Source organism: Bidens hawaiensis, unplaced genomic scaffold (assembly GCF_021521415.1).
Source record: "Bidens hawaiensis isolate Kalapana, Puna unplaced genomic scaffold, B.hawaiensis_p1.1 tig00003540_1, whole genome shotgun sequence".
NCBI lineage: Eukaryota > Viridiplantae > Streptophyta > Magnoliopsida > Asterales > Asteraceae > Bidens > Bidens hawaiensis.
The window spans coordinates 632,434-704,522 of NW_027491200.1; the positions used below are offsets into that span (position 1 = coordinate 632,434).

General features: G+C 37.6%; 1 pseudogene across 1 annotated transcript; it reads right to left on the reverse strand.

Moving 5' to 3' along the window:
* Positions 1-4,123: 4,123 nt before the first annotated feature.
* Positions 4,124-11,208, reverse strand: LOC143623772 (golgin candidate 1-like; annotated as a pseudogene). Its single transcript, XR_013151957.1, has 19 exons — positions 11,171-11,208; positions 10,600-10,671; positions 10,314-10,363; positions 9,565-10,228; positions 8,609-8,671; positions 8,387-8,464; positions 8,107-8,310; positions 7,849-7,905; positions 7,676-7,750; positions 7,508-7,579; positions 6,802-6,864; positions 6,624-6,722; positions 6,427-6,504; positions 6,272-6,340; positions 6,121-6,168; positions 5,935-6,030; positions 5,067-5,143; positions 4,366-4,411; positions 4,124-4,292 (listed from the first exon to the last, which is right to left on the reverse strand). The product of XR_013151957.1 is annotated as a golgin candidate 1-like (transcript).
* Positions 11,209-72,089: the final 60,881 nt, after the last annotated feature.

Here is a 72,089-nt window from a genome sequence, read left to right on the forward strand (position 1 = left end):
ACTCCTTGATAAGCGGAGAAAACGGATATGAAAGGCCGATCGAAAAGGGGTAACGGAAAAAGCAAACCCAGGTTTTAGAGGAGAAGTCAGCTTTGACTTTAGGGTCATAGGGTCTAATAATGGCTTCAGCATGTAACAAGCCTGAGTCTTTCAGAAATCTAATGTCAAGATCTCTAAAAAGACACTGGTTTTCATCGGTGGCGGGGATGTGAGCTTGGTCAACGAAATCTTCCGAGGTTACGAAAGAGAAATGATTGGGCGCTCGAGGGGTTCTCTTCCTCATTATTGTTCAAATCGGAAAAAAAAATTTCAGAAAATTAAGAAGACAAGGGAGAAGAACTGACTTGATTATGAAACGGTGGAAAGATTATTATTTTGAGATTGGGAAATGGCTTGATTATAACCTAAAAGGACGGTTATAGGGTCTCCTCAATCCGCGTGCATGTCCTTTCAAATAACAGAAGATATTTTTACTTTTTGAAATTTGAAATTTTTACAGCTGTCACGCGCTATCTGTAAAAATTGGGAGCAATTGTTGGGTGTAGATTTTTTATCCTCAGGATAAAAAATTCCGAGGATGATATTTAACTAATTCAATTGTCCTATATTATTTTTATTTGTTTTGTAGATAAGATCACGTGTTAAATATGCTAATATGAACGTGGGTTTACAACGGCTAGTGCTTGAACTTCGTCAACTTGAACGTGGGCAAGCAACGGATTATGGAAGAATTAGTCTAGGGTTTCCGGATTATTCGGGATTTCAGTTGGGATTTCAGTTGTAACTTTTTCTTATTTAAACGAGCTGATAGATACGTTTAGAACACACACTCTCACTACTTAGCTACTAGCAATCACTGTAACACTTAGCTCTCGATATCATATCAGCTCCACCAGTTGTAACCACACTTTTACTATTAATAAAAGTGACGGTGATAATTTTTACCGTACGGGGTTTTTTTGTGCCGGAGATTATCACAATCAAGGGCTTTTTCCCTGGTAATCACATCGTTGTGTTCATTCGTTTTACCATCAAGCACTCTACCTCACGTACTAATTTGATCAAAAGTTACTTTGTTAATTTTTGACCGAAACAGTCACCAGTATCATCATGACAACTTTTTAGAGCAATAGAATCAAATTCATCAAAATACGAAAGCCATGGTGCTATATTTATACTAGGTATATTGGTATAATATAATAGAGGAGACATGAGCCAGTTAAAAATATATTAAAAAATATATTCATCAAACCACGTTGTTTTTCTTTCCTTCACTCACAACCACTTTTAAAATATATTAAAAAATTATAGGGGGTGAACAATAGCTTTTCAAATATACAGAAAAATCACTACGTTTTCTAAAATATAAAAACACTTCAATCACAACACCTTAAATCACTCTTTATATTATAAAAACATCCCCTCATATAAAATAAGGGGTTGGATGAGAATGCTTTAAGATGTTTAAATTTTAAGTGAACTATTAATTTCAGCACATGGCACATTAATCACAAGGAGTCCTCATCCTTTACCCAATGTATGGATTATGAAGAGTAGTTTTTATCCTCATATCTTAAATTATATGAGAAACTAAAGTAAAAATCCTGTGATCACTATCATCTCCAATATTATATTTTAATATAGTTGTAAGCGAAAATGTTTATTTTTTAATTGATTATGAACATATATGGATTACGAATGTGAAAGATTTTTAAAGTGAACAAATTTAATGAATGCTTTACGTTGTGTTACCAAGTTCAGTAAGCTAAAAAAATGAAGTGAAAGAAATCATTTCTTTTCTCTTTTTTTCATTTCATTTTCATTACTTCACTTAACTTTATTTCCATTTAGTTCCTTCCAAATTAAAAGGAAACACATTCCTTCCAATTTACTCTTTAATACCCATACTTTTCTTAAATGAAACTAGGAAACATAATAACACATCATTCTTATCTTTCTTTTCCTTTCTCCCATAAAAAAAACTAAGAAACACACTCTTACAAGCACTAACAATGAAGTCCCCGTTGTATTTCTCATACCCAAATTATAAGGAAAATATATAATTTTGTTAATTTTTACTAATAAATTGGAGTCCCCATCCGACCATCCCAATAACGCATACCCCAAATTATATAGGAAGCTAGAGTATAACCCCATGTTGACCCCATGTTGAGGCAACATGGGGTTATACTCTAGCTTCCTATATAATTTAGGGTATCTGTTATTGGAATGGAGAGACTCCAATTTGTTAATGAAATTCATCATAACCTTATTTTAATGTGGTTATTATATGTAAAAAGAATAGACATTATTATTTAATTGATTTTGGCCGTTTACTATATATTATTATTTTTAAATAAGGGAGATTTAGTAGTTTTCCGTTAACTTAACACTAATAATTAAAGAAGGTAGTGAATTGAAATGATGAAATAACAATAATAAATAAATAAAACCATGATGACCAAAATACTAAAATAAAGCTTTTAAACGGAAATGATAAAATGACCAAACCACACATGAACAATTATGACCGTTTACTCTTTTGATAATTCGCGACATACGAAGACAAATGTAATCTACTCTAAAAAAGACTAGTATCCGTGTTGGAAAATTTCAAAATTCTATAAAAATCCATTGTTATGAATCTAGTGTATAAATACGATTCAAGGGTAATTACATAAAAAGGTTTCAAATTTTAAACTTCATTCAATTTGCCTTCTAATAAGCGATAGAATAGTTAATTAATTAAACTTACTTTCATGGATTCAATTTGCCATGCTAATAACCTATAGAATAGTTATATTTTTTTTTTCTGTTTCTGTAATCTTTTTAGATGATAGCCGAACACAGTCGCATCAGATCAATGTCATATCATTTTAACTACTTAAAACAAATATTATTAATTTAATTTTTGAATTAAGTTAGCCGATACAAAACGGACTGAGTGACCACTGATTATCACTCGACAGCAGTTTACAAGTTATAATTAACAGCATCCTGGTCTTCCCAAGCACTTAACAGAGTCACTCCTAATGTGCAACTCACGTTTACCGGTTTACCCATGGTCTGCGACTCACATGTATCACTTACCCCCCCCCCCCCCCAAAAAAAAAAAAAAAAAAAAAACAACTCTCATTATGTGGAGTGACCGGTGATAAAAGCAAACAATGTCACCAGGCATCAAACTTGTAAAAATCTCGAATTTGGGACCACATCCGTAACTTGCCCCAAACCAGTGTGTGTAATTTACTCGTTATTATAATAATATGGATAAAGGATAAGAACACTAGCTTTCTCCCAATCCGGCCCAGCCCGAAACAAAAGAATGAACAATTCATTTTACATTAGCACAAATTACAGTTATTTATAGTTTAACTCACATCAACAACTAAAATCCGGCTTCATATGTGCATCAAAAGCTTTTGGTGAATGAAAAGAAAAAAAAAACATATTTTTTTTTCAAATCCTGCACTCAAATTCATTAACCCTATCAACCCTTGATTTTAAACCAAGGGGGGTAACGAAAATATAGGTAATCAGGTATTATATCATATTGGGTTGCACTTAAAAAAACTAATATTATGCAAAACTTATCAGGGTAAGGTATGATTCCCAAGTCCCATAGATTCAGCAAGTTCTCTTGAAGACATTGTGTCTGCTTGCTCCTGCACATTGCAGGAAAAAAAAATGTTATTATTTTGATTGACTTTCAAAAGTCAAACATATCACACATGTGGGCACAGTGCACATTCAATACATAGCCAATTACGAGCAAGAATATGTCATCACCCAAATATTTTCAGTTTTAATAACTAATAAACCGACTGACTAATACCTGAAGTCGATGCAGCAGATACATCATAAAAAGGTGCACAAATACCGGCACATCATCACAGATAGCTGAGATAAAGAAGAATAAAGAATAAAAAAGGGCAACTTCGTATATACCCCCAAAAACTCGCATTAAATATGTCAGAAAAAAATCACTTCAATATATCGACTCAAAGTACTTCAAATTTAATTGTTACCCATTTCATTGAATATAATTAGAAATAACCCATTCATTGAATATAATTAGAAATAGGACCATTATACCCTCCTTTTTTCCTTATACACCAAACTCTCATATCCTAATGCAAGTTTTAAAGAAGGTTATACATGTCATAAATTTGTAAATGGGTTAATGTTGTTACCATGTAAAAGACAAGGAAAATTCGAGCAAAAGGATATCGCCAGAGAAACCTCATAGCCCTGACAGCACCAAAATCTAGAATTTTTGCAGCCTTCTGAATCTGCAATTGATAAATATATATTATATAGATTAATTAAAAACGAGGAATGAAAATAGAAATGGAGCTAAGTTACCTGTATGCTTGCCCCAACCAAGTGGCGGTGATGAAAGGGAAGAGGCCTGCAATTTATTATGTCAGTAGCAGGGATGAGAATTTTTTTTTCCCGAATACCCGTACCACAAAGATTTTAGAAATTTGGTACTTACGGGTACGGATGCGGGTATTTTGGTACTTAGTACCTGTTTGGAATATGCAGACTTTTATTGGAATGTCTAATCCGTATCTTCAAGTGGGTATTTCAGTACTCGGTACCTATTTGATATTATGGTTTACTTTGGTATTATGGTTTATTGGTTTTATTTTTGGTTTCGGTATTATGTTTTGGTTGTGGACTTGTGGTATTGCGGTTTTGGTATTATGGTTTTTTGAATGCCGGTACCATAACTGTACTCGTACCAATTAAGCCAATTCAGTACCCGTCATGTATCTGTACCCAGACTGATTCAGCTCATTTGTTGCTCGCCAATACCAATTTCAGTGGAGAGATGAAAAAAAAACAAAGTGGTACAAAAACGGGTACCGTACTAAAATACCCATACCCGTACTATAGAATCAGGTACGGTATTCGGTACCCAGGTTTACTGATTTACGATACGGGTACTTATCTCATCTTTAGTTAGTAGGCATTTATATTTTATTAATAACAATATTATAAATCAAATATAGACCATGATTTGAATATGCTTTTAAAAAGAAAAGAAATAAGAAACATACTCGAGGGCTTTCATGTCGGTGTCTTCATCAAAAGTTGCTGATGCACGTCGAGGGACTCTGCTTCTTTCTACTTCTACCTGGTCAACTCAAAGTCAACAAGTGAGCACGTACACAAAACCAGAACCTAAACCCTAAAAATGGAGCTGGTCAAACGAGTGAACCTTGATTAACTCTATTTTAGCGCATATATAGGCCTGTAAACTAACTGAACGAACACAGACGGGGCTTGTTCGTGTTCATTCGTTTAACTTTAACCGAACAAGTACAAAAACTTAAACAAACAGAATTTCTTGTACATGTTTGTTCGTTAAGAAAATGAACGTGTTAGTGTTTGTTTATATCCGTTTTTTAATATCATAAACGAACTGTTCACGAACATAAATGAACACCTACCGAAAGTAAACGTATTCTGAGGTTAAAGTCTAAGATACCAAACTTCAAATTGATTTTAATTTAATATTAGTAATAAATGTATTTGAACCAATATTTAAACAAACCTTCACGAATGTAAATGAACAAACATGACGTGTTCATGTTCATTTGTTTGTTAAATGAACAAACATAAATGAACTTCCCGACGAACAATTCAATGAACGTCCGCTCATTTACAGGCCTACGCATACAACCTTCTAAATCCTTTCTATTCAAAAATTTTGATTGTGATGGTAATAATATTGCTTTGTTAGTCATGATTAAGCATTTATTACAGGACAACACGGGCCCGTTTGTTTCCAGATGCACTAAAAATAATTCGTTTCAGCTTGTTTCAAACCGAATCCAATTTGATCTGTTACCCAATCTGCCTGACCGACCCATATTGGCGCATTAACATTAAAATATAGGCAACAAAGAAAAAATAATAATAAACATGAGCTTCTTTAATACGCTTCATCTCCTTTTCTAATTGGAACTCTGCTGCAGCCTTTTCACTAGTCATTACCTCCAGTTGTGTTTGCTTGTAATACTGACAATGCATGTTATGTTTTTGTCAAAATAATTGAATATTAATTTAACAGAATATAAAATATTCATCACCAACAGACTACAATGTTACCAGCAAATCTGTAAGTTCCCGGTACCGTTTCTCTAGCTCCATATGTTCCTGCACAGTAACACTATCAGTTTAACATGTCGCCACCACGTGGAAAAAAGCCAAAAACTGATATCTGAATATGTGAAATGGATTAATCTTAAACTAATAATACCTGGCGTGAATAATGCTCAGCATCCCTTTTCATTGCAGCCATTTCCACTCTCATTTTTTGAACTTCAGCCTGCAATTTCCGATCATTTGTTCTTCATTTGGGAATATACAGGATGATATTAAAGGGTAGATAAGTAAAATTACAAAGAAACTTGCCTCCATAGACGAGAGTTTTCTCTCAGCATCTCTTTGACATTGACGAGCACGTTCCACTTCTTCTTGCCAAGCTTGCCTCTGCACATTTAAAGATAGATGTAACAATTACAGAGTTTATAAGATGCTATAGTTCCTGATAACTATAAGTATGCACTGATTCACGAGCTTAAGTAAATCTGTTTAAATGATCATGCTACCTGAATCACTTGATTGGGATCTTCTGGAGACTTCTTCTGGCCTCGGCGAGCACGGGCTTCCATATCTTGCAGTTCTTGAGTTAAACTAGAGCATTCAACCTAACAGTAGATGATATTTGAACTTGAAAAATGTACTAAAAATAAGTTAAGTGAATAAACTTAAAGCTTCTTTGGTTACCTCAAGTAGTGCCACCTTCTGCTCAAGTTCTACTGCTTTTGCAGTCCTCTCATCAGCAGTTCTCTAATACATAGAAATAATGGAACCAGTTATAAAGGTGGACATATAAGCATACATACATGGAGAGGTTCATTACAGAAGACTAAGTTATTTTGAGAACAAAATGAACAAACCTAAATCATTCAATTTTTTCAATCAATGGTTCACATTCCAAAAACTTTTACTTCTTACATACAAATATCTATGTTATGTACATAAGAAACCATTAAACTAACTTGTTCAGGTATTTTATTTTTTTTACATTTTTAAGCGTTTACTTACCTACACATGTGTAGGCTCTATAAATAAACAAATTTTGGTTGTGTATTTTCTAGAATGCTGAAGATGAGCAAACATTGCATTTCAACCGATATATTTCATTTTCAATTTTTGTAATAATTGAAAAAATGAATAACTTATGTATTTTTCTTTCTGTTATCAATACAATTAAAAAGCAGGTTGCTATAAACGGAACGGGTCAAATGGGTGTCGAATATATCGAAATCCCCAAATTATTATTTTTTTAATTATATTTGGCACAATAGATACAGAATTACGGATTAACAAAATAAAAACTTTGGCCGAAAAGTTTTATTGATCCCACCTGACAAGTTTACATACGTACTCAGGTATGGAAAAGAAAAACAAAAATACATCTTCAGGATACCTGTATCTTGGCTAAGGCAGTGGATGCATCAAGAGCTCGGTGTTCTAGTTCAACTTCCCTTTCCATTGCAGCCTATTATTGTGAGAAACTATGACTACGTAAACTAAATAAAAACATTAAAGAATAAATAGAAGATCATAAAAAAACAAAAGTGAAATTGATCCAAACCATCTTGGTAGCATTGTGTGCAGCACGTTCTTATTCTGCTCTTCGTTCTGCAGACGCAAGTTCCTCCTTTAGAGCCTGCGCAATCGCATAGTAAAAAATGTCAAAAATACACCACACAATAAATATTATAATACAAAACCAAATTAACACATTTAGTTTAACCAGATTCTTACTTGCATCATCCTTGTTTCCGTTAGCTCTCTGTTCCTCATTATTGACTCCATGTTTGCCTGATAAAATGTAATAATCTGTCATATAATGAGCTTGAAAATAGCAGTTATACAAATAAGATAGTTATCATCAGTTTAACTTTGTGGTACAAATCATCTACATCAATTCAAAACAGACTCGACACTTCAACAACAATCACGTAAAAGGTAGCTTGCAAGAGTAAGATGTAAAACTTGCATTCTTGATAGGAGTGCAAAAACCTGCAATGATGCCAAATTTCCTTCAGATAAAGCAGCTTGCTTTTTAAGTGAGTCCATTGAACTGACAAGTGTCTCAATTTCAGCGTTCTTTGCACCCAAGGCCTCCAACATACTTGACTCCACTCGGTTCACCTCCTCCTTTGATAAAGACAATTCTTTTTGCAATTGTTGTATGCGTGCCTCATATGATTTACTAAGCTCTCTCTGTTAAAAAGTAGAAAGTAGAACATATCACATTATTTGTAAATAATACAGGACTGTAAATGAACTCAAGCTGTACCTCTGCTACAAGAAGCTCCTCTAATTGTGCATTTTCTGATTTGTATTCTTGAAGGCGTGATTGAAGCCCAGCACAAACCTATAGAAAGCAAAAATTAAATACCAACCTCTTTACAAGTACATTAAAAAAGAACCAACTCTCTATCATTACATAGGTAAAGAACTAGCATCCAATAAATAATAAACCAATACACCATAAGATGACATAGGCTTATAGTCTTACCCGTGCCAACCTGGCCTCTTTTGACTGACCAGTAGTTTTTGAACTTTCAAGCAGCCCCTTCGCCTATTGAATAAAAAAATTTCATTAAAACCACTTATGTACACTGATCAGAACATGTTCAAGTCAGATTCAACAATCTTTGGTATGGGTAGGATTAACCCAAAACACATTTTTGTAGGCCTGTAAACAAAACGAACGCTCAGTGAACTATTCGTGAACCATTCAACGAAAGGTGCGTTTATTTAATAAACGGATGAACATGAGCAACATTGTTTGTTTATTTATTTAGATGAATGAACATGAACACATGCCTCATTCGTTCATTTATGTTCGTTGGTTTACATTTGTTTAAATTTGTTTGTTTATATATTTATTTAAACTTTTTAGGTTCATTACAACTAAGTCTAGTTTTAAATTTATATCACCCATTACAATTTAGTCTAGTTTTATTAATATTTTAGGCCTAACAGATTAACTTTCACGTTTACTTTTGATTGGTGCCTACTCAGTTATGTTTGTTCATCTATGTTCAGTTATGCTTGTCCGTTTACGCTTGTGAACGGTTCATTTATATTGTTAACGAATGAGCATAAACTAACTCGAAGACGTACATTTTCTTAATGAACGAACATGAACAAGAAAACCCCATTCATTTAATTGTTCAATCATTTTTTCTGTTAAAGTTAAATGAACAGACATGAACATGCCTCATTCATGTTTATTCAATACGTTTACAAGCCTACCTTTTTGTCCAAAACAATTTATTTTATAAAATATAACAACCGAGACAAATTGATTACAAAAGTTACATTACTTCAATAATAAATAACTGTTTGAAGAAAATGGTTATGGAGTTTTATGCGTTAACTACACTTTAGATGGTCTTCAACCTGTTGACCCATTTGATCACCTATATAAACACCTATACAAAATCCAAAAGTATGGTGCCGGTTTACCTCATCAAGCTGATCTTGTATTTTCTTGGCGGAACCAGACTGATCTTGTACTACCTTCTTTAGGGAACTGGGTTCATCTTGTGTTTTCTTTGGCGATTCAAGTTGATCTTGTACTTTCTTTGGAGAAATTACAAGTTTATGCTCTTGATACTTGTTTTCATCTAGCTCATGTTCAATTTTGAGATCACTAACTTTTGGTGATTTAACTTTTGAAGGCGTCTCCGAGTTTAAAGATTGAGATCCATCTTTTGTTGATCACCGTCTCACTTTCTTTATTTTTCAATGAGACATCTTGACCAGACTCAGTGGGATGACTTTTCTCAGCTTCAGTCTCTACAGAAGTTACCGGTGCTGAAACATTCTCCTCACCAAAAATTGAAGAATCTGCATTAACATGATTACCATTGAAGCTAGATGGAACAGCCTCTTGATTGATATTTCCAGTTGATGTATCTTCATGATACACAGGAACATCGGATTTGGAGAGATCCTTATTAACTTTGTGTTGCTCCTCATTGTTAGTTTTAATCCCATGATCATCAGTTGAAGCAGCAGGTAAACCTTTAACCGATGAAGCTTTTGACAATGATACACCAGAGCTAGTTTTATTTAATGAAGTGTCAGCCTTTGCAGGCGTTTCAATTAAAGGTTTCTCCTTTTTAGTCTGCAAATAGTGTAGTTTTAGACCACTAGCGAATCAGAATACTTGCATAAACTTATATAAACCCTACAAGAAACATTTAGGATACCTTTGCTTTTAACCTTTTGCTCTTTACTTGAGATTCTTGTCCATTAGAAGCTTAATTGTGCACATTTGGGAAATAAAAATTAATAAGTCAAACAGACAACCAGCATACAGAGATCAATAATTCATTTCAAAATCAATTCCACATTTTGTGGTACCATAAGAAATAAATACATTTGTAAACAAAACACTACACGCAACCTAGAGAAACTGTCATGCATACATCATACAAGCACATACAAACATTCCTATTTACATGTAAAATATTATACAGAGATACAGTTTCTAACCTGGTGACTGTGAAACTGGTTGTTCATCTCCAACTACAAGCTTTGCCCTCCGATCTACAACTTCAAACAGATCTGTGCAACACACACCAGAAGTTTTGTGAGTCTTCCGTAAAGATTCAAGTTCATAGAAATATAGAATGACATATAATGTGACAAGTAGCCATGTATGTGCTATATGTCTGCCGAAAGGCTAATATCAAAAAGCATGTAGTAACGATGAACAAAAGGGTAATATGAAAATCAGCAGCAGAAACCACGCATACAGGTTGTACCTAAAAGGTTTTGAAGGATAAAAACAGAAACAAGGAAAAATAAGCCCTAGTAATAAGAATTCATCAATATTGAAGGTAAACTTGGTCTGTTTGCAACCTAACATTTTAGGTTAGTAGGTATGTTAGAGCACATAGTAAGTTAAAGGATCCAGATCACATGCATATAAGATCGCACAATACACATCATATAACAGCAGCAAGCAATATCATGATGATTAACAAAAACTGTCAAATGAAGCTATCAATAAATATATAACTGAAGTAGAAGGAAGAGAGAGTGAATCATCAATCACAGATACCTTCAGCGGCTTTGAGCCAATGAGCCATTGCAATCGATCGATCAAAGGGGAAGAACTAGTGTCATCAAATTGAATGATAGTCACACGCAAGTGATGAATTGTTGCGATCTCAATTGGATTTTGAATCTCGAGTATTATTATTTCTTAGATTTGGGTTTGATGAGAACTGGTGACAACAACAGCGACGTCACAACGACCGAGGTTACTGGTCCGACCGGTTGTAATAACCGGATTACGTTGTTTGTATGCATAAGTATTAGTCTAATAGCTAGCTCATCTTAAAATAAAGTAAAAGAAAACTCTAAACATCATATCATTCATTTTGTTTAAAACACTACCGTCTTCTGCTGTTCTACGTTCAAGCTAAAGCCGGCAACCATAATGATGTCAACCATTTTCATATAAGAAAATGCAATTGTGAGTGCATCCATTGTAGGTTATCACCAACCACTCTCTTTCTTGTCCATAATCCAGTCAGATCTGACAAAACTTGCTTAGCACCATTGATTCTTGCATGTATCCGGTTCGATCGCCGAACCTGTTCTCCGGTTGAACCATCGGACCGCTCTTGGCCGGCCGATTTTTACAGAAGCGAGCCATCTATCCAGGATCAGACCGCCAGCCTAACCGAATCCCGGCCCGACCGGTCGTGAAAACACTAGCTTTTAGACTATAAATAAATATAAATATATAACTAGTATACCTCTCTATGTGTTAGTGTCGGTCCCGTATTGATCTCTCAGTCTATCTGTGTCGTAACCCACACTAATAGTGTTGACAAGAAGGCTAACAACACGGCTAGATTGGAGAAGAATAATAGTGTATTAAAGGCGGAATCGATAACACAATAATTGTTGCTAAAAGAACATAATAAAGACACACACGCACACCTATACTCAAAAAATTTCCATTAATAGTAAGTCGATTACAAAACATAAATCATTAGAGTTCTAAAAGAGGAATGATTTGATTATAGGCAGAATATTCGTACGAATATGTCAGCCGTCAAATCGTTGTCAATTGATATTCAGGTATTGTGTGTATTGCCTGTCTTTCGTTCGTCCGTAGGAGGCGTGCCCTAGATCATTCTATTTATAGGCATGCCTCCTGACATCTGCCATTCCTTCTAGAAACTCTAATCATTAATACATATTCAGAAAACATATTACAAGATATACTAAGTGTAAAACAGGTCTTCGGGTAGACTTTGTGTCTTTAATCATCTTCGAACAGACCTGGTAACCTTGAAGTGTGCTGGAGAACAGTTCTCCGGGTAGACTTTCCTTAGAGTATTTTTTTTAGAAAATACTCACCTAGCAGACTTCAATCTTCCTGACTATAGCAAACTTTGCTCAATATGGTCCTACGAGCAAACTGCTCTTCATGAATCCCTTCAACTCTTTGTTAATGAATAACTTATTAAGCAAACTAAAGTGTGTTGGTAACACTGTTTGACTTGTGCTGGAAGCACTGTAGCTTGCTACGAGTTGAACCTTGCTAGAGAAAGTCCTTAGAATGTTTCTTGAATAACTTTTCTCAAGCATGCTCGGACTACTGTTTATTAATCAAACCTTGCCAGATCTTCCAAATCCTTGGCTTCAAAAGTTTGGTTAGCCAAGAGCTTACTCGGAAACAAACATTGCTTGGCCTTGAAGAACCCCTTTGCTAGACGAAGTGAACCCTGCTCAGATTATCACTTAGGAAGACTTCAAGAAGATAACTTTGCCCGGAAGGCAAAATACCTTGCTAGGCTTAAGTAAAAGCTTGCTCGGATGTCCAAGTGTGCCCGATGTCCATACTTAGCCATTTTAGGGAGGTTGAGAAGATTCTAATCTTCCTTAAGTCCATTTTCTCATCCCAACAGTGAGGCCTCTGCCACGAGCGAACGTGTGATCCACCTAGATCGTGCACACCACAACACCATCGCTTCATCACTCGGCGCGATCGGAAGCCGCGAGCCTGCTCGCCTAGGCTAACTAGTTGGTGGCTAGATTTGCTTTGGGGGGGGGGGGGGGGTTGACCGTTTGAGCATTAAAAAACATTAACTTCTTATATTAATCAAAACTTACACACACTTTTACATACCAAAAAAATAAAAAACTAAAAAAAAATCTCCCATTCTACTCATTTTTCTTCAATACACCCAATTATTAACAAAAAATGCAATGGAATTCGTTTTCTTCATCCGACTATTTGAGTAAGATGACCTTATTGTTGAAGTGTGGATTATAACGATTAACCTGTTGCTTGAACGTCTACAAGGGCAACAAAGGCTAACAAGACAATCACCTCTTCTTCAGGAACAAGTGGGCGCTAATGAAACTTTGGTACGTCGCTATTTTAGCCCCGGTCCCCTTTATGACGAGCATCATCTTAGGCGTCGATTTTGAATGAGCAGATGCAAGAGGTAGACCCGATTTCACGACTCTGCAAAGAATAGATGCAAGAGGTGTTGGAACTTTGTTGACATAAGTTTTATCCCACATCGGATGTAACAAAGAAAAAATGTGTATTTATAACCATTAGTTCAAGTAATCCATCAAGTTGAGAACTATTGGGCTAAGATGGATGGACTTTGTATATATGAATATTTAATGGGTCAAAGATAGGGCCTTGGGGCTCTTCTTAACTAATTAAAATTCGTTTTTAATTTTTTAAAATTTATAATTACGAAATCAGTTATATTTTTGAAAATTGTATTAACTGTTTGACAGTTATAAAACGGTTTTTATGATTTAGGTTCCTATATAAGGTTCATTGATGTGAAGAACAAAATATACACACAACACGGTTTTACACAACCAAAATATCTCGTGAATTCGTTGAAGAAGGAACATAGAGATTTTCGTCAGAATCAAGGTCATCATCTTGGTTGATTATTGTATCCTCAAAACAGATCCGTACATAGAAAATTTCTGTTTTAGGACACTGCTGGCAGGCCTCAATCTGTTAAGTTTCATAAATATATTATGCAATTCAAGTATGTTTCTCCTTTGTAAACTATTTACTGAATGCAATTTTATATTTAGTTTGTGTTTGGGATTCAATTGTATTGATTAGTGACTTTTGGTAATAACAATCTAAAACAGAAATAAAGTGAGAAGAATGGATCAACAATCCATTATCAAATCACATGTGGAAAAACCTGAGAAATTCAAAGGTTCGGATTTCAGGAGATGGCAACAAAAGATGTTCTATTTAACAACTCTTCATGTTTCCAATGTTCTCACTGATGAAACTCCATCATATCCTCATGGAGAAGGACAGAATCCACCCACCGCTGTACAAATGACTGAACATGAAAGGGTAGTGTAATATTGGAAAATGGTGAATATAATTGCAGAAACTATATTCTAAATGCCTTAGATGATTCCCTGTATGACATATATTCAACTTTTGCAACTGCAAGAGAAATATGAGAATCACTTGAGAAGAAATACAAAACTGAAGTAGCATGTTCCAAGAAATTTGTTGTGGGAAAATTTCTAAATTTCAGAATGGTGGATACAAAATCTGTTCTCAAACAAGTGGAGGAACTTCAAATAGTTGCACATGATATTGAAATTGAAGGTATGGGCATAAACTCTAACTTTCTTGTTGGCACAATCATAGAAAAACTTTCAACTTCCTGGAAAAATTTCAAATTCTATCTTAAAAACCTAACCGATGATATGAGTTTTGAACAACTTATATTGAGAATATGAGTTGAAGAAGATAATTTATTAAATGAGAAAGCTGATGAAAATTCCTTGGAACCAAGTGCAAACTTATGAGCAAAGGTAATACATCAAAGCCAACGAAAAACAACTACAAGAAAGGGAAGTATGCAGGCTCCAAAAATTTTCTCAAAGAAGGCTAGTACCATGTTCACAACAAGAAGAACTTTACAAAATCTTCTGGTCCTTGCTATGTTTATGGAAATTCTGGACATAAAGCCAAATATTGTCGACACAAGAAGGGGCATGGAGGCAATAATGGAGGAAACAATGGAGGGAACAATGGGAAAAATGGTGGAAATTCTGGTGGAGGTACTTTTGGTCAAACCAATATGGTTGAATCACCAAATCAGTTTGTTGCAACAATTCAAACCAATATGGTATTCAACTATGTGGATTGGTGGATTGATACCGGAGCAACAAAACATATTTGCAACTCTCGCACCATGTTTTCCACATATCAAAAAGTTAATGATGATGAATCGATGTTTATGGGAAATGCAACTTCTGCAAAAATCGAAGGAAAAAGAAAAGTGAAGCTGAAGTTAACTTCTGATAAAGAACTTGTACTTAGTGATGTTTTTGCATGTACCCGAAATTACTAAGAATCTAATTTCTGGTCCGGTTCTTAGTAATAAGGGATTAAACTTGTATTTGAGTCTGACAAATTGTACTCACCAAGGGTGGGGTGTATGTAGGAAATGGCTACCTTAGTGAGGGCTCTTCAAAGTCAGTGTCTTACCTTTGTACTATGGTGTTGAAACACCAAACAATGATGTAACCAATGGGAATATTAATGCAATAACGGGCACCAATAGCCCTACTTTTGTGTACATGCTTAATGGTTCTTTTTTATGGCATTCCCGATTAGGACTTGTTAATTTTCGTTTCATTCAAAGAATGATAAAACTTGACATGTTACCAAAATTCTCATTTGACAAATCAAGAAAATGTGAGGTCTGTGTAGAATCAAAATATACTCAAAACCCTCACAAATCTGTGCAAAAGTCTAATGAAATCCTAGGTTTAATCCACTCTGATTTATGTGATATCAAAGCAACACCTACAATATGAGGAAAAAATTATTATATAACATTTATAGACGATTATAGTAAGTATTGCTATGTTTATTTGTTAAATACCAAGGATGAAGCTTGAATTATTTTAAGAATTATAAAGCTGAAGTTGAAAACCAACTGGAGAAAAAGATCAAAATTTTAAGGTCGGACCAAGGAGGAGAATATATATCCAAAGACTTTGCTGAATTTTGTTCTTTACATGGTATTATACATCAAACGACTGCTCCCTATACTCCACAACAAAACAGAGTGGCAGAAAGGAAAAATAGAACATTGAAGAACATGATTAATTCGATGTTGATCACTTCTGGAGCACCATATAATCTGTGGGGAGAAGTATGTCTCGTAGCTAGTGCAATACTTAACAAAATTACTCATAAAAAGAGTTACAAATCTCCTTCCCAGCTATGGAAAGGAAAATTACCCTCTTATAAAATGATGAACGTGTGGGGTTGCCTAGCTAAGGTACAAGTACCTCTTCCTAAGAGGACTAAACTTGGACCTAAAACCTTAGACTGCATTTATCTTGGACCTGCCAAGAATAGTGCAGCTTATAGGTTTTTAGTGTATAAATCACATATTGATGACATTCATAATAACACGATTATGGAATCAAATGAAGCAGAGTTATTTGAAAACATTTTTCCTTATAAAATTAAAGGAAAAGAAGTATCGAGCTCAAGGAAAAGACCTTTAGATGATGGACATCTTGAGTCTATTCTTGACAAAAGTTCACAATCATATAAGAATAATCCATTCAAGGTTCAAACAGAACACTTAGAACCTAGAAGAAGCAAACGAGGCAAAATTACTAAAGACTTTGGACCTGATTTTATGACCTTTGTAATAAGTGACAAAGCTCATACATATAAAGAAGCAATGTCTTCTGCAGAAGTTCCTTATTGGAAGGAAGCAATCAAAAGTGAGATGGATTCCATTGTGCAAAATAATACTTGGAAACTGGTGGATTTACCACCAGGACACAAACCGATTGGGCACAAATGGATATTTAAGAAGAAACCTAGACCTGATGGTACTATTGCAAAATATAAAGCTCGTTTAGTAGCTAAAGGTTACCGTCAAAAAGAAGGTCAAGATTTTTTTGATACCTATTCACCTGTCACAAGAATAACATCTATACGAACATTGATAGCAACAACAGCCATCCACAGTCTGGAAATACACCAAATGGATGTGAAAACTGCTTTTTTAAATGGTGAACTAGATGAGGAAATCTATATAGAAAAACCTGAAGGGTTTGTGATAAAAGGTCAAGAAAATAAAGTCTGTAAATTGATCAGATCACTCTACGGATTAAAACAGGCTACAAAATAATGGCATGAGAAGTTTGAAAATACACTACTATCAAACGGATTTAGAATAAACGAGTGTGATAAATGCGTTTATGTCAAACAATACAAGAATGCGTATGTCATCATATGCTTATATGTGGATGATATGCTTATATTGGGCACTAGTTTAGATATCATAAATCAAACAAAGAAAATGTTGCACTCCTCTTTTGACATGAAGGAGATGGGAGTAGCAGATATTATCCTTGGGGTAAAAGTTAAAAGAAATCCGGATGGATACACCCTAACACAGTCACATTACATTGAAAGTGTACTCAAGAAGTTTGGGCATTATAATGACAAGCCGGTTGTTACCCCATTTGACCCTTCTAATCTACTTAAGAAGAATCAAGGGGAGAGTGTAGCACATCTAGAATACACTCAAGTCCTAGGAAGTCTAATGTATATTATGTACTGTTCTAGACCGGACTTGGCATACAATGTAAGTAGACTTAGTAGTTACTCTCATAACATTGGGAAAGATCATTGGTATGCATTGGTTAGAGTGCTCAGATACCTAAAGCATATAATGAATTATGAGTTGCATTACACCAGGCATCTTTGAGAGCTAATATGGCTAAGTTCTCTAAAAGTCTCATGAAGAAAGGACTGTTCACGACTGAAATGAACACAACGGTAAGAAATGATCTATGCTTATATATGACATGTGTGATACTTCTTGTCACATTCTACTATACAATGTGGTTAGTTCAAGACTTATAGTTCACTACCCATAAAGTAGATCCAAGTAGTGTTAACTATGAAAGGTTCAAGTTTAACAACACCTATTCAGATGCGTGTCCTATCTTACTTTCCTAATTTGAATATCAAAGTTCTATTATTTTCTATTCAAATGTGGGGTATTATTGGTGTTTGAATAAGAAAATGTGGGATATTGTTGGAACTTTGTTGACATAAGTTTTATCTCACATTGGAAGTAATAAAGAAAAAGTTTGTGTTTATAACCATTAGTTCAAGTAATTAATCAAGTAGAGAACTATTGGGCTAAGATGGATGAGCTTTGTATATATGAATATTTAATGGGTCAAAGATAGGGCCTTGGGGCTCTTCTTGACTAATTAAAATTCGTTTTTAATTTTTTTTAATAACGAAATCAGTTATGTTTTTCATAACTGTATTAACTATTTGACAGTTATAAAACAGTTTTTATGATTCGGGTTCCTATATAAGGTTCATTGATGTTAAGAACAAAATATACACGCGACACGGTTTTACACAACCAAAAAATCTCATGAATTCGTTGAAGAAGGAACATAGAGACTTTCGTCAGAATCAAGTTCGTCATCTTGGTTGATTGTTGTATCCTCAAAACAGATCCATACATAGGAAATTTCTGTTTTAGGACACTGCTCACAGGTCTCAATCTGTTAAGTTTCATAAATATATTCTGCAATTCAAGTACGTTTCTCCTTTGTAAACTATTTACTGAATGCAATTTTATATTTAGTTTGTGTTTGGGATTCAATTGTATTGATTAGTGACTTTTGGTAATAACAAGAGAGACCCGATTTCCCGACTCTACAAAAATGTACAGCTGTTATTCGTCAATTAGCATATGGACTTTCCTCATACACAACGGATGAATACCTAGAAATGTCTGAAAATTTTGCACGAGACTCACTTCAATTTTTTTCAAGGTATGTATATATATATATATATATATATATATATATTGAGGTTATCCTAAAAAGTAACGTGTGTCTAGAAAGTATAGGAAGAGACCATTGGATCTGATGATCTAGTGGTTGTGGTTCATTGTTGTGTTTTTCCTAGGTGTACTATATTTTTATATTTGTTTTATAACTTTAAAGGGGCATAATCGTCAAGTGTGTTATATTATATATGGAAACATTATCAATCTATGATTATCATATTTTAATCCAAATTTAAAACATAACACCAAGAACATCATAATCTATATTACAGTGTGTTTTAGATCAAATCTTAATCAAAATTTAAACGCAATCCAAATTTAAAACACAACACGAAGAACAAAAACACGCTATGTCCACGAACAAAATAAAGTGTTCTTGATCCATGACCCACCATCTACACCGCTATTCTCCAATTCAACACCCATAACCAACGTCATCACCAATTCCGATCTCATTATGCCCCCACCTCCACTCCAACGCCATCGCTCTTCGCAGAATCTAGTTCGTCAAATTCCCAAAATCAATTGCGAACTAGTGACGATTCGACCAAATCTATCATGTAATACTTCGTAATTGATTGTTTATATTCAAAATCATTAGTGAATTAGTAAAGATTCATCCAGATGCAATATAAAATTGTTGATATCAATGCCGAGTTGGTGAAACTTTATCTAGATCTACACAAAATAAATGTGAAAATACTAATTTTTTATGTTCAAAACTGACAACATCAATGGTAAATTAGTGAGATTTGATATAAATTTATAGAAGTTAACTGGAGATGTGAGATACATTTGAAGAAATTAACAGAAATATGTGGTGGCCAATGTGATTTCCAAAAATAATAAAATAATTATAGTAATATGAGCACTATTGTTGATTCGTTTGGTAGGGTATTGGATTAATGATATGCAATTTAAATAAAATGTAATAATACAAATGATTTGAAGCAATTTCCAAAAATAATAAAACAAATATTTATTATACTAAAATACCTTTATGTGTAACATTTAATCAAATGGTCCAGATTTTTTCCTGCACTTCTCACTAACGTTTGTCTTTTTATTCTAACTTTTCTCTCTCTAGATAAGCGTCATTTCACCTCCTTCTTTCCCTCACCATAAGACACCGTTAAATTAAATGTCACATTTAACTCTCAGACCACTCTCCGGCAAGTCCCTAATCTCTAGCACGTTTAAAGCATGTTCGTTACCACCCTCAGTTAATTTCATCTTCAAGCAATCAAGGCTATTCACACTTTTAACCGAAAATGTTCGTTTCTTCGTAACTTATCCCCAAATTCTCTATTCGATCTCACTTCGCACGTGTTTTCTATTGGATATATTTCCTTTATTCTTTGAATAAATTCCTTTATTCTTAGAATAAACTAATATTATCCACTTACGAGTCTTAAATCTCACATAATCTAGTTTAAATATGTATTAATCTCAATTATGGAATATAATAAATTGTTTTATTTTACGGGTTTTCACAGAACAGTCACTGATATTCGATGACATTATTGACGGGGTTGAGCTAACTCAAGCGTTTTATGCGAATGGGGAACAATTCAAGCATGACTACTACCTGGTTTATGATGTTTACAACGAATGGTCACCACTTGTTCAAGCTTATGCATCTCCAATTTAAGACAAACAGAAATACTTTACACAGAAGAAATAATCAACACGAAAAGATATTGAAAGGGCGTTTCGAGTTTTAAAGAAAAAATTTATTTGATTTCGAGGTCACTACGGATCTGGTCAAGGGAGAAAATAATGGATATTGTCTACACTTGTTTAATACTACAAAACATGATTCTTAAGGACCAAGGTATATATCAAGAAGAAAAACTAACAATGAAGAAAAACTCCAAAACGAAATATATCAAGAACTGTGAGGTCCACGAAAATCTCGTCATGAATTGGTCGAGCATTTTTGGGCTAGACACCCCGATGATCTTGTACTAGACTTGTGCTATTTGTTGCTTATAATGTTTTTATTCTAATGTAATATTAGTTAGTTTCCAAATTTAGAAGAATAAAAAATAAATCATAATACTAAATTTGTTGAAGCCACAGTTCGCTTGAACCACAACAGGATCAGGTGGCTTCAACAGTGGCTTCAGTCAGCACTGCATGACACAATATTATTGGATGAATTCAGAGAGTGAACTCATCGACAACACACAACCGTAGCGAAATATTTTATATCGATCACAAACCATAAAAACAAATGTCAATGTTGGTTATGGAAAACCGACATCAGTACCTATATTGTAAGGGATATTGATGCGTGGTTTACATTGTGTCACACCCTCAAATATGAACTACCAAAGTTTTACTACGAGGCACATGACATAACAAGATCTAGGTCATTCGTTATACCAAACAACCATACTATATATTCGTTATACCAAACAACCATACTATATATTTTAAAGCCATAATTAATTCTCATCCAAATGTGAGAAAACAAAAGAAATGCTAAATAGTTCAAGTTTTACGAAACCGTTTAGAAAATAGTTCAAAAGTATTAAACTGTGTGCTCAAACAATGCACAACCCATCCATACCAAAACATGCAAAACAATTTTTAAAAAAAAAATCAAACTAAACAAACTCCAAGGCGTATGAATGCGATATGTTCCAAATGTAACTAGTATGTAATTAGCGACATGGCAAGTATAAATACTCAAGTGTTAACATAGGGTTGGAGAGTTCACAATTTATGAATGGAAAGCATTTTATTTAGTTACTAACGCATTTATACTATATCTAGGTAGCTAGCCTATCCACATGTTAGTAGACGGTTGAACCGAAGCTGACTGTTGTATATGCTAGTGACTTGTACCATGTCTATCATAAAACTAGCATGAATGATAGGTAAATATTACACCCACTTCTATATCCTTCAGTCATGCTAGAGCGACTATCACGTACGGGGTTTGTCAAACTCAGTAGTACTACTCAAAAGTACCTAGAAAATATTCCATTTCTAACGGTTCACAAACGTAAGGACTTTAGTGATAATGCATCAAGAACACAAATGATATATAATTTAAAGTACTATAACCTACTACTTGATCAGGATGGCACTCGTTATTTCGGATGACCCTGTCCATTGCGGTTATCCACTAGAGAGTAGTGATTGCATCTCCCAAAACTGTCAGCTTTAGCGGGTCGCAACCTTTGAACGACTTGTAGTTACACCCACCTCGGCCTCTCTTACTGTCATCAACCTTCACAGACCTAACATCACTCGAGTCACCTTTCTCTCTCTCATCATCCTTCTTACCATTCTACCTTGTTCTCTTAGCGGTCCTTGCATGGCTTTCAGGAGACTTGCTAGGATGTAGATTCTTCATTGCAACAGCTACAGCTTGAGCAACGGCGGCTTGAACAACATGATCCACTTGATACACTTCATTGCTGCCCTGATCTCGCACAGTTGCACTTCTTTCTTCCCTCGTGTTAGTAACTGGTTCTACAGAAGGTTCTCGGACAATACGTGGCCTGCCACGACTCCCAGTACGACCTCCTTGACCAACAACGTTTCTTGCTCCAGCCATTCGTATTCTATAAGGAAACACACACTTCATCACTAAGGGATTTATTTAGTATAAGGATAGTAAGGCTAACAGGTAATAACAGTGGCTAGCTGTGATTAGCTGATCATGTTACTTTCCGTGTCCTATACACTTCCCTTTGTGAGTCTGTTTGTGCTAGCTCTACTTTTAAACAATTAGGCAATCAAAAAGTTCATATACTCATACACTCCTATACCTAGCAATTAAGCTTACTTCCTTACACATTTTTACATTACACATGAAATTAATCATACACTTTACCTTTACTAAGCTTTCTTGAACTGACATCTTCTTTTTTTTCTTACTTAAGTCCCATTCTCTGTTCGAGTCTAAGCATGTAGGGTGCTTAATTCTCTCAAACTTATGCTCTAATACCAACTTGTAAGGCCCCGTTCTCGGTGCCCTAAATTGGCGTTGGATTTACTCATAAACACAGTTCTAAATATCAAAGTTAAGTTAAACTTTCATGGAATAAATAAAACTTCAATCATATGTTTTGCTCATTTAGTACCCCTAGATCTGTACAAATGATAAAGACTAATCAAACGGGATGATTCTCGTTGAAATTCGTTAAAATTTGATAGGTTAAATAATCAACCAAAGAACCGTATGTATATATCGATTAAACGCACCCTTAAAACACGATGTTGAAGAGTTTGGTTGATTGGGGTTTGTAGGCGCTGGGTATATGATGTGTGTGCGAGTGTGGCTTGTAAAATGTAATGGTTGGATATTTAGCTTTTGCAAAAGATCGTGTTTTAAATTTATAAAAGTGATTTCTACAAAGACTAAACACACATAAAATAGGCAAGTGTACCTATCGTATATGTAGAATAGTATTGGTAAAAACCAAGTATCGATACGTGGACACAAATGTTTCTAATAATGAATCATCGTTTTACTTTAATCGGAGGTTATTATCATATTTGGGGTTGATTTTTGAACCTTTTATAAAATGTAAATACTTATGTATAATATATAGGTGACCAAGACGAGAGATTCTAAACAAGTAGTTCAATTATATGAAGTTTACTATCTAAGATCAAGAATCCACTCCATTTTATCATTGATAATTAATATGTAAACATGTGGTAAAACTTGCAGTAATAGATAGCTTCTCATTTCTAAGCGAGCATCCGTGACAAAAAAGGAGTAGCATGCTCATTTTAAAGTCGACCATTTCCTAATGTCATGCTACCTCGAGAATGTCAATTTAAGTTGGCAAGTAGTTTCGTATAGTAGAAAGATTAGGATTGACTTCGATTTCTCACTTTATGCCTATACGAGAGGCCATATCGTCAGAAACGTTAGCAAGTTTGTTCATCAAAGAGGTTGTATCTAAGCATGGAGTGCCACTGTCGATCGTGTCCGATAGAGATACTCGATTCACTTCTAGGTTCTGGAAGAAATTCCATGAAGCTATGGGAACAAGATTAAACATCAGTACGACGTATCATCCTCAAACCGATGGGCAGTCTGAAAGGACGATCCAAACCCTTGAGGATATGCTACGTGCTTGTGTTTTAGACTTTGGTGGGAGTTGGGATGATCACCTGCATCTGGCAGAGTTCTCCTAACAACAGCTACCATTCAAGTATTGGTATGCTGCCGTTCGAGATGCTTTACGGTAGACTATGTAGAACCCCTGTGTGTTGGGGTGAGATTGGCCAGAAGGAGATGGGGAGCCTAGAAGTTGTTCAAGAAACGTCTTCAAAGTTTGATCAGATTAAAGCAAGAATGAAAGCTGCCCAAGACAGACAGAAGTCGTATGCTGATAAGCGGCGATGACCAATCGAGTTTAACGTTGGTGACAATGTGATGCTCAAGGTCTCGCCCTGGAAGGGAATCATTCGATTCAGAAAGAGGGGAAAGTTGAGTCCAAGGTACATTGGACCGTTTAAGATTTTAGATCGTGTGGGTGAAGTAGCCTATAAGCTAGATCTACCTGATGAGCTAGAAGGAATTCATTCAACCTTCCATGTTTCTCACTTAAGAAAATGTCTAGCTGATGACACGTGTCACGTGCCCTTGGTGGACATTGAGGTTAATGAACAGTTGAACTACATTGAGCAACCAATAAAGATAGTGGACCGCAAGGAGAAGCAACTTCGTCATAAGGTTATACCCTTAGTAAAGGTGATATGGAAGCACCGCAAGGGATCGGATGCCACTTGGGAAGCTGAGGATGAGATGCGCAAGTTTTACCCTAATCTGTTTTTGTAATAGTTAGGTTTCGGGGACGACACCTCTTTAAGGAGGGAAGACTTGTAACATCCCATAATTTCAATAATGATATTTTAAATATTATATTATGGAAAAGTTTACTTGGATTAGTAAATAAAATAATAAAAGAGGAAAGAGGAGTGGGCTAATTAGATGGATTAATCATGGACTAAAAAAGGAAAGATGGGCTTTAGGTCCATGGGCTTAAGGGAGTATAAATACCCCCTTAAACCCTAAATCTTTCCATTTTCATCCATCTTATCCATAATATTCCCTACACACCTCCAAAACACACACACTCCTTTCCATTTTCGGCCATCACCTAGAGTGAGAAACCGAGATCAAAACCAAACCTTTTATTGGTAGATCCTTGGGATACAAGCTAGATACAAGATCAATACTTCATAACAAGCTAGCCGTGACCCTATTAACATCTAAAGGTATGTTCTTTAACCTTAAAGGTTACGTTTTTATGAACGGTTTGCTATGAAACTTAACCCTAGAGTAGATCGTGTCTATATGTTTCTTAAAGTTGCAAACTTGATGACTAAAATGGACATTTGCAAGCTCAAGGTTATGAACGGTTCATCAAGTGAACCCTAGATCTAGCCTCGAACGTTTAAAATCTCTAAAGGTCCAAGCTTTATAGTTAAAACAAGTTAGATCTAGATAATGGAATAGTGACGGGTGTAAAACGGTTAGTATGAATAGAAAAGGTAGTTAAATTTCTGGTTTTAAACCATAAAACAGTAACAAGAATGGATAATAATGGTCAAGATTGAAAGATGAGCTGAACACACTTACCCTGGGGGTTCAGCCATGTGGTTCTCGGTTAGGATGTTCTCGGCCAAACACGAGGTCTCGGTCAAACTTGAGATTTCGGTCCACGTTCTCGGACAGGTCTGGGACCTCGGTCAACACGAGACTTTGGTCAAACTCGAGTTCTCGGTCAGACCCAGGTTCTCGGTCAGACCAGGGTTCTCGGCTGAAACAGGTTCTCGGTCTAGATACCCGTTGACCTTGGGCCTGACCAGTTGGGCCCGGATGCTATGATGAATAGTGAACCTAATTTAACTAGTTGGCCCATATGTAGGAATTAAACAAACCAACCCAACTTAGAAACATGTTGGTAACCAAAATACCAACTTGATCTAGTGAAAGATTAATTGACGAATATATATATATATTATACAGTTAGCCGTGCACAACTCAAGAAAGGGATTACGATCAACGGTGAGCGTAACCGCATTTAGGTGAGTTTCTAGCCCCATTTTCCTTGTTACGTTTTCCGGGCTGTGTGCATACTCGATGTGATAGTTAATACACTTACCTTAAATGGTAAGTGTATGCCATGTATGATTTATGTGATAGAAGTTATGATTGTGAATGGAAGCTTGTCGATACGTGAATGATCTTCGGGTATTGCACGTATTGACAAGGGAGGTATGTATATGAAAGATGAATGTGTATGATATAAATATATGAATGATATATGAGTATGTAATAATGATTAAAGAAAGTATATGTATGAGTATGTAAAGATAGTATGAACGAAGAGGAAGAAAGAGGGATCAGACCCTAATAATATCTGAGATAGAGAAGACGGGATCAGACCCTTATAATATCTGAGATAGAGAAGTAAAAAGGGACCAGACCCTAATAATATCTGAGATAGACAAGAAAGGGATCAGACCCTAAATAATATCTGAGATAGACAAAGGAAAGATGGATCAGACCCTAATAATATCTGAGATAGAAAAGGAAGAGACCAGACCCTAATAATATCTGAGATAGAATGGACAGTAAATATAAAGTATGAACGTAATAAAGTATGTACGTCTGTATGAAAGTATGAAATAAAAGTAAATTAGTAAAGTAATTATTATGTATCTTCGGGTGCATGATCGATGGTAAGTAAGTGTATTGTATGATGTATGATTAACTAGAACTCACTCAGCGGAGCTGACTTTTAGTATGCACGCAGGTGAGTAGGATGCGACAACTGGCGTGAGTGGGACACATGGCAGAAGAATAAAAGCCTGGCATCTGGAGACCTTTTATTTTTTATAAGTTATGTTTTAAATTTTGAAAGACAAGAAGAATGTTTTAAGACATGTTTATGATTTGATATGTAACGTTTTATGAAAGTTTTATATTCCGCGCAAGGTTTTAATTAACTCTGATATTTAGAACTGTGTTTATGAGTAAATCCAACACCAAAGTAGGGCTACCGGTAACGGGGCCTTACAAGTACTTCCTCAATCCTGTTTTGAACACAACTTCCAACTCTAATGGATCGTTCGGCTTTCAGCCTAATAGCCCCCACCCTCATTACTTCGGTATATTCATGTTGAGACCAAGTTTGACTTTTTCTACATCTTCCTTTGTGAGACCAGTTTCCGTAACCTAAGCATCTTTCGTATCTTTTTGCTCTTCTTTTCATTGCGCTTTTGGAAACTCCACAAAATGGTGGCCTTTGTTCGTCTTGGTGCCACTTTTTTCTCACCTTATTGCTAAAGAGAAAAATTCTCTCCCTAAGTTCTGGAGGCAACCTAGGTTTTGCTAAATGTATGAAGCAAAGGAAATTGAAATCGAAAAAATGCATTTCCAGTTCTTTAGGGTCTGCCGGTAAAAGACCAGTGTTGTATTTTACCGGTGAGAGGGATAAAGTGGTGTGATAGGGTTTTCGGGTATTGTGATTTGGAAAATGGTTTGATGGGATTGTGATAACATTACCTTCTTACTTATACAACGCTTCGTGCGGTCTTGAAATGAATAATTGCGACTAGTTCTAATTCACACGAAACATATGAATTACTCAAATCTTCCGAAAAAATATTTATATGGCATGAGGTTTATCTCACAGTATCGGAGGAATTAGGTATAATCGCCATATTTTGCATAAATTTATTCTCAATATTACAAAACTTTTTTTTTACCTTTTCACTTTTTTGGTTATAACAGATTTCTAGTTGGTTATTTGCAAAAACTTTTCTTGGATTTTCATTTGGTTTTGTCATAAAAATAGTCTTTATTTGCTACAAAAATTTTGTTATTAGAGAATCTTATAATTAGTTAAGCTAGTAATTGGTCAAGTAATTCCCTCCTCACACTTGAATCTCACATTGTCCTCAATGTGAAAAGATTCATAAAAAGATTAATAAAAAGATTCATATGTAGTTTGGAGGGTAAAATGGAAAGAAACTTCTCTACGGACCAACGAAATTTCGACAGAGCGTCCCCTGTTTTTCGTCCGTTTTCCTGTAGTGTACCTAAATCATGAAAATCTGCATACGACCAACAAGTATAATAATATTGAAAATTATTATTATTATTATATATATATATATATATATATCATATTTTCAATGCCTAGTTTAATCCGGGTCTTGGCCAGACCCTACTTCCAATATGTTCATTGATCTGGGTTGAGGATTAGTACGTCCGAGACGGTCTCGAATGGTCCATCGATGTATGGTTTTAATCGACGTCCATTAACTTTGAACTTCTGGCCTTCAAAATTTGAGATCTTGACTGTCCTATAGTTAAAAACCGATTCAACTATGTGTGGACCTGTTCAACGAGATTTCAACTTTCCTGGGAAAAGACGTAAACGTGTGTTGTATAACAGCACACGATTGCCAACTTGAAATTTTTTGTTTCCTTTTAGATGGGCATCGTGTAAACGTTTAGTCTTTTCTTTGTAAGACCAGGAATTTTCATATGCCAATGCTCTTAGTTCTTCTAGCTCGTGAATTTGATCTTCCCGGTTTCTACCGGCGGATATTAGATCAAAGTTTACTGCTCTAAGAGCCAGTAAGTTTTGTGTTTTAGTTCTGCTGGTAGATGACATGCTTTTCCATAAACAAGCTTGAAGGGTGTTGTTCCTATGGGGGGTTTGTAGGCTGTCATAAGGGCCCACAAAGCATCATCTAATTTTTTTGCCCAATTCTTGCGATTCATTCCTATGGTTCTTTCTAAAATCCTTTTAACTCCTCGATTCGAGACCTCTACTAGCCCACTGGTCTGAGGGTGATTTGGTGTTGCCAATCGGTGGTGAACTCCATATCGTGCTAGGACTTTTTCCATTAAAGTATTGCAAAAGTGAGTACCTCTGTCACTGATCAGGACTTTGGGAGTACCGAATAATGAGAATAACCTTTTTAGAAATCGTACAACTACTCGAGCATAGTTAGTGGAAGAGCTTGTGCCTCTACCCATTTAGACACGTAGTCGACTGCTACAAAGATGTACTTATTCCCAAATGAGTTAGGAAATGGGCCCATGAAATATATTCCCCATACATAAAAGACTTCACAAATTTGAATGCCTTTCTGAGTCATCTCATTCTTAGCTGAGATGTTTCCGGCTCTTTGACAAGCATCGCATGCTTGGATGAAAGCATGTGTATCTTTGTATATGGTGGGCCAGAAAAATCCTGCATCAAACACTTTTCTGATCGTAGTGGCGGTACTGTGGTGTCCCCAGTAGGTCCTTCATGGCAGTGCTTGAGAATATCTAAGGTTTCCTTTCCTGCTACACACCTACGAATAACCTGATCAGCACCTATCCTAAACAAGTACGGATCTTCCCAGAAGTAGAACTTAAGGTCAGAAAAGAATTTCTTCCGTTGTTGATGAGTAAGTCCTTTTCTTAGGATTCTACAAGCTAGATAGTTTACGAAGTCGACAAACCAAGGACTTTCGTCTTTCTCCTGTATGACTGCTTGGATATGCATGAGAACTACATGTGGAAAATTATCACTGATAATTTCTTTGTGAAGCTCTTCTGAAGCTGGGCATTCTAAGCGTGAGAGGTGGTCTGCGGCTACATTCTCTGCTCCTCTCTTGTCTTTAACTTCAATGTCAAATTCTTGGAGTAGTAGGATCCATCGGATAAGTCTAGGTTTGGTATCTTGCTTGTTGAAGAGGTAACGTATAGCGGCACGGTCTGTGTAAACTATGGTTTTGGAAAGAACGATGTATGATCTAAATTTTTCAAAGGAAAAAACTACTTCTTGTAACTCTTTTTCTGTTGCGGTGTAATTTTCTTGTGCTTCATTAAGAGTTTTACTAGCATAGTAAATTGGGTGAAAGTGTTTTTCCTTGCGTTGTCCGAGTACGGATCCAACTGCAAAGTCACTTGCATCGCACATGATCTCGAATGGAAGGGTCCAATTGGGTGTACTCATGATTGGTGCGTTGACAAGTTTGTATTTCAATATGTTGAATGATTCAACACATTCTTCAGAAAAGACGAAGGGTGCGTCTTTCTTCAGAAGTTTGGTCATAGGTCTAGCTATTTTGGAAAAGTCTTTTATGAAACGTCGGTAGAATCCTGCGTGACCTAGAAAACTTCTAATATCTTTTACTGAGTTTGGGTGCGGAAGTTTAGATATAGTTTCTATTTTTGCTTTATCGACCTCTAATCCCTTTTGAGAAATCTTGTGGCCAAGAACGATGCCTTCTTTAACCATAAAGTGGCATTTCTCCTAGTTGAGCACTAGAATTACTTCCTCACACCTGGCTAACATTTTGTCGAGTTTTTTCAAACAGTGATCGAAAGAGTCTCCAAAGACTTAGAAGTCGTCCATGAATACTTCCATAGAGTGTTCGATTATTTCGTGAATGATGGCCACCATGCATCGCTGGTAGCTGGCTGGAGCATTAAATAATCCAAATGGCATTCTTCGGTAGGCGAAGGGTCCGTACGGACATGTAAAAGTGGTTTTCTCCTGATCCCCAGGAGAAATGGGAATTTGGAAATATCTGGAAATCCGTCAAGAAAACAGTAGAAAATTTTTCCAGATAATCGTTCAAGCATTTGATCTATGAAAGGGAGTGGAAAATGATCTTTTCTTGTGGCGTCATTAAGTTTCCGGCACTCAATGCAAACTCGCCAGCCTGTGATGGTTCTCATTGTTATTAGCTCATCCTTTTCATTCATTACGACTGTCATTCCTCCCTTCTTGGTACTACTTGAACGGGACTAACCCAAGGTGAATCTGAAATTGGGTAGATTAATCCGACGTCATGGAGTTTGAATCCTTCTTTCTTCACCACATCTTACATGTTGGGATTGAGACGTCTTTGATGTTGGACCACGGGTTTGTATTCTTCTTCCATGAGAATTTTTTGAGTACAAAACGAAGGACTGATGCCCTAGATATCCATGATCTTCCATGCGATGGCCTTATTATGGCTCCTAAGAACCTTGAGAAGTTCATCTTTCTCTTCTTTAGAAAGGTGAGATGAAATAATTACTGGGAGTTTAGAGTCTTTTTCTAGAAAGGCGTATTCGAGATGGTTTGGTAGTTCTTTTAACTCTAAGGCTGGTGGTTCTTCGATTGATGGTTTTGATTTTTCATTACATTTAGTGATTTCATATATTACTTCTGATGCTTCCTGATAGTCATCATTGATATTTTCGTTTTCTAAAATTGGTATGTTGAGTGTTTTGTCTAAGGCTTGTGTTTCTAGCGGTTTATCGATGGAGGAATCTCGCATATAGCAACTCACAATGGAATCTATGATGTCGACACATATAATGTGTCATCATGATGTTGCGGATATTGCATAGATTTTCCTATGTCAAAAGTGATTGCCTCAACGACCCTGAGAGTGAGTTTGCTAGTGCAAATGTTAATAATAGCATTTGCAGTTTCCAAGAAGGGTCTTCCTAAAATCAGAGGTACACTTTTGTCTTCATCCATGTCTAGAATTACAAAATCTACAGGGAATACAAACTTGTTAATTTTGACGAGCATTTTTTCAACAATACCCTGAGAATATTTAACAAATCGGTTAGCTAACTGAATGCTCATGCGGGTGGGCTTTGGTTCTCCTATCCCTAGTTTTGCAAAGACCGCATAAGGCATTAAATTAATACTAGCTCCTAGATCAGCTAGGGCATTTCTAACAGATAAATTTCCTATGAGACAAGGGATAGTAAAACTCTCTGGATCGGTCATTTTTGTTGGCAGCTTGCTTTGGAGGACTGCTGAACATTCTTCACTCGGGGTGACATGCGAGAGCTCCTCCAGCTTCCTTTTGTTTGTTAGTACTTCCTTGAGGAACTTGGCATACTTCGGCATTTGAGCGATGGCTTCGATAAAAGGGATGTTGATATGGAGTTGTTTGAAGAGTTCTAGAAACTTCCCGTAATGAGCTTCCAATCTCTCCTGTTTCAGCCGTCATGGGTAAGGAATAGGTGGAATATAAGTTCGGACTGGCTCCTTGGGTTGTAAGGTGCCTGTTAGAATCAGTCTTTCCTGCGTTTTATCATGGGATTCATTTTCCATAACTGGTTCTGAAGTGGGTGAGGCTACAGTGGTTGTACCGCTTCTGAGTGTAACAGCGTTAGCTGTCGCATTCGGGTTGGTGATTGTGTTGCTTGGAAGAGCGTCGGGTGGTCTTTAGGATAATTGTCGGGCAATTTGGCCGATTTGAGTTTCTTGATTCTGTAATGATGCTTGTTGACTTTTGAGGTTGGCTTCATGTTTTAATAATACTTCGCTGATATCAACGGCTCTTGAGTCAGCCTTCTTCTCTGCTTCATTTGTTTTGGTCATAATTTAGATAAACATTTCTTCGATTTTCGAGAAGCTCGGATTTTGATGGCTACTGGAACTTTGATCTTGAAATTGGGGTTTTCGTTGTGTAAGTCCCGAATCTGGATCACTACAATATGATATCAACCAAACGAGTATTGGTGCGGAATACCAACACTTGGTGATTCAAGAACACGAATGATAACAAGTAAAATAACACGAAATTGCTTCAAAACACACGTATATTATTGAATACGTCGGGTGCTTAAGCACTTACAAAACAATCGAACATAAATGGAAATCAACAACCTTTTCCCTATACATGATGTAAGCTATATATAGGAAAACCAAACACTTAGGCCGGCCCAAACACCAAAAAAGCCCACTGAGAACACATAAGTGTTCTCGGTTTACACATGCCCCAAAAACCCAAGCCCAATAGCTAGAACTAAGTACAAACAAGCTCAAACCACAAAACTAGGCCCAACAATCTCCCCCTTGGTTTGCAGCTTTATCTCTAATCTTGCTCCATGTAGTCAACGTCAGCATCCTTCAAAGCACCTGCCCAAAACTTGCAACGAATGATGGTGGCTACCATACTTGTGAATTCTTTTGCAGCCTCTTCAAAAATGCCATCAGCAACTATCTGGAAAGTACTAAGTGTGTGGATGTCTCTTTCTCCTTGCTTTAATAGATTTCTTGGTTCAACAAATTGATACTGACCTTTTCCCTTCTCCAGCTTAATAATGACAGTGGCAGAAAGGCTATCATAAATCCAGAGTTCCATATTATCCAAGGTGCCATCTGGAATCTTATCAGGAACAGGAATGTAAGTGGCTTTGTTTGTAGCAGGCCACATGACGTTAACTATAGTTTTTCCAGTCCTCGGATCTTGAACCCCTTTGGCTTTCTTTAGGAAGGATTCGGCAGTCTTCACATTCGGAAAGCCTCGATCAACCTCTCGTCTTAGAAAGTTCCAGAACTCAGTACCTCTTGAATCATTAGTTGGATTAGTGAATGGAGAATTGATTAAATCACTTAAATCCACTTTCGTCCAGGAGCCAAAGTCTTTCATCTTCTTATAGTACTCGGTGACTCTTGACTTCCTTTTCACCTACCACATATTTTTATCCGCATCAAAGCCCCATGATAGAACTCCCGATCGATCACCATATTTACTATTAAAACCCTTTTGAAATTCAATAACAAATCTGTCTGGATGATCTGAGGACTCGACATTTTGATTTGAGTTTTTCATGACCAGTAGCTTTTTCTTTCCATTTTCAAGCATATTCTTCTTCATTCTATCAGATTTCTCCTTGGACATGGGAGGGGCATTCATGTATTGCCTTAGAGACTCTAATTCCTCTTGCCTGCTAATATCAGTATTGTCGACTGGACGAGTAGTGGAATCTTTATCTTGATCAGCAGCAGAAGTTTGATATACCGTATCTTTATTACTTTTGAACTCATCTCCAAATTTCTGAACAAGCTTTTGTTGGAGATCGAGATTCATAGCTGTCAAACCTCCCATGCCAGACTGCAACTGTTTAATATTGGAGTCTTTATCTGAGTTGCTAGCCTCAAGTTCCTGGATACGAACTTCTTTAATCACTGAATCCTGTTCGAGTTCAAAGACTCGACGTTTTAGCGCCTGAACATACACAGGAGCATTCTCGAGAACCATTCCTTTTCCCTTGTTCTGAAAATAGTTTTCCTGCATGGCAAGAATTTGAGTAACCTTTTCAGAAACACCAGAACTTGACTGGCCTTGATCAAATTGGCCGGCGGGACTAGAGGGAATATCTTAAGTATCAGTGTGTGGAATCTCTGCTTCAAAATCAAAATCATCACCAAAATCACTGGACAATAACTCCATGAAAGACGGCTCAGCAGTGGATGCAACTGGTTCGGTTTGCCAGTCTGGAGCATGCGATTCTGATTAATCGGTGTTTTGTTGAGGGCTGGTGGTTGATGTTGGTGCTGGTGCGATTGTTGGTGTTGGTGTAGCTTTGGTTGTTTCGACTTCACTGGCCAACTCGCTTGATCTCGAATCATCCCTTTTTCGTTTACAATGGATGAGATCAGCAGTTGGTTCTTCAACTTAATCTTCCTCAGCATCTTCAGTATCTGTCAAAGGAGGCTTCCGAGCAATTGACTGAAATATAACTTTAGCAGCTTCGAGGGCCTTCAATTTTTCATCATCTGTAAGAGTACTTGACCGATGGTGCTCTTCTTCATCTTCCTCATCATCAGAAAGTTCAAATGTTGCAACACGTGGTTGAGCGAGTACCACATGCTCGTCAGCGACTTGAGTAGGACAGGCTCAGCTTCGGTCTCAGCAAAACGACAGAATTTTACTAGGGGTCTCAATCCCTATAGGCCACTTTGGCTCCCTTTCTCGACTGCTTCATTAACCCAAAGGAATTGGGTCCCATAGACTTCATATCTAAGGTCTCAACAGACTTAACCTTGTCGGTATAATGAGAATAAAAAATTATTTGTAAAAACCTTGGATACATCAAGAACATCTCCTTCTTCTTTGCCCTCAAATTGCTCATCATTTCATTGAAAACGAACTTGGAATAGTTGTAATTCCAATCCATGATCAGAGCAACAACGGCAGACGTCTGAGTGTGACTGATTTCATATGAACCTCCCTTTCTTCCCGAGATGCATGTGAAAAACGTGTGCAATAGGTATCTCCAGTAAGGGTGAAACAACTTATTGATTGCCGGAGGATAAGTGCCTTCATACCCCATTCTTGTAATAACTTCAGTAACTTCAGCTGTAGAGTACTCTTTTTGGTAATCAGGTTGATCTCCAAACAAAAGTGCCTCTCTGATAATGGCTTCAGTAACAATAACATGCTTCATCTGTATTTTGGAGTCAATTGAAGTAACTCCATCTGCTCCTTGAGAATTGATCTTCGCATTGTTCCAGAAATCTGTAACCATCTTCCTGCAAATGACAGGATTCTCACGAAGAGCATGAGAGATCCTGCAGGTATTGAGTCCAACAATCATCGACTTGAACTCCTTGTTAGCCAGTGGCGGATCATACAGGTGGCCAGCTATATTATGAGTATCTACAAACTTTAACGGGTTTTGATCAGCTATATCTGCACCAAACTTAACAAGTTAGATAATAGTAATGGACATTTAAACCATAAATTAAGATACACTTGGATTATTAAGCAAGGTTGGACTCAAAAGAAATTAGGTGACAATTCAAGTTGCATAGGAGTGGGCCAAAAGAAGCATCACAGTAAAGGTCTGGGCCAAGGTTGTGAGAATTTTGGGCCTGGCAGGGGGAATCTCGATCAAAGTAATGGAGTTCTCGGTCAACAGAGATTGATGAAAGCCAACCAAGACAGAGGTTCTCGGTCAATACACTTAATCGAGAACAGAAGGGTTTTCGGTCAGTACAATTAACCGAGAACAAAGGAGTTCTCGGTTTAGAAAATGACCGAGAACGAGATTCAAAGGGGGGGGGGGGAGGGTTCTCAGTCAACGAAAGTCAAACCGAGAACCCTTTGCCAGCTGGGGCAGAGAACCCCTTGGATTCCACCTTGGAACATGTGTCATCATCTTCAACCTACCGAGATCCCCCAAAAACCTTCATTAAACCTGTAACACCACATACATAGTCAACCGAAAACCCCTAAATAACCACAAAAAATCCATCAAAAACCCCTTTTTAACTCAAAAATCCACTCTTAATTCACCAAACCATCCATAAGATAGGTTCACGGCAATCAGCGAATATGCCTCTGTTGATACATGGGATCCATATGATTTCGTTGAGTACCTGCTAGTCAATAATAAACACTTTAAAAGTGATTAGATTTCGATTTCGGCAAGATGACTTGGAGAGAAGTTCTCGGTTGAGAAGATTAAGGGTTTGGGGTTTTAAAAAAGGTAATGAGAGAAAAATAACTAAAAGAGGTACTTATACTTAGATCAGACGGGCCAAAAACCAAATACATCCCAATTAAAATCATGACCCATTTGGAAAGGTCCAAAGCTTTCAAAGCCCAAGTTTAAGAAACACATGGTTTATACAAACGTTTCGAGGAGAGTAATTTCGAGGAAAAGCAATATTAGACAGGAAAAATAAAAAATAACAAATAAAACTAAATTAAAAAATTTAAAAATAATTATCCACACAAAGACCAACTCCCTTAAATATTTTAACGTTGGGATCAAATTTCAGTTTTTGATAAAACCACCGCCTTTTATGAAAAGATCCAAACATGGAATCATATTGTTTAAGGTGCTGTCACAAGGATTCATGTTCTGCGTTATTATGACATAAAGAAACAGGTTGACAGCAGGTATAACATACTTAGCATGATTTTCATTGCATCAGTGATATGATTAAGGTTTAGTTCGGCATAAAGCTTAGATGGACATCACTCATGGACCTGTGGTGCCTCCTATCTCTTTTCAAAGCGTATTTGGCTTTCCCCATATCACCCCAATTTGACTCCAACCCCCTACTGGTTGATCAAAAGATTTTTATAGACAATAAAATAGAATTTTTAGGCTTTAAGGTTGAACGTTGGACTTTAGTGCCAGTAAACTGACAAGCCTTTCATTTGAGACATGACAAGACTTACTTGTATGCCCCCATCTCTGTAGTTCTAGTTTGTCCCTTTAAGCCTTTTGAAAATAATTTTAGTAATAGATACATAGCTCATGAATAACTTTTTTGCTGATTTTTTTTAATGATAATAAACATAAAAGCATAATATTTTGGTGATCAAGACACTAACAGGCTCGTGTATGACTGGGTAATTGCTTTTCTGCCTATCATTCGGAGAGATGTATCTGGAGACATACACCTGTCTTCAAAATGACTCTCCACATTAAGTTTAGCAAATTTAGTTTATATCACTTTAACTTTTACGCATCATGGAAAGCTACCGTACAATATCAATGACTGTTCTAGAGCCTTTTAAGCTTAATAACTTCACCCATTAGACACACAGAAACAATTTGTCTATCACTTTCCAAAGGTTGGATCAATTTCCAGATGAAAACATTTTAAAGCTCTTAAAAGCTGTTAACTGAATAGTAATATCACTTCCCGGAGAGTTAAGTAAAACACACGTGTTGAGCATTCAGTCACCCCGGTCACTTTAAGCTTTCAGGTTAATGGCTATCCATTGTAACCACAAGTGGTTAACTGAACCAAACATGCATGGAAACACATGTCCTTCCAACTCATAGTTACCGACATAATTTTTAGTGAAAGAACACGAAACACAAAAACATATCATAATCGCCCCGGGTGCTTTCAGTCATTAGGTAAATGGCTATCCTGTGAAACTACAATTAGAACACCAGACCAACCATATACAAGTATATGTCCTTCAAACTTGAGCAACCGGCATAATTTTAAGCGAAAATGAATCTTGAGAAACTCAAATAAATTTTTTTAAAAGAAGACAACTCACACACACTATTTTTGATATTTTGATTTTTCAACGCACACACACTATTTTTGTCTTTTTGATTTTTCTCCCCCTAAATTTGTGCAAAAACTAACCAAAATGTACAAATTTATTCCCAAAAAGACTCAATCCTCGAATCGTAGCATTTTAAGAAAACTCATAAGCACGTTAAATTTTGCTTTTTCGACCGGTTTTGTAAATAGGTCCGCCACGTTATTATCTGTGTGGACCTGTTCAAGATGAATCAATTTCCGATCGAAACAGTCACGAATAAAATGAATTTTAATATCGATGTGCTTGGTTTTAGAATGTTGGACTGGGTTTTTCACAATGGCAATGGCCGCATCATTATCACAGAAGATAGGAGTGTCAAGAAATTCCAAACCGTAATCCAGCAACTGGTTTTGCATCCAGATAACATGAGAGCAGCAAGCGGATGCGGCAACATACTCTGCTTCAGCGGTTGAGGTGGACACCGTTTGTTGTTTCTTACACTGCCATGAGATGAGGCGATCTCCGAGAAACTGGCAACTGGCTGACGTGGATTTCCTGTCAATGTCATCTCCACCATAATTGCTATCAGAAAAAGCATAAAGATCAAATTCTGATTGTTTGGGATACCAAAGACCTAACTTTGGTTGTCCCTTCAGACATTTAAAAATACGTTTAACAGCAATTAAGTGAGAGAGTTTAGGATTAGCCTGGAATCGAGCACATTGGCAGACTGCAAACATTCTGTCAGGACGGCTAGCTGTGAGATACATCAGAGATCCGATCATCGATCGATAGTATGTTTAATCTACGGGACTCCCTTCAGGATCAGATGACAATAGCGGTCTTTCTGCCATTAGAGTATTTGCACTCTTGGAATCTTGAAGCTCAAACTTAGCCAGCATGTCTTCAACATACTTTCCTTGATGTAGCAGAATTCCCGTTGGACTTTACCGAACCTGTAACCCCAGAAAAGTTGTCATCTCACCCAATGAGCTCATCTCAAACCTTTTCTTCATAACGCCTTGAAATTCTTTGCACAAGTCAACACTGGTGGAACTGAAGATGATGTCATCAACATAAATCTGGACCAGAATCAAATCCTTTCCGACAGTTTTCCGGAACAAAGTTTGATCAATCGTTCCCCGCTTGTAACCATGGTCAAGTAGGTGCGCGGTCAATGTAGCATACCACGCCCGTGGAGCCTGATGTAACCCGTACAGAGCCTTGTCTAACTTATAAACATGATTTGGCTTCTTAGAGTCAACGAAACCCGGTGGCTGATCGACATAAATTTCTTCTTTGACTTCACCATACAAAAACGTTGTTTTAACATCCATCTGATATACTGTGAACCCCATGTACGATGCATATGCCAGAAAAATTCTAATTGCCTCAAGTCTAGCTACAGGAGCATAGACTTCTGTGTAATCTAACCCTTCAACCTAGAGAAACCCGCGAATCACCAGACGTGCCTTATTACGAACAATAACCCCGGTGTCATCTTGCTTGTTCCTAAAAACCCATCTTGTATCAAGAGCTTTCTTTCATTCCGGCAATTTAACCAATCTCCATACCTTCAACTTCTCAAACTGATTCAGTTCCTCATGCATAGCATCAACCCAACTCGGTTCTCGAAGGGCCATCTCAACATTCTTTGGTTCGATTTGAGATATGAAACAAGAGAACATGCAACTGTTTATGTGTCTGGTATAACTTCTGGTGGACACACCCTCTTCAATGGGACCTATGACGTTCTCAATCGGGTGATTCCTTTGAATTCTTGAAGGAATTGAATGATCAGAAACCTCATTGTTAGGTTGAAGATTTGTTACATTCTCCCCGGAATTAGTAAGGGGGTTTTTCCATCCAGACGTTGCTGTACTGTGAGAGTACGAGGTGCTGGCAACGTATTCATCTGGAATGGTGTCGGGAAACAGTGTGCTTCCAAATATTTGACGAATGGAACTCTCTCCCTCAACATTAGCGGTATTCTCAGACGAGATTGGCAAACAGTCAGCTTCTGAAGAATGTTCAGGCTTATTGTCGGTTGAGGTTGAAGTACTAGTGTGACATTCATGATAAAACGAGGTACACTATATTCATTACGTAACAAGTAAACGATAAATCGGTTAATTCGTAGTGCTTAAACGAGTAACCGACCGATACTAACTATGACCCGTATACATACTGAGGGGTCATATACGAGTTATATATATGTTATAGAGGCTAACATATTGATATTTAGGCCTCGGTACGTTTAAAACTCTTTAAACGAAAAAGGTTTCGTTTATTGATACGCTATAAGCTTAAAAGCAATCGTTAATATCAAAACAAGCATTGTAGCATCCGTTAAGCCGAAAAAGATTTATAAAACACTTATATGACATGTTCTAAGCCATCCGTGAAAATATTTTGGAATTTTACAACGAGTCAGTACGTTTTTCTTATTTTACAAAAACAAGCTGAAAAACACACGTTTTTACGTTATTTCTCACACCCGAATTAATATTTTTGCGAAAAACCGAACCCGAACTAAACTTGAAGTGGGCTTTTCATGTTTGGGCTTGTATGTATAATTTAATGGGCCAAAACAGCCCATTAAGGGCCTTTATGGAGTTCCGATCGGACAGCTTAACCCCCCCCCCCCACATGTTTTCTTTTATAAAGCTTATTCAACAAGCTTTGTTATTCATTCCACCTTTCAAATATTTTCAAGTCCAGCAGCTCCAGCCCCTGTTCTCTTAACTCCCTTTCAAAAACCCTAAGGTATGATTCAATTTTAACAAGTTTTAACAAAGTTTGATCCATATGATTATCATATAAACATGTTTTGATTAGTGTTAAACATGTTTAACCATCCAAAAGCCCTAAAAATCAAGTAAAATTATGTTTTGATGTTAAACATGTTTACAAACCTGGAACATATACTTTTTTGGTCAAAAACGCGGATTAGAACATGAATACAACGTTTTTACGGTTAGAAAGTTCGGTTTGAACCCAAAACCGAAACCCTAATTATCAAGGCTGTTACATGGATGATTTATGCTTGGTTTGATGTTATATGATATGTAGATATACTGAGTTTGCAACCCGAGACCCGGAAAGTCGTTTAAGCTAGCAAAATTCATCGAAAACCGACAAGGTAAACCCGTAATACTCGTTTAGGGGCTGTTTAGTATTAGGTTGTGACGTGCTTGTTGTTAGCTTGTGAAAGTTTGCAGGGACATTAGGGATCATATAAATGAGTCCCTGTTCAAATTTGGTAATTTTTCGATAAACGGAGAATATTTGGTGAATTTATTCTCGTTTATGGGAGTTTATTTGGGAAAAATAGCAAAACATATTGAAAAATTATGAAACTTGGTTTTGGAGTTTGATATGGGATGGTAAGATCACTGGTAAAGTTTGGGAATCATTGGAAATGTCTAAGTATGGTTTGTGCAGCCATGGTTGAACCGAGTTTTAACAGCCGAAAAACGCACAAAAAGGCATTTGGTCAAAAGAGTTAGGTTCTGGAAATTTTTCAGGGGTTATGTAGTTACATTGAGACCATTGGTAAAAATTATGGGATTTTTCGGAGGTCGTTTGATATAAACGGGCCATTTATTACATGATTATAACCTATTAAATGAATTTTTATAAATAAATAAATAATCATAAAATTACTGGAAATATTTTTATAAAATTCTCCATGTCTTAATGTATTTTTACAAAAATTTACATAATTTATATGTAATTACATAATTAGTTATGATTTATTAAAGATTTAAATTATAATTGTTTTAACGAAACCGGCAGTTTTGTGTTTAACGGACTGACTGGTATGTCAAAATGTCAAAAGTGGTCAAATATCATATTTTTGAATGATATTGATAAAAACGAACTTTTTACGAGAATTCCGGACAATTCGGGTGGATTGTACGCATTTTGTATAATCAAACCCGTGTGAAAACGGAAACGAACCCTGCGGTCAAACCAGACACCGAAACTTTAAAATTCTTTCATAAATCAAATCATTTTATCAATCAATATATTTACTTAAGTTTTATGTGATCTTACCTAATCCCGAAACGTATAAACGATCAACTGAGCTAGGCTCGGAAAACGGTGAAACTGAGCCAAATCCAATTTTAAACATTTCATAGTATACAACGTCACAATCTAAGACTATGGTCATGTTCTGGGCTTAACAGCTATACCCAGATTATCTATACAGCCCGACTTAGCTTGAACACTGTACTAGTATTAACGATACGATACCGTTTATAGGAATCAGGCTATAAACGAGACATCTGACTATCTGACACGTAATTTCTGTGCGAACTACAATAAGGTGAGTTTCACGACCCCCACTTTCTAAACTGTTTTACGAACTTTTGGGGTGAAAAACATGTTTACATAAACTGTTATACTTGAAAACGTGTGATGATATGGATTATCTAAGTACTAACACTTGACAAGTCCCCACAAACACAAGTGATTAACTTCGTGCCGGTGGCGTGTGGATAGTACTATCGGTTTGACAAACCCAACTGTGACAGAGCCGGTGGGGTAAGCCGGAACATATGTAAAAACCAGTTGCACATTGTCATTATATATTTACATACTGCTATGTGGTGTTAGACATAGTACATACATGGGGCAAATTGGCTGTTAAATGCCAACAGGAGTGCATGGGCAGGAGAGGCCATGCAGTATAGCTCGTTTCGGTTTCACTTGTGGCTTAGTATAATGCATCATACACAGACATATATACATACACACTGTAAACTTTACGAACTCGTGTACTGATTTCATTGAAACTCGTGAAACTTGAAACTCACCAACTAGACGTAGTTGACCCGTTTTACATGCTTTTCAGGTAAAGCAAAAGTGGAATGATTTGCTTACATGCTTGGTGTTAGAAAGACAAGTTGAATAGCTGTGAATAGACGCTGATATAATACTGTTTAAGAAGCTCGCAACCGGTTATGTGTTTTTCACCTAGTTTGTAAACGTAGTACCTACCCATGTAATATGATGTAAATTAGCTGTTGAATTTTCTTTATAAACAATGTTGTTGATACCAGTGTTATCTGTTACATTCCCGTATTACGCTTCCGCAACTACCTAGTCGGGGTGTGACAACTAGCTGGCTCAACAATCTCATCATCCAGTAATGGAGATATATGAGACAGTGAATGAGAGCTGACTTGCACAGCTTCCACTATGGGACCATTTTGAGATTTCGTGTTGATAACTGGAAATACATTGAAGGGCTTAAAGAATTTGTTGTAGTCGAATAATCAATCGGGACCAACACGGGCGTCAGTCTCATTTTCTTCTAACCAACCAACTTCATAGGATTCTATAATCTGTTTAGTGGACTTGTTGTAAACCCTGTAAGCTATATTTCCCGCATATCCAACGAAGTAACACTCATCTGCTGTAGCTCCAAACTTTGGAGTGGTTTCTAGTTTCAACAACGTACACGGACACATGAAGGCTCTGAAATGTGCGACGATGCGTTGATGACCATAAACGATCTTATACGGAGTCTTCATCTTGGTCTTATTGATTATCACCCGGTTCTGAACATAACAGGCCGTATTAATGGCTTCTGCCCAGAAAAACAGTGGCAGTTTGGAGTCACACAACATCGTTCTTGCTGCCTCGATTAGAGTTCAGTTTCTTCTTTCAGCGACCCCATTTTGTTGCGGTGTCCTTGGAGCACTATACTGACGAAGCACCCCATTTTCTGAGCAAAAATGATTCAGAACTGCATTCTTGAATTCCGTTCCATTATCACACCTAATTCCTTTCAGCTTTAGGTTCAGTTGATTCTCCATCAACACTGCAAATTTCTTGATCAGATCTGCAGTTTCACTCTTATTTGACAAGAAAAACACCCATGTAAAACGTGAGTAGTCATCAGTAATAACAAGACAATAAGAGCTACGAGACAAACTTAAAACATGAACCGGCCCAAAGAAGTCCATATGAAGAAGCTGAAAAACTGACGGAATTGTATTAATTAACTTAGGTTTATGAGATTTTCGATGATGTTTTCCCAAAGCGCAAGCCACACATTTTTCAACACTCACAAAATCCTTGATTGGTAAACCACGCACTAGATTGTTTTTAGCAAGACGATTCAGGTTTTTAGTATTTGCATGACCAAGCCGACGATGCCAAAGCATCGCATTATGTTCTGACACTTTTGAAAACAGACAAGTTATTTCGTCAGGAACATTTTTGTTCATGTCGATCACATAAGCATTATCTTTTCGTTGTGATCGACAAGAATCCACTCTTCTGGTATGATTATACCAGGTTTCAGAATTAAGCACTCCTTTTTAGTAAAATGAGTTGAAAAATCTTTGTCACAAATTTGTGACACGCTCAAAATACTATGCTTCAATTCTGGAACAAAATTAACATTTTCAAATTTTAAAACACCGTTACTTACAATACCCTTTTGATTGATCTTTCCTTTTTCTCCTCCCGCAAAGGACACATACCCACCATTAAATGTTTGAATGTCGTGTAGCTGGGTGATTTCTCCTGTCATGTGCTTGGAACAGCCACTATCATCATACCAAGGTCTGATGATATTCCTCCATAGCTGTCCCTGCACGAAACGCGGGATTAGTTAGTTTTTGGTACCCAGTCCATACTTACACTGGGTGACCCTGATTCATCTACAGTTGTCACGGATTGCCATGACTGTTGGTGCATGTTTTGTAACAGATGATATTTTGTGTTTGTTAGAATTGAGAGCAACGGTCAAAGGGGAGTCTGTTGGTGCATTTTGTGACTTTCGCTATGCAATTCTGATCAGCGGAAACGAAGTACGAAGTTAGAACAACTTCACCATAGGCGAAGTTAGAACAACTTCGCCATAGGCGAAGTTGTAACAACTTCTGCCATAGGCGAAGTTATAACAACTTCTCCTTAGGCGAAGTTGTAACAACTTCGCCTAAAGGCCCAAGCCTGTGAAATTTATATATATATATGTGTGTCTTGTTTAGGTTTGGGTATCCAAAAAGTTAGAGTTTTGAGTGATCAGTTTATTTGTCTAGAGAGAAACCGAGAGGGAGAGTCGTGTGGGACGGCCCGAGGTAGAGCTCACCTCGGGTCGACCGTGTTTCTGTTTATGTTCGGTATGTAACGTGTTTGGTTATTATATAAAATATCTGCAGATGTGTTTATCCCGTTCGTGTGTTTGTTCGTGTATGTGTTTGTGTGTAATCGTGTTCTTCGTCTTCTACACCATTAAACGAGTCTAGGAGGATTCCGCACTCCTAGACCTCGTGCGGATCTCGTATCGATCGGCGACGCCCCCGGGGGGACTAATAAGTGGTATCAGAGCCTTAGGCTCTAATGTTATGGTTCGAGATCTGCGTTTTGGTGTTTCTGGCACGTTTCTGATCGTTTCTGGCCGATCAGCGCCGCAGGCAAAGTTATCGGGTTTAGGCGAAGTTGTCGCTTAAATTTTAGGGTTTAGGCGAAGATATAAGGTTAAGCGAAGTTATTCACAACTTCGCCTACGTCACAAGTTCGCTTATCTCAGGCGAAGTTATCTGTCAGGAGATGTTTTGGACAGGCGAAGTTATGGACAGGCGAAGTTAAGGAGGAGCGAAGTTGACTTTAGGCGAAGTTAACGAGAAAAAAAAAAGTGTTTGGAGTTTTCGTCTGTATGGCCAGGTGTACACGATTATTGTGAGACTGAAGACGTTGTTCCGTCAACGAGTGAAACTTGTTATCTTTTGGTCTTACGTGTGAACAAATACGTGTCAACTCTGGATATGGAGTTGAGGTTGTGAATGGGATATTGATTGAAACTGGATATTGACACATATTTGGGTGTTTGTGGGCAATGAAATTGTTGCTGTTCGAGATTGACCAACTGAAGAAAGTCAAATTGAACTGAAGGTTTTCGTCATTACTGGATTGCGGTCAGAGCATATTATTTATGTTATTTTCAAGGCGTTCGAGAATTGGATCCTGAAACGTGATGCTTATTTATTAAAGTGAAAATTCTGGAACAAGTTGGATTTAATCGGAAATTAAAGTGTTTATGTTCTTGATCGTTATCCCTGGTGATTGAAGATGCTTCGGATTAATTAATGGTCATGTGTGTTAGATTCTGTCAAGGTGGTTTTGTGATGAAATTGATCACTTGATGTTGAGTAGTTGAAGATTAAATCTTATCGTATGCCGACGTGTTGGTGAAGTTAGAAGAACTTCACGTGTTGTGAAGTCAGAAGGACTCACGTGATTGGTTGAGATGATCAATTAGGCACGGGGATGCATGCATTTCAAAGACCTCAATCTATATAGTTGGAGAAGCTTACACTGAAGGGGAGATCGGATATGGAAGACGCTGGGTGATTGGTAGATTTGTGAAGCTACAAGACAGTTTCAGACACGGCTGGTTGAAGAGCAAACAGAAGATCATCAGTTAAGAGGGAGTCTGTTGGTGCATGTTTTGTAACAGATGATCTTTTGTGTTTGTTAGAATTGAGAGCAACGGTCAAAGGGGAGTCTGTTGGTGCATTTTGTGACCGTCGCTATGCAATTCTGATCAGCGGAAACGAAGTACGAAGTTAGAACAACTTCACCATAGGCGAAGTTATAACAACTTCGCCATAGGCGAAGTTGTAACAACTTCGCCTACAGACCCAAGCCCGTGAAGTTTATATATATATATGTGTCTTGTTTAGGTTTGGGTATCCAGAAAGTTAGAGTTTTGAGTGATCAGTTTATTTGTCTAGAGAGAAACTGAGAGGGAGAGTCATGTGGGACGGCCCGAGGTAGAGCTCACCTCGGGTCGGCCGTGTTTCTGTTTATGTTCGGTATGTAACGTGTTTAGTTATTATATAAAAGATCTGCAGATGTGTTTATCCCGTTCGTGTGTTTGTTCATGTATGTGTTTGTGTGTAATCGTGTTCTTCGTCTTCTACACCATTAAACGAGTCTAGGAGGATTCCGCACTCCTAGACCTCGTGCGGATCTCGTATCGATCGGCGACGCCCCGGGGGGACTAATAAGTGGTATCAGAGCCTTAGGCTCTTATGCTATGGTTCGAGATCTGCGTTTTGGTGTTTCTGGCACGTTTCTGGCCGATCAGCGCCGCAGGCGAAGTTATTGGGTTCCCAGCCGGATCTACACGAGATATCTCGTTCTACGTAGGTGCGGAATCCCTACGTAAGACGTTACGAGCGTAGAAGACGATACGAGTTAACACGATCGAACACACGTTACAATAAACAAATACTCGTTATATTGCAACCTTAAACACGTGATACGATGATCACTGATTACAGGACTCTCTGACTCGTAAACTCGAATAATGAAACTTACTGAATAATTATTTCAATCTAAGCCGTAACCTAGACTATATATTCACGACAACTTCGCCTGGCATGTTCTGGCGAAGTTGTCCCTAACTTCGCTTAGTTCACAAGTTCGCCTGTATCAGCGAACTTGTGAGCTAACTTCGCTTACATACAAAAATACAAATCTAACAAACTCGATTACAGACACTTGACATTGAACTACTGACATCATGCACCAACAGGCTCCCCCTTGGCAGTAGCTTCATCTCTTTATCTTCAAGCACGTGTCTTATAATCTTCTACAATCTTGAATCTTCATCTTTAAGCATTCACTCATTCTCGTACACATACCGAAACAACTCTTTGATATTTCCTCGCTTTGTCTTTCCAAGCAGGAATATAATAGATTTTCTTCTCATTCAGCACCTGCAGATCAGCTCGAGACAGGTTCACTAGATGCATCGGATCATAGACTCTCAGCAGCTCTTGCTCATCTTCGTCTTCCATCACTGCTTCAGCTGTCTCACAATCTACATACCACCACTTCAACTCTTTGAGCACATCCTTGGGCATTTGTTTCATCGGCACTTCTTTCAAATACCGGATCGGTTTATACTTCATAATCATCCAAGGCTTTCCATCTGCTCTCAACCCTCTATCTTTATCTTCGATAAGTTTTCCCTTCTGTGATTTCAGCAGCTCGAACTTCTTTTCCTTTATACTCTCCTTCCATACTATCTTCCCGATGACTCTAGCCAAATTATCATCACTTCGATTTATCAATCCCAATCTGGCTAAGTCTTTCACTTCACACTCTGGCAATGTGTTCAACGATCTCAACAATCTTTTAAAGTACTGAACGCCATCATATCTCTTAATCACAAAGAGCCTCAACTGCTCATCATATATCCAGCAAATAATCCCTTTTCTCGCTTCAGCATAGCCTCTAATGTTGTAAGTCTTCTTAAACATAGTAGGGACCGCCGGTTTCTTCGTTTTGACAAACCATTGAGCATAGCCTTCTTTCCATCTAGGCTGCTCTTCCCATTCCGTCTCATCATTCCCAATCTCTTTACTCATATCTGCCTGATCAACATCCGAAATCTCATGTTCCACATTCTCTTCTACTATCTCTCCCTCTTCAATATCATCATCAATCACAATCTCTGCACCAATCTTCTCTATCTCATCCACCGGTAATACATCATCATCACCTATAAAGTCATCATCCATTTCCTCAACGTCCACTACCACCACATCATCACCACCAGCTGCAGTTGTCGACTCCCCCTGAGTTGTGGAAGTCCCAAGAGCTTGTACAGTTCTTGGCAACTCACCACCTGCACCTTTCGATGCATTGGGATCATCGTCTCTATCATTGCGCTTCTTCGTCCTCAGCTCATCGCCTTTACAGCTCGTCTCCCCCTGAGATGCCAAGAACTCCTTCAAAGCATCTATGATTTTTCCATGTTCTACCAGCAGGGACGACTGCATCTGATTCTCTGCAACTAGGCGTTGAATAGCCCGGGTCTGGATAAGATTTATCCTTGATTGTTCTGCCACGATCCGTTTAAGTGCTGCTATTCGTTCTGAGTCTGATAAGGTTGCATCGAAATCAAACCTCAGATGAGATATATCTTGAGTGTACTGAGGAGGGATTTCCGATGTAACCGGGACCTCAGAAGTAGACGTAACCGCAGGTGGTATCGTCACCAATAATTTTGCAGTGGCCACAACCGTCGACTCAATAAAATGTGCCACGACCTCCGTAGGAGTAAGAGTTGGAGGTGGCAACGATACGATTTCCGGAGCCGAAAGTTGGAATGAAGTTGGAGGGAGGCCAAAGGCAGATGAGGTAGCCACCACGGGAACGTCCGTGGCGCTTGGTCTTGTAACCCGTAATGTCGAAGGGACCATTGTCATACCGGACAGTGCGGGTGGGGTGAAACGTACCACCCTCGAGCTCTCACCAGTTCCCGATCCTGCACATGTCCTCTCCCTTCTTGATCTACGAATTAACTGATGTACCTCTTCTTCATAGTCTAACTCGCTGTCATCATCAGTTCTCTTCCTTTTCCCATGAGTCCGTTCATGTGTTACCAAAATCCGTCTTGCTTCGGCCACTTCATCATCAGAATCTGAGCCAGCCACCGTTGTAGCTGCCGTAGTAACATTCACACCCGAAACATGTGCAACAGAGACTTGCACAATCTCCTCTGGATGAATCCTCTCCATGTCAAAAAATCCTTGACCGCCAAACTCTGCGTCAAGGTCAACGTTCTCCTCCGGTGACACAACAGGAGCAGCAGGTATAGCTTGAGGTGCTCCTGCCTGTTGTGGTGCCGGGTCCCGAAACTCGTCCCCTCGAGCAGGCACATACCCCGGGTTGATCAAGTACCCAAATAGTGGAGTATGCCGAGGATGGAGCTCAGGTTTGCTCCTCGCACTGGAGGATCTACATTGGGCAAAGATCCTTTTGCTCACACTTTCTACGTATCGGATTGGGCGGCGCTGAGGGAGCGTTGGAGCAACATGATTCAAGATCATTTGGAGAAATCTTGGATACATGATAAATCTCTCACGCGCCACCGCTCTTCGTTGTCGATCGATCTCGTAGAAGACCATCTGACTAAAGCTGTAACGCTTATTATAAGTCATAGCAGTCATCGCCGACTGCATGGTCGCGCCCATGCCATCAGTGCCCGCCTTTCTCCCTGACATGCATACTATCATGACATGCATGAGAAAGCGCCACTGGTCAAGTAAGAACCTCTTCCTTCTCTGGGTATCTCCCAAGGGACCTGAGTATCCCATCCTCAAAAACGCTCCATCACGGAAAGGAGCCACAAAATCTGTCGGGTCATCCCTCGTCTCATCTCCAAAACGTAAAGCCGCCCGGATTTGTTCAGATGAGAACTGAACAATGTGATTGTTGACTGTTGCTCGCATCACCAGGGGCTCGACCCTACAGTCATATTCCACGGTCTGCCAAAAATCCTCAATGTTTGGCAAGGATATTGGCAGTGTTGTCGTAATCGCGTGGAATATACGCGAGCGTAGAAGGAACGTGATGATTTCGCGGAAATCATCAACTCCGCTCGCCTCCGAGTCTAATGTTATATACATGTTGTGACCCGGGAAGAACTGTCTTTGGTTGTCACCACCGTCATCACCGCCTGCTCCACCTACAGCAGCCATATCTGCATCAAACAGACTAAGTTAGATAAACGTCAAAGCAAATCACAAGTTCGCCTGTTACCATGAGCGAAGTTGTGATTTTTTTTGTATAGGCGAAGTTAGAGGTGGGGTGAAGTTGGGAACAACTTCGCCTCAACTTGAACTTCGTCTAATGAATGTTAAGTAAAAAGGTCCAGGCGAAGTTAATGGTAACTTCGCCTAACCACAACATCGCCTCATAACTGTTTCAAAAATAATTATCAGGCGAAGTTAAACCTCAGGCGAAGTTACGGATAACTTCGCCTAAACTGCAACTTCGCCGAATATGAAACGGCATTAGTTAGGTTTTCGAACGACGTGATTTGGTCAATTTTGAGCTTGCGGATTTCGGAAAACCAGATATTAAGATGATCTATACGATTAAGTTGATTATGAACACGTAAAGAGACGTTTTAAAATCGGGTGTTAAGGGTTTGAAAAACGAGGACGTGAATCGGGTCGAATCGACCGATGATAAACGTTAATGAACATGATTAATCGATTCGATTACCCCACACACCTTTAAACACGGATTAGAACTCGAGAAAATTGAACACAGATGATTCGAGATTAAGTTCGCTGAGGTTACGATAAGTTCGCTCAGGATATGAAAGATAAGTTCGCTGGGTTTTGAAATAATGAACTGTTTGACCTTTAGTTTCCTTTATATAGGGTCAAAATTTTACAGGCGAAGTTGTGGATAACTTCGCCTATTGCAGGCGAAGTTAAGCACAACTTCGCCGATATCAATATTTTCAAAACAAACCCCTATAATTTGAACAATTTGCAATCAAGTTTTAAAACATCCTTTAAGGCGTTAAATGATATGATCAAGACCAAGTAACTAGGTATAAAATCATACAACTATATAAGTAGAAAAATTTTAAAAATAAAGTACAAGGGATCAAATTTCAGTCTCGATAGGGACTTCCATGTTTTAGAAAAGATCCGAACAGGAATCATACTAACTACGTGACTGTCACACAGATCCGTGTTCAGCTGTATTATGACATAAAGAAACAGGTTGTAAGCAGGTAATTAACTTAGAATGGTTTTCATCGTTTCTGTGATATGGGTTAGGAACAACTCAGAGATTATGATGCCTCATATATATTCTCAAAGCGTATTTGGCTTTCCCCAAGTCACCCCGAGTTGACCTCGACCCGTAGTGTCTGATTAAATAGTAAGTACTCTTCGATCTTCAGACTCTTTTTCCCGTTCTCTATCTTGCATCTTGATTGAGACGTCTTATCATTATGAACTCTATAATGTCTCAATAACTCACACATTTTTTTTTAAGTATTTACACAACTTCAGATAAACTACTGCAAGTCCCGAATCTGGATCACTGCAGTATCTTGACACGCTATCTTTACGGGAATCAGAACACTCACGGGCTCGTGTATGACTGGGTAATCGCTTTTCTGCCTATCATTCGGAAAGATATCTATGGAGACATGCACAACTCATAAGGAGTTTCCACGTAAAATCGAGTAGATTTAGTTAGTATCACTTATACTTTTACGCACCATAAAAAGCTACCATGACATACAATGACTGTTCTAAAGTCTTTTAGGCCTAATAACTTCACTAGTTAAGCACACAGAATCAGTATATCTATCACTTTCCAAGGTTGGATCAATTTTCTGTTAAACATAGTAAAGGAACTTCTTACGAAGTAGTAGACTTGAAAAATAATTTCATCTCCCGAAAAATTTTTTTAACTTCTATCGCCCCGATCAAGTCAAAGTCTTCAGGTAAACGGCTATCCTGAAGATCCAATGGATCAGCTGGACCAACCACATACGAGTATGTGTCCTTCTAACTAAGTTTGAACGACTAATTTTCAGCGAAAGAATAAAAATACATCATAAACCGCCCCGGTCACTTTCAGTCATCTGGTTAATGGCTATCCACATATTCTACAAGTAGAAATGAGGACCAAACATATCCGAAGATATGTCCTTCAAACTGAGGCAACCGACATAAAACATGATTACTCGGGATTGATCATCCCATTCAGCTCAACAAGGTTTTGAAATCTAGTTTTGTCAAACGCTTTCGTAAACATGTCAGCGAAATTATCTAGCGTATCAACCTTTTCGAGCACAATCAGTTTCTTCTCAGCACAATCCCATATAAAATGATGACGGATGTCAATATGTTTAGTTTTACTGTGTTTTACGGGATTGTTAGTTACTGAGATAGCAGCAGTATTATCAATGCAAATACGAGTATGAGTGAAATTCAGACCATAATCGCGCAACTATTGTTGAATCCAAAGAACCTGGGAGCAGCAGTTGGATGCTGCCATGTATTCTGCTTCACATGTTGAAATGGCGACTGAGGTCTGCTTCTTGCATTGCCATGACACTAATCTGCCTCCGAGAAACTGACATCCACCTGTAGTTGACTTCCGACTCTGATTGCACCCTCCATAATCAGAATCCGTGTAGGCGACCAACTCCAAGTCACCTCCTCTCGTGTACCACAACCCCAGCTTAGGCTTGCCTTTGAGATACCGTAGAATCCTCTTCGCACCCTTCAAGTGAGATTCCTTTGGGTTTGCCTGAAAGCGAGCACAAAGACAAACTGCAAACATTATATCAGGCCTAGAAGCAGTTAAGTACATTAAAGAACCTATTATTGCCCGATATTGGGTTGGGTCCACATCTGCATCGTTGTCTGAATTAGCACCCAATTTGTGGTTGACGCAGACTGGAGTATCGTATGGAGTGCTGTCCTCCATCTTGAAGCGTTTGAGAACATCATGGACATACTTAGTCTGATGAATGAACATCCCATCTTTCTTCTGATCAACCTGCAGTCCTAAAAAGAAAGTTAGTTCACCCATAGCACTCATTTCATATCTCTTCTTCATGACGGCCTCAAACTCTTGACACATGGCGACTTTTGATGCAGCAAAGATGATGTCGTCCACGTAGACTTGCACCAGTAGAAAGTCGCCCCCTTTTCTCTTGAAGAACAAAGTGCTATCAATCTTTCCCCGTTCAAAACCATTTTCAAGCAAGTAGTCGGATAGTGTAGAATACCAGGCCCGAGGGGCCTGATGTAGTCCAGACAGTGCTTTACTTAGCTTGTATACGTGGTCAGGAAAGTCTGGGTCAGGAAAACCCGGAGGTTGCTCAACGTACACAACCTCATCGACTTTACCGTTAAGGAAAGCACTCTTCACATCCAACTGAAAAACCTTCATCTCCTTATGAGCAGCAAATGCCAAAAACAAACGGATGGCTTCCAATCTTGCCACAGGAGCAAACACCTCATTGTAATCAATCCCCTCTTGCTGATTAAAACCTTTTACAACCAGCCTCGCCTTGTTCCTGATAATAATCCCTTTCTCATCTCTCTTGCATTTGAAGACCCATTTTGTGCCAATCGCATGCACATTCTTTGGTTTTGCAACCAAGTTCCATACCTCCATCTTCTTAAACTGGGCTAATTCTTCTTGCATGGCTTCGACCCACGAGTTGTCCTTGAGAGCCATTTGATAGTTCTTTGGTTCAATCTGGCTGATGAAGCAGGTGTACAAGCATTCGTTGATTATGCCTGAATCTTTAATGCTTGTATAAACACAGGTGTGCTCATTCAAGCTTTGTCTTGTTTGTACACCGTCAGACAGATCACCTATCACATTCTCCAATGGGTGATTTTTGTGAACTCTCGTAGTCGGAACCGCACTGACTTGCAGATTGTCTTCCAGATTCGAAGATAGCTCATCAGTGGGTGATTGTTGTTGAGAGTGAAATGGATTGAAGAATTCCTCTTCAGTAGCGGCAGCAGGGGTATCGACAGCATTTGACGAGGAAGGCTGACATTCATCATACTTCGGTCGTTGCACATAATTGTCTTCCTCATCATAAATCATCTTCGAAGCAATTCTTTCATCTACTTCTGCACAATCCAAATAAGGTATATTAAAATATTTGAAAAGTCTATCATAGTCGAAAACCCCAGCGGGTCCCGTGCTTGGTTTTGGTGATTTGTAACTTGTAATATCAGTGTTACAGACCACCTCAACCTTGCTGGTCGATGTATTAAAGACTCGTCTGTTGGGAGTCCCAACAACGTATCCGACCAAAATTCCTTCGTCGGCTACTTCACCAAATTTAGAATTTGTCTTTAATATCGAACACGGGGACCCGAATGGTTCAAGACCACTCAAGTTGGGCTTTCTCCAATGCATAAGTTCATAACATGTTTTATTTAATCTTTTAACTGTTAACACTCGATTAAGGATATAACAGGCTGTTGCAACAGCTTCAGCCCAGAACACCACAGGAAGTTTCGAATCAGCCAGCATGGTTCTGGCTCCTTCAATTAACGTTCTGTTCTTCCACTCAGCCACTCCATTTTGTTGCGGAGTATACGAAGCGCTGTACTGATGTTCTATTCCTTTCTGTAAGCAGAAGAGCTCCATCTGATAGTTCTTGAACTCAGTCCCATTGTCACTCCTGATGTATTTAACTCTTTTTCCCATAATGTTCTCAACTTTGGTAATCAAATTTATTACCATCTGAACAGTTTCATCCTTTGACTTCAGGAAATATACCCAAGAGTATCGAGAGAAATCATCAGTGATCACCAAGCAGTAAGATGTTCCTCCTAGGCTTTTTGCATTCACGGGACCAAAGAGATACATGTGAAGTAGTTCTAGGGTACTGACTATTGAGTTAACCTTCTTGGTGCGATGAGATTTCTTGTGTTGCTTTCCCTTTGTGCATGATAAACATTGGTCTTCAAAGTTAAAATTCTTCAAGGGAACACCCAGCACAAGCCCATTCTTGACAATGTAGTTCATTTTCCGAAGATGAATATGCCCCATTCTCCTATGCCATAACTCGGACTCCGATTCAGTTGCTTTCGACAGAAGACACGATTCTTCTGTGGCCATCTCAGTCGACCTCATGTCCATAATATACGTGTTCTTTTCTCTTGGAGCCTTCATAATAATCCAATCCTCTGGTATCTTGAAACCAGGATATAGCACGATCGCCTCATTCTTGGTAAAATATACGGTGTAATCTTTGTCACAGATCTGCGAAACACTCAGCAGATTGTGCTTCAGTTCTTCAACAAAATTTACTTTCTCTAACGTCATCTTTCCGTTAGTCACCGTCCCAATTCCAGTGATCCTTCCACCGCTCTCTCCAGCGAAACTCACTCTTCCTCCCTGAACAGGTTTCCATTCGTGTAACAAACTCTTGTTACCCGTCATGTGCCGGGAACATCCGCTATCCACAACCCATTGATTGTTTGCAGCCCTGTTCAACTGTTCCTGCACGATTAAAGCAGATGATTAAAATCTGGGGACCCAAGACCTATTGGTCTTGGGTCGATACATCCCGTACCTTGGCTGTCCAAAGTTAGTATCAGAATAATTTCTGTAAGTCCTAAAAGGATACCTTCTTGGAGATTGACTATGAGATCATCCAAACCTTCTTGAATTAAATGAATTATTACTTATGGTTTGGTTGTTAGGAGTGAAAAACTGAGATCTTTTTCTTTGAAAACCTGAATTAGTCCAATTTCTGTACTTTGATGAGTTTTCAGTTTTACCACTATTGTAGTTACAGTTAGTTCTGTTTTTCAGTTTTTGAAGGCCTCACACCTCTGAATCTCTGCTTCAGAGGGCAATCAGCAATTAGGTGTCCCAATTGATTACATCTAAAACAACTCCTGTGTTCAACTTTCTTTTCAATAGTTGTTTTAGATTATGAGGCTGCATTACTGCCTGTTTGTCTCACATATGGTGGGACATACGGGTTTAGTGGAGATTTCTTTTCAGTTGTTTTATGTTTCTCTCCACTTTTTGGTAACACTGCCTTTTCTTTTGTCTCACTCGACTCGGATGACTTGTCCAAGTTTGATGAGACAGGACTAGGAACAGAAATCTTCATATTAGACATAGGCTTACTCGTTTCGCCTTTACTAACTTTGGATCTTTAATAGTTACCTTAACCAGAACTGTCTGACTATAATCAACATCAATAGATTTCTGATTACTAGGATCATAAGTGTAATTATGATTGTAAGGTGGTGGAACTTCATGATAACCAATTCCTCCCCTTTTAACTGGGGAACCTTGATCACTAACGAGGTGATCAAGTATAGCGGTGGAATTTCTGAATTTCTCAAGTTTCCTGTTTAGTTCCACCACTTTCACTTGGTGATTAGCTATCTGTTTATCCCTTTCAGCTATTAGTTTGGTTTTCTCTTCTAATACTTCATAGCTAAGATCAATTACTTTAATTTTTTTCAGCTAGATTTGCTTTAAGACTCCTAATATCTTTCTCACTAGCTTTTATTTTCACTTTATAACTGTTTTCTCTAGCTTTAGTGAAATGATGATCTTCTTTTAAGGTTTTAAATTGAGCATCCAAACTAACATACTGATCAGTTATAGTTGTCAATTGTTCAGACAGATTTTCACACTTAATACAAGGGAGTTTGGTACTTACCTCAGAGAGCTGGTCTTTCACATCTGCCATGTAAGCTTCATTTTGAGCTTCTGCCATGTAAGCTTCACTTTCGCCAGTCACTTTCTCGGTATCTGCAGTTTCGATGTTCGCCACGTTGGCCTGTTCGAAGACTTCTTCAATATGCAGATTCCAGTTGTACTCCCCATTCTGTCTGGATATCATGGCTCTATTATCATTACCACCCCCATTCTGTTGTGTAGACCTGTTTTGACTGCGTTCTACACGTTCATTTGTGCACTCCTTCGCAAAATGTCCATTCTGTTGACAGTTGTAGCACCTGACTTTCGACTTATCGAACCCTGGTCTTTCACCAACAAACTTCCTACCTGTCTTCTTCATAAACCTCTTAACCCTTCTCACAATCATCGCCATCTGCCACTGCAGATCCATCTCTTCCAGATCATCAGCATCGATCTGATCATAATCTTCATCCAATGTTGCAGGATCAACAATCTTACCCTGAATGTAATTTTCATACGAAGCAATGAAGGATGCATAGAGAGGAAACTGCTGTTCAGCAGTTTTAACACTCATGGGCATCCTTGAGTAGTTGTTGTTCGAAACACTTGGGGTAAAACTACTCTTGGTCGCTTGAGGGTTAGAAGCATTTGATCCTCCAGCTACAAAGCACACATCACCATTCATGTTGAGAGATACATGACCTTCATGTGTTGAGTTAGCGCCCGACTCTCCCTTTGAGTAGTAAGCAGGCGAATCAGACTTCGAACTTGAACTTGAGTTAACCTTTGCACCATATATTCCTGGATCTTGAACCTGATCAGTAGGTGTCTCTTTTCGAACCATGTTTAGTTCAAAAGTTCGTAGCTTGTTAACTGCTGTTTCCAGGTCATAGTCGGCAAAGTCTTTGTCTTCTCTCATCAACACAGTGTACATCTCCCATTTCGGTGGGAGAGCATCAAGAAGTTTTTCAACAATTTCATCTTCTTTGTAAGTAATGGAGTAGTTGTTGAGTTCGGTCATCAGATGATAATATCTAGTGATGATATCATCAAGTGATTCATTCTTCAAGTACTTGAATACCGAGAATTGGGTTTTAAGTAGTTTAATCTTTGAAGCACGAATTCCCACATTACCCTCAAAACGGTTTTCAAGTGCTTCCCAAAGCTCTCTAGCAGTTTTATACTTTCTGAAGGTGTGAAGAATCTCTTGTGGAAGAGCCATAGTAATCGCTGCATGAGCTTTGCTTTCAGCCTCATACATTTTCTTTTCTTCTTCTTCCATCTCTTTGTATTTCTTGATCTGATCACGACCCTCATACTCAGCAGTTGGTGGAATGTAACCATCTTGTATGCACACCCACATTTTAGCATCTTGGTACTTGACATATTGTTCAAAACGATCTTTCCACGCTACATAATCGGTTTTCTTAAGCATCTTCGGTGCCTTTGTAGCTGACCCCGCTTCCACTTCCATCTTTACGAGTTCAGTAATGTTAATTGAAGACATCTTTCTCAAGACTCAATGAAATCCGAAAAATAAAAATTTTATTTTTCACAGTACTGTAGGCGAAGTTGTGGATAACTTCGCTTAAGTCTGAACTTCGTTGATTCTGAACTTCGCTTCCTTTTTAAATTCGCCTGATTCGGCGAAGTTGTGTATAACTTCGCTTAAGGTAAGCGAACTTGTGAAGTAGGCGAAGTTGTGGGTAACTTCGCTTAAGATAAGCGAACTTGAGAAGGTAGGCGAAGTTGTGGATAACTTCGCTTAACCTTATATCTTTGCCGAAACCCTACGAACAGTGACGGCAACTTCGCCTGATGAACACGATGGTTTTGCAGGTTTGATTTCTGGATTTTACGAGGTTTGTGAAGGTGTTATGGGTTGTTTATGATTGTAGGAGGTGAGTAGGACACAAAAACTCAATAAACACGTCCCGCGAATAGTCAAACGGAACGATTTCTACACCCGCGTGATAATCCCGAACCACACAATCGAGCAAAAGCTCTGATACCAATTGTAGGTTCCCAGCCGGATCTACACGAGATATCTCGTTCTACGTAGGTGCGGAATCCCTACGTAAGACGTTACGAGCGTAGAAGACGATACGAGTTAACACGATCGAACACACGTTACAATAAACAAATACTCGTTATATTGCAACCTTAAACACGTGATATCAATCACTGATTACAGGACTCTCTAACTCGTAAACTCGAATAATGAAACTTACTGAATAATTATTTCAATCTAAGCCGTAACCTAGACTATATATTCACGACAACTTCGCATGGCATGTTCAGGCGAAGTTGTCCCTAACTTCGCTTAGTTCACAAGTTCGCCTGTATCAGCGAACTTGTGAGCTAACTTCGCTTACATACAAAAATACAAATCTAACAAACTCGATTACAGACACTTGACACTGAACTACTAACATCATGCACCAACAATGACATATCCTTTTGATCATCAAAAATATATTTTGTTGACTCTTTGGCTGGAGATTTAGGCAACCATCTATGTGTTGGGTCAAGAATTTGACCCAAATGAGGAGATTTGACCTAAATGAAGATTATGGAAGATTGGAATCTTCTCAACCTCCTCAGAAACTTCTAAGTATTGAATCCGAGCACACCTTGGGATCCGAGCAAGCTTTTACTTAGCTGAGTACGAGATTTTGCCTCCCAGGCAAGGTTTACTTCAAATAGTCTTCTTATGTGGATATCCGGGCAAGGTATGCTAATCCGTGCATTTCCAAGTAAGGATCACTGATTTGGTATCTCCGAGCAAAGGTTCACTTTATCAAGTAGGTTTGTTCTTCAAGACCAAGTATTTTACTCTTCCGAGTAAGGTTTGGTCAACCAAGTCCATGAAGCCAAGTGATTGTAAGACCGGGCAAGGTATTCTTTAATAATTATGGTCCGAGCAAGCTTGATGTATAAATGGAATATATCTCTAAGTAACATCAGGCAAGGTTCAACTCAAGCAAGGAACTGTACTACCGAGTACACTTTGCTAATAAGTTATTTATGGCAAAGAGTTGAATTGGACCATCGAAGAACAAGGTTGCTCGTAAGGGGTTGTCGGGCAAAGTCTGGTAAAGTCAAGAAGACTTAAGTCTACTCGGTAAATATTTTACTTTGTAAAATATTCTTTAAGTAAAGTCTACCCGGAAACTGATTCCGACTACACTTCTATGTTTACCAAGTCTGAAGGAAGGCCGAGTACACTGCGTACTCGGAGACTGAAGATTAATGATAAGCCTACTCGGGACCGACAAGTGGTATCAGAGCTTGTTACTGCTATTTTTAGAAAGATTGTTGCTGATTGAAGATTTGAAGAAGAATGACGTAAGCAGACCACTGTTCGATTGATTTGTGACGTCAGCAACTCTGTTTTTCATTTTTCTTCCAGATCTACAATCTACCGGTGTTTTCTCTTCCTTATTTCAATTAAAGTTCTAATCTTTATATCTAAATCTTGTTCTAATCACATCAGACACATCAGATCTAAGCATTCTGTTTTCAGATCTGATTATTTTGAAACTTTTTTTTAAAGAAACTGATTTTTGATTTCTCAAAATGTTTGGATATGAGGAACAAGAGGTGTCTACTAACAAGATACCTAGGTTGTATGGACAGGAAAACTTTATCAAATGGAAGGTACTTTTTGAAGCAGCCGTATGCTACAATGATATTGACATGTGGAACTCCATCAAGAATGGTCCACAAACTGCTGTTGAAGAAGGTGCAAATGCTACTGCAACTGTTGCTGTAAGAGAAAAAAAATGAGAAGGTGGATGACAAAGCCTTAGCTATGATTAAGCTAGGTTTGTCTTGGGAGATTCTGACCAATGTGGCTCATCACACTACAGCCAAGCAAATGTATGATTCCATCCTTGAAATGTATGAAGGGAATACTGAACTAAAGAACATAAAGAAGCAAAGGTTAAAGCAACAGTTGGAAAGGTTCAAGTATAGAGATGGAGAAAGGTCGAAATCAATACTAGAAAGATTTCTAAGTGTTGTGAATGAGTTGAGAACAACTGATTATGTAATGACTGACTTTGATTTGAATACAAAGTTACTCAACTCAATGCCAAAAGAATGGTATACTGCTCGCAAATTCATCCTTCAGAAGCAAAATTTCAGTGAATTGAAATTGGATGATGTAGTATGCTTTCTTCAGGCTGCTGAACTTGAAATGATTGAGAATGAGATGATCAAGGAAGATAGACCATGTTTCAATGTTTCAAATGCATTGATTGCACCAATGGGAAATCTGTCCACCAAGAACCAACAGCAAATTCCCATTATTGAAGAACCAGCTGAACATAATGCTGTCACTCCAAAATCTTTCGTTGGGGGTAGCACAAGTAATCAAGGAAATCAGCAGAGGTTCAATGTGCAACTGATTGATGATTCTGATTCTGCCTCTATGTCAAGTGGAAATGTTCCTAACACTGGAACAGGACATAGTCAAAGCAATGAAACACAAGCCTTGTTGTCTATGTTTACTGAGTCATATAATGCATTTGTTGCAAAGAACCTAATTCACACAAGTGTGGTACAAGATGATTTGGAACAAATTGATGCAGATGATTTGGAAGACATGGATTTGAAATGGCAAGCTGCCATGTTGGGTTTGAGAAGTAGAAGGCTGTATAACAGAACTGGTAGGTCTCTGGTTTCTGGTCCTAATGACAGGATTGGTTTTGACAAGTCAAAAGCAATATGCTACAATTGTCAACAACCTGGTCATTTTGCAAGAGAATGCAATCAACCAAGAAACTTTCAAATGAATCAATTCAAGAATCAAACAGGAGGTCAGCATCAATATCAACAAAATCAACCAAGAGGTCAGCAGAATTACCAACAAAATCAGCTAAGATTCAACAACAACAACAATCAAATGAACAACTTCAATAACAACAACTACAACCCAAACTTCAACAACTTTCAGCCTCACATGAATAGTCAACAACAAAGTATGCAACATAATCAAGGTTTTCAAATGAATAACAATCAAAACCTTTAAGCAGCTCAAAATGTACCAAACACCATTGTTCCAGCAAATCAAAATCAAATCAGAAATCAAGGAAATGTGGCAGTGACTACACAACATGAAGGAAATTTTGATTGGAGCAATCATGAAGAGGACATTGCAGATGACATCAGGAAAGCAAATGTGGCATTCATGGCCATAATTGAGAAAGAAAAGGGATCATCATCTCAGGTACACTCTGCTCCTACAGTTGATTTAAATGAACTTGTCATTGAATTGAAAACAAAAGTAGGCAAGCTGGAAAGTGAGTGTTTCAGAAAACAAAGTATCATAAATGAGTATGAGGCAAGTGAGATGATCAGTGATGAAAAGATTAAAAGCCTTGAAGATAATTGCATGATCATTTACAGAACTCAAACCAGATACATCACTCAGATTGATGGATTAAAGAAGATGTTAGTTCAAGAAAAGGTGCAAAACACAAGACTAAAGGTTGAAACTGAATTTCTGAAGAATTTAGTCTCAACTGGCAACATTTGTGGTATACTGAATCAGGTGAAAGAACAAGACAAATACAAAACAGTTCCACCTCCATTCAACAACAATTTTATGCCAAAAGTTGACAAGAGAGAAAAGAGATGCATACTTGCAACAATTCAAAGATGTCTTTCAAGACAGGGAAGAAGTTGTTGATTTGTACAAAAAGTTAAAAGTGAATGAAGAAAGAGAGAATATTGTGCGACAGCTGTCTTAGGATTCCTAGAAAACCCTAAATCGATTATCCTTTTGTATGATTAACATTATATAAATGGAAATCTTTTGAGTGAATCTTAAGTGTGCCTTCTACCTGTGATTATGTATTGCAACCGTATGTTTGTTATTGATTCCGCCTTTAACAAACGGATATCTTTCTAAATATAGCAACCCGTCATTAACTCTCTTGTCAACACAATTAATCTGTGTGAGTTATGACTTGATTGATTAAGATCCAGCTGAAATCCAAAGGGACCGACAAGTGGTATCAGAGCTTGTTACTGCTATTTTTAGAAAGATTGTTGCTGATTGAAGATTTGAAGAAGAATGACGTAAGCAGACCACTGTTCGATTGATTTGTGACGTCAGCAACTATGTTTTTCATTTTTCTTCCAGATCTACAATCTACCGGTGTTTTCTCTTCCTTATTTCAATTAAAGTTCTAATCTTTATATCTAAATCTTGTTCTAATCACATCAGACACATCAGATCTGAGCATTCTGTTTTCAGATCTGATTATTTTGAAACTTTTTTTAAAGAAACTGATTTTTGATTTCTCAAAATGTTTGGATATGAGGAACAAGAGGTGTCTACTAACAAGATACCTAGGTTGTATGGACAGGAAAACTTTATCAAATGGAAGGTACTTTTTGAAGCAGCCGTATGCTACAATGATATTGACATATGGAACTCCATCAAGAATGGTCCACAAACTGCTGTTGAAGAAGGTGCAAATGCTACTGCAACTGTTGCTGTAAGAGAAAAAAAATGAGAAGGTGGATGACAAAGCCTTAGCTATGATTAAGCTAGGTTTGTCTTGGGAGATTCTGACCAAGGTGGCTCATCACACTACAGCCAAGCAAATGTATGATTCCATCCTTGAAATGTATGAAGGGAATACTGAACTAAAGAACATAAATAAGCAAAGGTTAAAGCAACAGTTGGAAAGGTTCAAGTATAGAGATGGAGAAAGGTTGAAATCAATACTAGAAAGATTTCTAAGTGTTGTGAATGAGTTGAGAACAACTGATTATGTAATGACTGACTTTGATTTGAATACAAAGTTACTCAACTCAATGCCAAAAGAATGGTATACTGCTCGCAAATTCATCCTTCAGAAGCAAAATTTCAGTGAATTGAAATTGGATGATGTAGTATGCTTTCTTCAGGCCGCTGAACTTGAAATGATTGAGAATGAGATGATCAAGGAAGATAGACCATGTTTCAATGTTTCAAATGCATTGATTGCACCAATGGGAAATCTGTCCACCAAGAACCAACAGCAAATTCCCATTATTGAAGAACCAGCTGAACATAATGCTGTCACTCCAAAATCTTTCGTTGGGGGTAGCACAAGTAATCAAGGAAATCAGCAGAGGTTCAATGTGCAACTGATTGATGATTCTGATTCTGCCTCTATGTCAAGTGGAAATGTTCCTAACACTGGAACAGGACATAGTCAAAGCAATGAAACACAAGCCTTGTTGTCTATGTTTACTGAGTCATATAATGCATTTGTTGCAAAGAACCTAATTCACACAAGTGTGGTACAAGATGATTTGGAACAAATTGATGCAGATGATTTGGAAGACATGGATTTGAAATGGCAAGCTGCCATGTTGGGTTTGAGAAGTAGAAGGCTGTATAACAGAACTGGTAGGTCTCTGGTTTCTGGTCCTAATGACAGGATTGGTTTTGACAAGTCAAAAGCAATATGCTACAATTGTCAACAACCTGGTCATTTTGCAAGAGAATGCAATCAACCAAGAAACTTTCAAATGAATCAATTCAAGAATCAAACAGGAGGTCAGCATCAATATCAACAAAATCAACCAAGAGGTCAGCAGAATTACCAACAAAATCAGCTAAGATTCAACAACAACAACAATCAAATGAACAACTTCAATAACAAGAACTACAACCCAAACTTCAACAACTTTCAGCCTCACATGAATAGTCAACAACAAAGTATGCAACATAATCAAGGTTTTCAAATGAATAACAATCAAAACCTTTAAGCAGCTCAAAATGTACCAAACACCATTGTTCCAGCAAATCAAAATCAAATCAGAAATCAAGGAAATGTGGCAGTGACTACACAACATGAAGGAAATTTTGATTGGTGCAATCATGAAGAGGACATTGCAGATGACATCAGGAAAGCAAATGTGGCATTCATGGCCATAATTGAGAAAGAAAAGGGATCATCATCTCAGGTACACTCTGCTCCTACAGTTGATTTAAATGAACTTGTCATTGAATTGAAAACAAAAGTAGGCAAGCTGGAAAGTGAGTGTTTCAGAAAACAAAGTATCATAAATGAGTATGAGGCAAGTGAGATGATCAGTGATGAAAAGATTAAAAGCCTTGAAGATAATTGCATGATCATTTACAGAACTCAAACCAGATACATCACTCAGATTGATGGATTAAAGAAGATGTTAGTTCAAGAAAATGTGCAAAACACAAGACTAAAGGTTGAAACTGAATTTCTGAAGAATTTAGTCTCAACTGGCAACATTTGTGGTATACTGAATCAGGTGAAAGAACAAGACAAATACAAAACAGTTCCACCTCCATTCAACAACAATTTTATGCCAAAAGTTGACAAAGAGAAAAGAGATGCATACTTGCAACAATTCAAAGATGTCTTTCAAGACAGGGAAGAAGTTGTTGATTTGTACAAAAAGTTAAAAGTGAATGAAGAAAGAGAGAATATTGTGCGACAGCTGTCTTAGGATTCCTAGAAAACCCTAAATCGATTATCCTTTTGTATGATTAACATTATATAAATAGAAATCTTTTGAGTGAATCTTAAGTGTGCCTTCTACCTGTGATTATGTATTGCAACCGTATGTTTGTTATTGATTCCGCCTTTAACAAACGGATATCTTTCTAAATATAGCAACCCGTCATTAACTCTCTTGTCAACACAATTAATCTGTGTGAGTTATGACTTGATTGATTAAGATCCAGCTGAAATCCAAAGGGACCGACAAGTGGTATCAGAGCTTGTTACTGCTATTTTTAGAAAGATTGTTGCTGATTGAAGATTTGAAGAAGAATGACGTAAGCAGACCACTGTTCGATTGATTTGTGACGTCAGCAACTATGTTTTTCATTTTTCTTCCAGATCTACAATCTACCGGTGTTTTCTCTTCCTTATTTCAATTAAAGTTCTAATCTTTATATCTAAATCTTGTTCTAATCACATCAGACACATCAGATCTGAGCATTCTGTTTTCAGATCTGATTATTTTGAAACTTTTTTTAAAGAAACTGATTTTTGATTTCTCAAAATGTTTGGATATGAGGAACAAGAGGTGTCTACTAACAAGATACCTAGGTTTATGGACAGGAAAACTTTATCAAATGGAAGGTACTTTTTGAAGCAGCCGTATGCTACAATGATATTGACATATGGAACTCCATCAAGAATGGTCCACAAACTGCTGTTGAAGAAGGTGCAAATGCTACTGCAACTGTTGCTGTAAGAGAAAAAAAATGAGAAGGTGGATGACAAAGCCTTAGCTATGATTAAGCTAGGTTTGTCTTGGGAGATTCTGACCAAGGTGGCTCATCACACTACAGCCAAGCAAATGTATGATTCCATCCTTGAAATGTATGAAGGGAATACTTAACTAAAGAACATAAATAAGCAAAGGTTAAAGCAACAGTTGGAAAGGTTCAAGTATAGAGATGGAGAAAGGTCGAAATCAATACTAGAAAGATTTCTAAGTGTTGTGAATGAGTTGAGAACAACTGATTATGTAATGACTGACTTTGATTTGAATACAAAGTTACTCAACTCAATGCCAAAAGAATGGTATACTGCTCGCAAATTCATCCTTCAGAAGCAAAATTTCAATGAATTGAAATTGGATGATGTAGTATGCTTTCTTCAGGCTGCTGAACTTGAAATGATTGAGAATGAGATGATCAAGGAAGATAGACCATGTTTCAATGTTTCAAATGCATTGATTGCACCAATGGGAAATCTGTCCACCAAGAACCAACAGCAAATTCCCATTATTGAAGAACCAGCTGAACATAATGCTGTCACTCCAAAATCTTTCGTTGGGGGTAGCACAAGTAATCAAGGAAATCAGCAGAGGTTCAATGTGCAACTGATTGATGATTCTGATTCTGCCTCTATGTCAAGTGGAAATGTTCCTAACACTGGAACAGGACATAGTCAAAGCAATGAAACACAAGCCTTGTTGTCTATGTTTACTGAGTCATATAATGCATTTGTTGCAAAGAACCTAATTCACACAAGTGTGGTACAAGATGATTTGGAACAAATTGATGCAGATGATTTGGAAGACATGGATTTGAAATGGCAAGCTGCCATGTTGGGTTTGAGAAGTAGAAGGCTGTATAACAGAACTGGTAGGTCTCTGGTTTCTGGTCCTAATGACAGGATTGGTTTTGACAAGTCAAAAGCAATATGCTACAATTGTCAACAACCTGGTCATTTTGCAAGAGAATGCAATCAACCAAGAAACTTTCAAATGAATCAATTCAAGAATCAAACAGGAGGTCAGCATCAATATCAACAAAATCAACCAAGAGGTCAGCAGAATTACCAACAAAATCAGCTAAGATTCAACAACAACAACAATCAAATGAACAACTTCAATAACAACAACTACAACCCAAACTTCAACAACTTTCAGCCTCACATGAATAGTCAACAACAAAGTATGCAACATAATCAAGGTTTTCAAATGAATAACAATCAAAACCTTTAAGCAGCTCAAAATGTACCAAACACCATTGTTCCAGCAAATCAAAATCAAATCAGAAATCAAGGAAATGTGGCAGTGACTACACAACATGAAGGAAATTTTGATTGGAGCAATCATGAAGAGGACATTGCAGATGACATCAGGAAAGCAAATGTGGCATTCATGGCCATAATTGAGAAAGAAAAGGGATCATCATCTCAGGTACACTCTGCTCCTACAGTTGATTTAAATGAACTTGTCATTGAATTGAATTGAAAACAAAAGTAGGCAAGCTGGAAAGTGAGTGTTTCAGAAAACAAAGTATCATAAATGAGTATGAGGCAAGTGAGATGATCAGTGATGAAAAGATTAAAAGCCTTGAAGATAATTGCATGATCATTTACAGAACTCAAACCAGATACATCACTCAGATTGATGGATTAAAGAAGATGTTAGTTCAAGAAAAGGTGCAAAACACAAGACTAAAGGTTGAAACTGAATTTCTGAAGAATTTAGTCTCAACTGGCAACATTTGTGGTATACTGAATCAGGTGAAAGAACAAGACAAATACAAAACAGTTCCACCTCCATTCAACAACAATTTTATGCCAAAAGTTGACAAGAGAGAAAAGAGATGCATACTTGCAACAATTCAAAGATGTCTTTCAAGACAGGGAAGAAGTTGTTGATTTGTACAAAAAGTTAAAAGTGAATGAAGAAAGAGAGAATATTGTGCGACAGCTGTCTTAGGATTCCTAGAAAACCCTAAATCGATTATCCTTTTGTATGATTAACATTATATAAATGGAAATCTTTTGAGTGAATCTTAAGTGTGCCTTCTACCTGTGATTATGTATTGCAACCGTATGTTTGTTATTGATTCCGCCTTTAACAAACGGATATCTTTCTAAATATAGCAACCCGTCATTAACTCTCTTGTCAACACAATTAATCTGTGTGAGTTATGACTTGATTGATTAAGATCCAGCTGAAATCCAAAGGGACCGACAAGTGGTATCAGAGCTTGTTACTGCTATTTTTAGAAAGATTGTTGCTGATTGAAGATTTGAAGAAGAATGACGTAAGCAGACCACTGTTCGATTGATTTGTGACGTCAGCAACTCTGTTTTTCATTTTTCTTCCAGATCTACAATCTACCGGTGTTTTCTCTTCCTTATTTCAATTAAAGTTCTAATCTTTATATCTAAATCTTGTTCTAATCACATCAGACACATCAGATCTGAGCATTCTGTTTTCAGATCTGATTATTTTGAAACTTTTTTTAAAGAAACTGATTTTTGATTTCTCAAAATGTTTGGATATGAGGAACAAGAGGTGTCTACTAACAAGATACCTAGGTTGTATGGACAGGAAAACTTTATCAAATGGAAGGTACTTTTTGAAGCAGCCGTATGCTACAATGATATTGACATATGGAACTCCATCAAGAATGGTCCACAAACTGCTGTTGAAGAAGGTGCAAATGCTACTGCAACTGTTGCTGTAAGAGAAAAAAAATGAGAAGGTGGATGACAAAGCCTTAGCTATGATTAAGCTAGGTTTGTCTTGGGAGATTCTGACCAAGGTGGCTCATCACACTACAGCCAAGCAAATGTATGATTCCATCCTTGAAATGTATGAAGGGAATACTGAACTAAAGAACATAAATAAGCAAAGGTTAAAGCAACAGTTGGAAAGGTTCAAGTATAGAGATGGAGAAAGGTTGAAATCAATACTAGAAAGATTTCTAAGTGTTGTGAATGAGTTGAGAACAACTGATTATGTAATGACTGACTTTGATTTGAATACAAAGTTACTCAACTCAATGCCAAAAGAATGGTATACTGCTCGCAAATTCATCCTTCAGAAGCAAAATTTCAATGAATTGAAATTGGATGATGTAGTATGCTTTCTTCAGGCTGCTGAACTTGAAATGATTGAGAATCAGATGATCAAGGAAGATAGACCATGTTTCAATGTTTCAAATGCATTGATTGCACCAATGGGAAATCTGTCCACCAAGAACCAACAGCAAATTCCCATTATTGAAGAACCAGCTGAACATAATGCTGTCACTCCAAAATCTTTCGTTGGGGGTAGCACAAGTAATCAAGGAAATCAGCAGAGGTTCAATGTGCAACTGATTGATGATTCTGATTCTGCCTCTATGTCAAGTGGAAATGTTCCTAACACTGGAACAGGACATAGTCAAAGCAATGAAACACAAGCCTTGTTGTCTATGTTTACTGAGTCATATAATGCATTTGTTGCAAAGAACCTAATTCACACAAGTGTGGTACAAGATGATTTGGAACAAATTGATGCAGATGATTTGGAAGACATGGATTTGAAATGGCAAGCTGCCATGTTGGGTTTGAGAAGTAGAAGGCTGTATAACAGAACTGGTAGGTCTCTGGTTTCTGGTCCTAATGACAGGATTGGTTTTGACAAGTCAAAAGCAATATGCTACAATTGTCAACAACCTGGTCATTTTGCAAGAGAATGCAATCAACCAAGAAACTTTCAAATGAATCAATTCAAGAATCAAACAGGAGGTCAGCATCAATATCAACAAAATCAACCAAGAGGTCAGCAGAATTACCAACAAAATCAGCTAAGATTCAACAACAACAACAATCAAATGAACAACTTCAATAACAACAACTACAACCCAAACTTCAACAACTTTCAGCCTCACATGAATAGTCAACAACAAAGTATGCAACATAATCAAGGTTTTCAAATGAATAACAATCAAAACCTTTAAGCAGCTCAAAATGTACCAAACACCATTGTTCCAGCAAATCAAAATCAAATCAGAAATCAAGGAAATGTGGCAGTGACTACACAACATGAAGGAAATTTTGATTGGAGCAATCATGAAGAGGACATTGCAGATGACATCAGGAAAGCAAATGTGGCATTCATGGCCATAATTGAGAAAGAAAAGGGATCATCATCTCAGGTACACTCTGCTCCTACAGTTGATTTAAATGAACTTGTCATTGAATTGAAAACAAAAGTAGGCAAGCTGGAAATTGAGTGTTTCAGAAAACAAAGTATCATAAATGAGTATGAGGCAAGTGAGATGATCAGTGATGAAAAGATTAAAAGCCTTGAAGATAATTGCATGATCATTTACAGAACTCAAACCAGATACATCACTCAGATTGATGGATTAAAGAAGATGTTAGTTCAAGAAAAGGTGCAAAACACAAGACTAAAGGTTGAAACTGAATTTCTGAAGAATTTAGTCTCAACTGGCAACATTTGTGGTATACTGAATCAGGTGAAAGAACAAGACAAATACAAAATAGTTCCACCTCCATTCAACAACAATTTTATGCCAAAAGTTGACAAAGAGAAAAGAGATGCATACTTGCAACAATTCAAAGATGTCTTTCAAGACAGGGAAGAAGTTGTTGATTTGTACAAAAAGTTAAAAGTGAATGAAGAAAGAGAGAATATTGTGCGACAGCTGTCTTAGGATTCCTAGAAAACCCTAAATCGATTATCCTTTTGTATGATTAACATTATATAAATGGAAATCTTTTGAGTGAATCTTAAGTGTGCCTTCTACCTGTGATTATGTATTGCAACCGTATGTTTGTTATTGATTCCGCCTTTAACAAACGGATATCTTTCTAAATATAGCAACCCGTCATTAACTCTCTTGTCAACACAATTAATCTGTGTGAGTTATGACTTGATTGATTAAGATCCAGCTGAAATCCAAAGGGACCGACAAGTGGTATCAGAGCTTGTTACTGCTATTTTTAGAAAGATTGTTGCTGATTGAAGATTTGAAGAAGAATGACGTAAGCAGACCACTGTTCGATTGATTTGTGACGTCAGCAACTCTGTTTTTCATTTTTCTTCCAGATCTACAATCTACCGGTGTTTTCTCTTCCTTATTTCAATTAAAGTTCTAATCTTTATATCTAAATCTTGTTCTAATCACATCAGACACATCAGATCTGAGCATTCTGTTTTCAGATCTGATTATTTTGAAACTTTTTTTTAAAGAAACTGATTTTTGATTTCTCAAAATGTTTGGATATGAGGAACAAGAGGTGTCTACTAACAAGATACCTAGGTTGTATGGACAGGAAAACTTTATCAAATGGAAGGTACTTTTTGAAGCAGCCGTATGCTACAATGATATTGACATGTGGAACTCCATCAAGAATGGTCCACAAACTGCTGTTGAAGAAGGTGCAAATGCTACTGCAACTGTTGCTGTAAGAGAAAAAAAATGAGAAGGTGGATGACAAAGCCTTAGCTATGATTAAGCTAGGTTTGTCTTGGGAGATTCTGACCAAGGTGGCTCATCACACTACAGCCAAGCAAATGTATGATTCCATCCTTGAAATGTATGAAGGGAATACTGAACTAAAGAACATAAATAAGCAAAGGTTAAAGCAACAGTTGGAAAGGTTCAAGTATAGAGATGGAGAAAGGTTGAAATCAATACTAGAAAGATTTCTAAGTGTTGTGAATGAGTTGAGAACAACTGATTATGTAATGACTGACTTTGATTTGAATACAAAGTTACTCAACTCAATGCCAAAAGAATGGTATACTGCTCGCAAATTCATCCTTCAGAAGCAAAATTTCAATGAATTGAAATTGGATGATGTAGTATGCTTTCTTCAGGCTGCTGAACTTGAAATGATTGAGAATCAGATGATCAAGGAAGATAGACCATGTTTCAATGTTTCAAATGCATTGATTGCACCAATGGGAAATCTGTCCACCAAGAACCAACAGCAAATTCCCATTATTGAAGAACCAGCTGAA